The sequence below is a fragment of the Mauremys reevesii genome, linkage group 4 (assembly GCF_016161935.1).
Source record: "Mauremys reevesii isolate NIE-2019 linkage group 4, ASM1616193v1, whole genome shotgun sequence".
Lineage (NCBI taxonomy): Eukaryota > Metazoa > Chordata > Testudines > Geoemydidae > Mauremys > Mauremys reevesii.
This window is the reverse complement of record NC_052626.1, coordinates 78,205,367-78,277,455: the sequence shown is the minus strand read 5'-3', so window position 1 is coordinate 78,277,455 and position 72,089 is coordinate 78,205,367. Positions and strand designations below refer to the sequence as shown.

Here is a 72,089-nt window from a genome sequence, read left to right as displayed (position 1 = left end):
TTTATATATTGCATCTTCTCGGCTAATTATGGACTGTTCTTACCATCCATATAAAGTGACTAATCCCTTTCTGAACTCTGCCAATCTCTTGGACTCAGTGATAGCTTGCATCAGAGAGTTCCACAGATAAGTTTTGTGCAGTTTAAAATCATTGTTTAAACTATTCTTGGGGGACAACCAACACACACTGTTCAGAGTCTACATGCTTGTAAACAACATAATATATCAGGTCCTCGACCTATGTGTGATGTTGGTAAGCCAAGGCCAGAGGTGTTAGCTAAGAATTGACACACTCATAGCTGGAAACCAAATCATTTCACCTGTATGTTAGTTTTGTTCAAAAGAGGTATTAATCTTATAAGAATATATTTAGTGTTTAAAATCTGTGAAATACTTGTAAATTGCTACATGCATTAATCTCACTTGTAATGTCTGTATTCCATGCTAAAACGAAATGTGTAAGTTTTGCTTTATAACTTTGAAAATGTTTGATCTGAATTTGTGAAGCCAGGCATGGGAATTGTCCCTCCTCTTCTCACCCCACCTAGTAAGGAGGCGTATCACGATTAAACAGGACATTAAGGAACATCACAATACAAAGGATTGCTGAATGGTCCTATCACACCTTGGAATTAGTACATGCAAGTGAACGCCTCGTGGGCTGGAAGAATAAATGTAAAAGATAAAACATGAAACATTTTCTTCTGACCCTCTCTTTGCTGTTTGAATTCTCATAGGGCTAGGGACACTAAACTAAAGCAGAGATACCCAGGGGTTACCTCTAAGTCAGCCCTGAAAGACATTTTGAATCAACAGTTTACTATATCTCTAGCATTTTTAGAAACCAAAGATGGTAACTCAATCCCTCAGACAGAGACAAACAGCTACAAGATTTCTATCAAGCATTCTTAAAACTAGAATACCCACCTGTTGAAGTGAAAAAACAGATTGGCAGAGCCAGAAGAATACCCAGAAGTCACCTCCTACAGGACAGGCCCAGGCCCAGGCCCAACAAAGGAAGTAACAGAACACCACTAGCCATCACCTTCAGCACCCAACTAAAACCTCTCCAGCGCATCATCAAGGATCTACAACCTATCCTGAAGGACAATCCCTCACTCTCACAGATCTTGGGAAACAGGCCAGTCCTCGCTTACAGACAGCCCCGCAACCTGAAGCAAATACTCACCACAACTACACACCACACAGCAAAAACACTCACCCAGGAACCTATCCTTGCAACAAAGCCCATTGCCAACTGTGTCCACATATCTATTCAAGGGACACCATCATAGGACCTAACCACATCAGCCCCCCGACAGGGGCTTGTTCACCTGCACATCTACCAATGTGATATCTGCCATCATGTGCCAGCAATGCCCCTTGCCATGTCCATGGCCAAACTGGACGGTCTCGATGCAAAAGAATAAATGGACACAAAACAGAATAATAACATTATAACAAAACAGAATGTTATAACATTATAACATTCAAAAACCAGTTGGAGATCACTTCAATCTCCCTGGTCACTCGATTACAGACCTAAAAGTAGCAATTCTTCAACAAAAAAAAACTTCAGACTCCAACGAGAAACTACAGAACTGGAATTAATTTGCAAACTGGACACCATTAAATTAGGTTTGAAAAAAGACTGGGAGTGGATGGGTCATTACACAAACTAAAAACTATTTCCCCTTGCTAATTTTCCCCCTAATGTTACTCACACCTTCTTGTCAACGGTTTGAAATGGGCCATCCTGATTATCGCTACAAAAGTTTTTTTTTCTCCTGCTGATAATAGCCCACCTTAATAGATTAGTCTTGTTAGAGTTAGTATGACAGCACCCATTTTTTCATGTTCTCTGTGTATATATATCTTCCTACTGTATTTTCCACTGCATGCATCTGATGAAGTGGATTTTAGCCCATGAAAGCTTATGTCCAAACAAATTTGTTAGTCTCTAAGGTTCCACAAGTACTCCTCATTCATTTGTGTGTATGCACTTTTTTGCCTTAACTTGTAAATAACTCTCATATTTCTTTATCCTAGTTAATAAGCCTTTACTTAATTGGATGGCTATATGCATTGTCTCTGGTGTGAGATCTAATGTACAAATTGATCGGGGGTAAAGAGACAGAGAAACTGGGAGCAACCTGAATATTTTGCGCTGTTTGTGTAAATGACCATTTATCACTAAATCCAGCTTAGACTGGTAGGGGCTGCCAGTGATTCCATGATAAGAGTTCATGTGAAGGTTCTATAGTAACCTTCACATTTGTTACTGAGTTGGTGAAATCTAATTACAGAACATATCACTAGTTTGGAGTGTCTGCCTTGTTTTTGACAGTCTGCCCTGAGGTAGGTACTCATGGTCATGAGCCACACAGATAGCATGGCACCATGCTTTTGCTCTCACACTGGGGTCAAAGGACTCAAATTCTAACACTTTCCTATATGCAAGTCTAAGCCTAAAGGGTATTTGTAGCAACCATCTAGCATGTTTATACAGTGGCTATCTTGTTCAACACGCCTGTCTGCTAGGCAGTCTCTTACAATAAGAAACACTGTTAAGAGAGAGACTCAGACTACAATTTATTTCACTACTTCCATTAAACAATGATTAAAGAGCAAATTAAGAGCATTTTAATTATTTTAAATCATGTTATACAAAATGTCACAGGATAGATCTGCAGCCTGTATGAGGCAGCCTACCTCCTTTGGCTTAAATGGAGCTACACTGATTTATGACAGCTGAGGATTTAGTGCAAAGTTTTTTTTATTATTTTCTTCTTTGCAGCGGAATTATGCCTGTCGTCACTCATGCTGTTAGGCACATTGTTATGCAAGTGATCCATTGCTTTCATTGGGACTATTGAATGCAGAGATTAAAGATATTGGTAAGAGTAAGAAACTGGATTTACTTTGTTTCCTGATAACCTAGCACTGCCTTTTCCAGAAGAACTTCTAGTGGCCTGTCTAAGCATAGGTAGGCACAACAAACACTACCAGTACAACTCATAGTAATGTAATATTAACAGCAGTAAGGGATCTTTGTCTGATTCATACCAGGCATCTAGTTATGGTCACATTCTACCTTTCAGCAAATAACCTTAATGTATGGGAAAACAAGTTTCAAAATTGTAGAAGACCTAAAAGTCAAAGGGCCCAGTTTTGTCAACCTTACTCCCTTTTTACTTATTACTCCATCAGGTAAAATCCCACTGAGTCAAGTGGCAGTTTGCACTCATCTCACTTACAAATCAAGCCCCACAGATCTAAGAGCAGCTCAGAACCAAACCACTACTCTCTTGGCTTCATAGATTTTATGATCTGGCTGAAACACTCACCAATGATACTTGGATATGGTGCTGCATCTCCCTCTGGCCTCTTCAGGGTTTGAACCATTGGAAATTCACCCCGTTCAGAAAACCATCATAAAGGCCTGTGCATCATTCATTCACTTAAGGTCTATTGTGAGGATTAACTTCAGTGGCACATAAGCCTTGTACTTGTCTCTCCTCAAAGAAGTGATTTTTAGTGTGAGAAATCCCTTCCTACTCTGTTTTTATGATCATATTTATCTTTCTGTCCTTCATTCTCCTCAACTCCCTTTTCTTTCTACTTCCAACTCTCCACCTTTTCTTCCTCTTCATACTGAACCTCTCCCATTTCTATATTTCAAACCCTTACTCCTATCCTCAGTCCTCCAACTCCACCACATGTCATCATTGTTGTTGTTTATCTTTATTTTAAACAAATCAACCATTTAAACAAGTTGCCCCCCCCCCATTGTATGGCTACTTAAATATGTAGTGAAACACCTTAAGCTTTTCACTTTGTATTCTACCAACCTGGATTCCTTTCCGGAAGTACTTTTAAAACAAAGCTTCAGGTTCATCATGTCAATAGGTTTTTGGCATATGAGATATTGATTTTATTTTTAACAACATGCAATGCCATTTAGCTTCAATGAAGTGGGGATGGCAAATTGACTAAGAATAGTTCTGATAAGAAATTCTTTACAGACGCTTTATTGTGCAAGATTACCTGCTCTTGGGGTCACCACCTGTAAAATAAAATTCTGCAAGTGCTTTTTATTATTAGTTTTCCTGAAAATTGGGTTTTTACATATCAGTTCCTCAGGCAGTATGATCACTAAAATAAATACAGGGGTTTAGATATTTCCATCATAAACCTAGGCTTGGTTTCTTTCAGAGAAAGACAACTCCAACTAATCACTTCATTGTAAACTAATTTATCACAGTGGTGTGTGGGAAGAAAGATTTCTTCTTAGAATCAGATTTATTTATTTTTTAAATGGGGAAGTTTAGTACTTAAATCATAGAACTGGGAGTTAGGACACATGACTTTTATTGCTGACTGATCTAAGGGAAAGGATAAATGGACACAAATCAGATATTAGGAATGGCAATATACAAAAACCTGTAGGAGAACACTTCAACCTCCCTGGCCACACAATAGCAGATCTTAAGGTGGCCATTCTGCAGCAAAAAAACTTCAGGACCAGACTTCAAAGAGAAACTGCTGAGCTTCAGTTCATCTGCAAATTTGACACCATCAGCTCAGGATTAAACAAAGACTGTGAATGGCTTGCCAACTACAGAACCAGTTTCTCCTCCCTTGGTTTTCACACCTCAACTGCTAGAACAGGGCCTCATCCTCCCTGATTGAACTAACCTCGTTATCTCTAGCTTGCTTCTTGCTTGCATATATATACCTGCCCCTGGAAATTTCCATTACTTGCATCCGACGAAGTGGGTATTCACCCACGAAAGCTCATGCTGCAAAACGTCTGCTAGTCTATAAGGTGCCACAGGATTCTTTGCTGCTGATGCAGAGTAGTGAAACTTTGGTATGAGTTAGTTTCCCGTGTATAAGATGGAGGGTTGCACAGCTTGCTTAACTATTTATGAAGTATTTTGAGAGCCTTGGTTGGAAGGCCTTATAGAGATGGAAAAGTTCTCTAATCTTGACCCCATTTACTGAGTATCTATGATCTGTAGCAAAATGACTGATGCCCCTTTTCATTCTTAGTAAAACTACAAAAGCTATTCACACTGATGTAGGTTCCTAATGCTTTATGGGGGCTGTTGGTTTTTCTGGCGTAAACTAATTGCTAACACAGCCACTTTTTGGCTGGTATACTGAGAATAAAATGTGTGTCCATATTTGGCCCCATATGGACAATAATACTGGTTCACACCTATTTTGTAAAGTGATTGTTAGGTTCCACAATTGTCTGTAATCTCTAATAACCAATAGCAAGTATTAGTGTCATATTGGTTGACCAGAAATAAGAATTTGTGTTTAAGGAGGGAAGAAGGTTCAGTCCCTTCGGTGACATCTGACAAGAAACTAGAGATGAAGACATGCATCTGACGAAGTGGGTATTCACCCACGAAAGCTCATGCTCCAAAACGTCTGTTAGTCTATAAGGTGCCACAAGACTCTTTGCTGCTTTTACAGATCCAGACTAACACGGCTACCCCTCTGATACTTGAGGTGAAGACAGGTGCTGGCAGAGCAAGTTCTGAGAAGAGAATGAAAGTGTCAAGAAAAATGGGACAATTTGAAGAACATATCTTTACAGTCCAAACATAAGCTCCCAAAAAGACAAAGGACCTGATTTTTTTTCTAGCAAACTCACTCCAGATTTACAACAGAATACCTGAGAGCAGGATCTAACCTGCTATCTCTACAGATAATAAACAGTTAACAGAATTAGACTAGAACTGATCTCAGTTACTTTGCTGTAAATCTGAAGAAACTCATGTGTACGTATGAAATCAGTGGTGTTATTCCAGATTTATGACAGATCAGAGTTTAACCCTGTGTGTGGGACTGCCTTCAGTTCTCAGCTTTTTCCATGAGTCATCATCTCAAGAACTAGATGTGCACTGTATTTAGAGAAATATAAGCACTCTACTACAAGCAAGCAATAAACTCCACTATACGATGTAGTATTGGGAGATTAGCAAAGTCATTTGAAACTAAGGAAGTATAGGAGTACAATAATCAGGGTGCCCTTTACTTTAGTCCCAAATTTCTCTGTCCCAAAAAGAAACATGCTTGATTTCTCTAATTATTGTAAATGAGTTCTATCAGAAGTTCTGGACTCTGAAATGTTATGTGAGTTAGAGAACTAGATCCCTGCATCATCCAAAGATTCCATTCATGTATCATTCATTTGGGGGTTTTGTCTTACATTTTGCCACTCTTTGGTTGAGGGATATCATCCTACTTGGCAAGCTGATTCTGGTCTCATTTGTACTGGGTGGCATCTTTCTAATTTCTAGTCCAAGTTCTAATGGACTTACTTCTGCTTTATATTTGTATGTGATAAGAATCAGTCCGATCATGTGCATTTTAATGAGGCCAAGAGACTCTTACTAGCTGTGAAGTGCAATAACAGGAGTTTTAAAATATATTGACATTTGCTTGTGAAAAGTACCTAGTGGGTCACATGCTTAGCCAAAGCTTCTTTGAACAGCTGGTTATAGGAGATTGATGTTTAGATCCCACAAGCATAAACTCCTTTGAGATTTCTGGCACTTCCTTTCCTAGCTGGAACAGAACTATCACAATGGCAGCCTTTCTAATTTTGAATCAGTATTTCTGCATCCACAAATAGGATGTACAGAAGTTAAGGGGAGGGGCGGAGGGGGGGGAAGGTTTGGGAAGCAGTCACCCAAGCATTTTTCCAATCTCTTTCCAATCTCCAAAAATGATTGGTTTGGATTTGCTTTTCATTTCAGGCAAAGTTTCAAGCTGGATCTTATTTTATCCAAACCAGTTTGCCCATATGTCCTTTGTAGAACAATTCAACAGGAATTAACCAGTATTGTTTATTAAGGAAAATGTAGAAGCCATTATCATTCTATTGAACTAAATAGGATTCTATTAAAAATACTAAGTATTGTGACTATAGAGAATGAGAACATTTCTATTACACCAGGCCATGGAATATTATTCCTCAATTCCAGAATTAAATTGACATTTTTTAAAAACTAAAACTATATGTAGGATACAATCCTCTTTTATGTTTTATGAAATTTTCCCGACATATTATATCTACTCCCTTGATATCTGCAGTAGCTCCAATGGGATGATTAATTGAATATTTATTAAAATATACAGGTATTTGGTAATATTCAGAAGTACTCTGGGTATAATATTACTGGCTCTGGCCATTGCCATATGCCAAATCAGAAAGCTACATTTGGCTTTTTTTTTTTTTTGATTTCCATTACTTCATTTAAAACAGTTAATTTTCATGAACAACAAGTTAGAACAGCCATTTCATTTTGCAGATGTAATATAATAAGTTTTCCAAAACAAGACAGACATCTTGTAGGAAGTTTTCAGTTATCCTTGTATAATTCACAGTTTGTTTTGTAGTGGGGAAGAACGAGATTTGAAATGAGCCAATATGTACGTGGCTCATGGATACTTTCAGTGCAGTTTGATTTAGGTCGACTTAGGGTTAAAGTATCAGAGGGGTAGCCGTGTTAGTCTGGTTCTGTAGAAGCAGCAAAGAATCCTGTGGCACCTTATAGACTAACAGATGTTTTGCAGCATGAGCTTTCGTGGGTGAATACCCACTTCTTCGGATGCAAGCAGTGGGTTAAAGTACATGTTGAACACACAGCTTCAGCAAAATCAGTGAAATGGAGGTTTCCAAAAATAGCAATAGAATGATTCACTCATGCAATTCCTACAAGAAAAAAGTCTGTCTCTCATAGACCACGTAACTTTCTTGCAGTGTTATGGCCTTGTGCACTGGTGGCATCATCTCATAAGTAAGCAGCATCAGGCTTGGGTTCAGCATCTGAGTTGAGAAGGAGAATCTGGCCCTAAAGTATAAGGCACAAGTGCTGCAGGCACTTCTGCATATTAGTAACTTCACACATGTGAATAGTCCCAAAGTTACTGATGTGCAGGAATGTTTGCAGGATTAAAACCCAAGTGTATGTAATCTATGATAAAGTCAGTTTGTAACATTTATGGTAACTAACAAATATGGCTGCAAATTACATAAATATCACATCAATTATATGTGGAAAGTGATCACTTTGCAGCTAAATTACACACAGGAAAATTCCATTTTTCACACAGTAGAAATACAGCACTTTGTACTGCATAAGTTACTGGCAGCAGCAGCATTGTCGCAATATACCAATACTTCAAAGAAACTTTTAATAAAACTGGAGTGTCCTGTTAGATAAGCAGAAATCGTTACCTGAGTTTTAGGTTTCCTTGCAGCTTTAAAAGTCCATCTATCTGGCAACATCTACAGAAGCTCTTCAAATCAATGTCAAGGATGTCAGTGAGCAGTGAAATAAGGGAAAGAATGATATATGTCCTCTAAAATGATCTTTTCATCAGAAGAAATACAACACTTGAGCATTAAATAAATAAAATGCATTTTACTGACAGCAAATTAAGATACAGCTATCAAACTGATAACAGAACTGAAAGTTTGCTAAGTTCATCAGTCATAGCTGGACTTAGATGGAAGTTCTCTCTCCCGCCAAACCAGCTTATCAGTAAAGAGTGCAGGGAGTTCGCCTGGTAGAATTTCAAAGTATTATTTTCTTCTGAATGGAGAACCAGAAGACATTTGGAGTTTGGGTTCTGTTCAGATGAACGCTTGGATGTTTATCGACATCACTATTTAAACTTCCGTTAATTACAAATTTAGTTCAAGATTCTTGGTTGTGATATAGTCACTTTGAGCTGGTGTAGTGGAACAATGGGACAGCCTTAAACGGGAAGTCCCTAGGCCTGGCTGGTGAAAAGTCAGTGTAGCTCTCTCTATGCTATCCGTCTTCATCAGAAGGGGCAGAATGGGAATGGCTGAATAGCGAGAGTTGGCAAGAGCACTGCTTGATTCCATCAATCCCTAGAAAACAGAACAGCCCATGCCTAGGGAATATTACCAGCAGTGTGAAACAGACAGCTGCCTTTACTTCTCTGCACACATCCTCACCTGTGCTGGTCCTGTGCTGACCAGAGCCAGGCCCAAGAATTTAGGATGTGGTAAAGGGTAAATTTTCAAGAGTGCCAAAGTCCTATTTTCAAACATGATTTAGGCATTTAAGAAATGGAGTCCCACTGACTTTCAGTGAGACACTTTCCTAAGGCCCAGATCCTCAGAAGCATTGGGAGTTAGGCACCTAATACAGTGCTTTGTACGAGCTAGGTGATATTATTATAAATGCTTTTGAGGATTTGGACCTACTTCTCTTTTGAAAATGGGACTGAGTAAAATTTTCAAAAATAAAACCCAATAACTCTCTTTCAAATGCAGGCTCTCACTTGAAATTTCATTAAGATCCCCTTTCTGAATGGACCAGAACATCCTTTTGCTTGGCAGTTCTGATAAGAAATAGAAAGTAAAGAGGTAAACAAATTAATAAAATGTTAATCATGTGACTTCTCATGACATTTTTACTTGGTTTGCAGAACTTTAATCACCAAAAAGTTGTCGTCATTTTCCAACTTTCTACTCATAGAAAATCTCTGAAATTTTAAGGTTCCCCATGTCTAAATTTCCACCAGTACATCAGTTTATGTACGTTAACAAAAAGCCCTATACTAACCTTATCAGCAGGACACCTGGGACAGTTTATTATAACTTTAAAGGAAGATCACCTTTGTGACCCACAAATCTTCACAGTGTTCCTTGATAACAATGTCACTCATGCTCAAGAAGTCTTATCTTTCGTTTTCTTTCCTGAATGCCAAAGATCAGTTAGTTCAGTATAGCCTTTAAAAAAAAAAAAAAAAAAAAGGCAAGCAACCATTTAGCACATATGTCTTCACAATTTCCCAGGTACAAGTATCAATCAGATTAATTTTAAAGAGATTCCACAACCAGATCTGCAAGTTATTATTATGTACGTTTTATCTGGGTTCTGCCCACACAACTTTCATGCAAATTTGTATCTTGTTAGTGGCATGGTCAAACATAACCATGATTTGTCTTTACACCTAAATATAGTTAATACTCAGCTGATAACCATGACATTTAGCGGTGTATAGGCTATTTGGAGGGCCAAACACATGGTTGCCTTCCTGTTTACCAATTCTGCATGCTGCTTTTATGCTGTGTGGTTAGAACTCCATAACATTACCTGTGTGATTGATTTTGCTAATTCTTCCCTGAGCCCACTGCTTCAGGAGTTCCTGGTGCCATTCCAGGCATAGCATCTAGGTCCTCTATCCCCTGAAGCACCATGGGATAGCTGCCCAGGTTTTTCTTGATACCCTAGTGCTTGTGTTTGAAAGTGGGGAAAAACAAGCACAGTTGTGGTGATGGTAGACTTCCTGCTGTGTGGACACAAGTTGAACCATATTACTTGTACCTGGTGTGTGCGGGAAAATCTGCAGCTTAAGCCATACTGTATTAATTTGAATAATGTGTGTGACTGATTTTCAGTGTAACAGGAGATTTTAACAGATTGTGAACAATCACAGATTGACCTCAGTAGTTGATGCTACTGGTTCCTTCACTACTAGGGGAAAATATGATCTATTGCACTTACGAAGGTGGCACACATCTGTTATAACATGACACAATTAAAGGTCTGTCAGCAAAATGGGAAACTCTTTTCTGTCTATCAAGAAGTAGCTGAGTCCCTGATGCTTTCAAAGATGGAGATAATGGACATGAGGGATTTATTTTATTCAGTGCAAGTGGCACCTCTGCACATAAGATGGAGAAAATCCCCGAAGCCTGATTACCACTTGACAAGCAGTTACATTTGAAGAATACTAATTGTATAGTTAAAGCCAACAGACACTGCATATAAACAATAGCAGTCTGGAACTGCTCAGATTTTCATTCTGGGGAATACAAATGCTAATGCATGCTGGAAACAATAGTACAAGTTTCTGAACAAGATAGTCCTGTAAGAATAAAGAAATAGCTTTATGGTTCTTTAACAAAGAGGTGGGCTTTCTCAAGCCAATTCAGGAAGTGGCTGAGAAGGTGATATGTGTCTATTACAATTTCCACTGTGTGGTTTGCCTGCCTTGTATTGACCTGGATAATTTTCCTGTTTCATTTTTATGAATATGCAAATGCTAGCTATGGGTAAAAGTCTTAAATCAGCATTTACAATTCCATTCAGTCATCTGCTGATTTCTTTCTTTGCAAAGCTAGCTGCAGTGATAGGATTTCAGGTCTTCTCCAAAGTGATTAAAATTAGCCATAGTGACTTTGTTGTTTCTAAACAAGGGTTACTTTCAGGTTGAAGGCCCTATGCTGGCTGACCCATTATGTGCACCTGAGTCCCAAACAGTGACAAAACCTCAAGGAATGGTTTAAAACAAGAAGAACTTGTTACTTCCTGGAATGTCCATGGAAATTAAAGGGAACAATCTGATGTGTTACTTCTGCAAAAAGAAACAAGCCATTTTAATTTCACAGGTGAGAGAGTGGACCTGATCAATTTTTTTAAATCTTTGTAACTATAGTAGAATACACGTGAAATCCTCTCTTCATCTGTGGTGAAACTCACTCCTGTGAGGAGGGCTAAGACAAGGACTATGCATCACTGAAATCTCATTGAAGTTTTATTTTATGTTTTACGTTCATGACCCTCCGCACAGGAATGAATTTCACCCACTGTCTATGAAACCAGAGAATATGGAACAAGCCAGGCCTAGCGTGTCCTTTTCCATCACTAACTTTATGATTCTTCTGACTCATCTCAGGATCAGGAGAGTTTGAAATATGGCTTAGAATAAACCTTTGCTTCTCCCACCAAGGCTGCATGAGCATGACAACTGAGGATTGAGCCCTTTAGCTGATTGTTCCCCCTAGGAAAATCCTTGGTATGTTTTTTTTCTCCATTGCCTTACAGATCCTATATTTTATGAGGTGATGAAAGCTGAATAGGGTAACCAAGGTGAGGGTGTATCTATAATTTAGATAATCACATTTTAAACAGTGTTCTTTACACCAATGCACCCTTTAGTAGGGAGAATTCACCCCTAGAGCATCCCCTTAAACCAAGACATGTGTTGTATTGCAAAAGTTCTTCCACTTGAACACCCCACCCCCCTATCTGGTTTTGCTGCCATCTGAATCTTTTGTAGCCCACCTCTCCAGTCAGATCACCCTTCACTTTTGGGCCCTTTCAAGGGAAATAGAAAAGGTCAAACCGAAAAAACCACCCAAACCTAATAGCACTATTGCTAGGTTTTCAGCATCCCTCCCACCCCCTTTGAAACTTGTCTCTCTCTTTGCCTCTTTTAATCCCAAGGTTTATATTTCCTCTCTTGCTGAGGGAGGAGAGAACCTAACCCCTCCTCTCCTCTGGGTTTCCAGCTCAGTGGCCCTGTATTCTGCAGGTAAGGCCCACCCCCTTACAATTCCTTGCCACTTCCTTGGACTGTTCCTACCTTTCCCCTACTTATCATTGTCTCTCACATAGCTACAGACTTTGTACAGCTGCTCTGGAGTTCTGTCTCCTTATACAGCTTCCTATCAGCCTTCTACTAAGTAATTTCCTCTAGCAGACCCCAGGATCCTTCTCTAGTTTGCTTCAATTCTGTTTGTATTGGTCCCCCTCCTCCATCTCAGGCAGGCCTGATACTAAATTGGTCCTGCCCTCAGGTGTAAACTGGTAGGCTAATTTGACCCTCTGACTCTTGTTAATCCTTTATTTAACAACATGAGGTATATAGTCCATCTCTCACCCTAACATCTTACTTAGCTTTTTAGTTGCTAGTGACCTTAAACTGAAGTCCTTTCTGAGCTATCCACAATGATGCCTGGATCTTAATTCAGAATCAGCATTATATTTAAGAACATTATGTGTTATTAAAAAAAAATACTGATCTGCATCATTGGACTTTACCATGGAATTTCCTATTTAGTTTAAAGAGAACTAAGAAAGTTTAGTTTGAATTGTTCTATCTGACTGATGTTATGCCACATCTGTCCACAATTTATTTTATTTGCTAGCTAGCAAAAATGTTGCACGGTTTTATTAGATCATTCTGAAGTTCTTCTCAGTTCTCTTTAAACTAAAAAATCCTAAATAATGGTGTGTCATAAAAGCATAAACTGTGTCAGTCCTTGAAATATATAAATATATCAGTAGTCTTGGATATATATTGGATATGTATATGTGGTCAAACCCAGTGTTTGCATTATTCAAGATACACAGTAAAAGAGGCGAATATAATGGAAGACTGAGGATAGTGATATAACTGTTGTTACAGGTTGGGTTAAAGCTCATGGAAAGTAGTGGGCATAAACTAAACATCATGCTTCGTTTAAAATAGTAGAGAAAGTTAAGCTAGTTTTATGAAATAATAGCAGTCTCTGCCCAAAATAAAGCACATCAAAGACCACCCAGGAAGCTGACCTATATAAGGAAGGGGTTTTGCCAGGTATTGATTGAATAGGTGTGGGAGGGGGAGAAAAAAAGCAGAGAAGGAGGCTTTAGACAAGCACAGTGTGTATAGCCCCTCTCAGACCCCTATAGATAGGACTTTGGGGTCTGGTGCTAACTCAGAGGCTTGGGTCTGTGAGCCAAAGCACCATCTCCTGTTTGGTTCTTCCTATGTTCAGGAAATTGGACTTTCTATATTCTTTTGAAACAAAGAAGACTGCATCAAAGGTACAGCTGTGTAGCCTGTTGTATTAATTTAGATGGAATGAAGAGTTCAAAGAGTTAAAGGTGTTAACATGACCCTGTCACTACCCAACATGAAACTGTGTTAATCAGTGTTTGGGGGTTGGAATACAGAGACCTCAGCCTGCTTATTACCATGGTACATAGAGAAGGAAGGAGTCAAAGCATTTGAAATGTAAAGTACTAAGTATGACTTCCATTTTAACATCTCTTGTTCCTTTTCCCATTTGCTGTAGAAAGTTTTTAGAAGGGAGGAAAAAAAAACCCCTCTGCTTGACAATCTGTCAGGATAACTATGTTTCTTCTGCTCTAGGCTTTTCTTTGGCACTCAAGAATTAGTGTATTGACCATATAATAGTCCTAAAATCTTAACATGATTTTTTTCATCACAGATGTCAGGACTGACAGTGAAAAGTCACTAATGATTATAAAACAATGGTACTAGCTATAGAAAAGTTGCTGAACATTGCAGAAAATGTTGGGAAGTCTTGTATGAATTGACCAGGGAATCTTACTTTCATAGACAAGAAAAAGTGCATGCATCTGCTTCCTATCTCTGTTCCTAATTAATGTCAATGGGAAGTTTATCAATGACTTCAGTAGAAACAGAGTTAGACTAATGCTGATACTTTATTGATCTTCACTGTCACAATCTATACAATATCTTGGTTATATGATTTATTGTTACACATTATGCATAGTATTGCTATAGTAAATGTGTGTGGGCCCTTCATAGACTGGCCCTGTGTAAATCAGTTACTTAGCAACAGTGCTCATTACATGCCAAACACAGGGTTGAGGTCTCTTTAAATATGACAAGCTGAGGTGGTTGGGTCAATTGTATGGGGAAACTCTAATGGAAACCCAGCTGCTTTAGGAAACAGTGCTAATACTTCTGTAGATGGCACTAGTGAGGCAGCTGTCCAGCCTGGTACTTGAGAACGCATTTAATTGCATAGAATACTTTTCACTTGCTTTCCTAAGATGCTTGGTGGTATTTGTGCATGCTGTTAAACATGCTCCATATCAAAGGTTGCTCTATTTCAGTGTTATTAAATGGTCCTGTTTATAAAAGGCTTTTGGATCCTTCAACTTGAAAGCCATAATTATAAAATTGTGATATTATTATTTCATGTCTACTGTGGGTCCCTAGTCATAAACTAAAGCTGTACTGCCATTTGCAGCAGAACTCGCAAGGGAGGAAAACAGTACCACTCTCTACCTGGCAGCACGGGCTGCAAGATGCTGGGGAGAAATGAAATCTACACCTCTCTGAGCCAACTCTCAGTGAATCTTGACCTATATATTTCTGATGCTCCTGCTGTCAATTTCCCATTCTAAGTCATCTCAATATAGCAACAATCCTGTAATGACTTAGGCTATGTCAGCACTACAAATGTATGTTGGCCTAAGTTATGTTAGGTTCAGTGCAGGGTCTTTTGGGATGATTTTGCAATGGGGCTGAAACAAGTTGTGTAACCCCCACACCTTCTTGGTGTGGTGCTCTGTCTCATCTAGTGGCACTGAGACCTCTTAGAGACCAAGGTTAATGAGTCTGCTCTACAGTTTTAGTTAACAGGAATATGGTTTGAGGCTCATGCAGTAGAGGCTCATGCATTTAGCTCTAGAGGTCCCAGGTTCGATCCTGCCTGCCAACGACTGGGAGCTGTCAGTGTTACAGTTGCACAGGGGTGACTGGGAGCATGAGGACAATGTCTCATAATTCCATTTGCATCTCATAATTTTTGTCCCTTCTTGTCAAAATCCCATAAATCTGCATGTCACTCCTTAATACTCATCATCTCTGACAGAAGCACAGCTCTGTACTATTGTCATGAACATTGCAGTATTTTCAGAGCTGCAAATATGATTCCCTGGAGTTTAGATTGCTGTCATAGAAAGAAACAATTCAAGGTTTTTGGTGGAAATCACAGAGTAGCTGGAGGTGGTGAAATACCAGTTCTGGGCCTGAGAAACAAGCACAGACTGGTGGGACCATGTTGTCAAGCAGGTTTGGGATGACAGGCAATGGCTGCAGAACTTTCTGAGGCATAAAGCCACATTCCTGGGTCTGTGTGCCGAAGTCATCCCAGCTCTCCAGCGCAGGGACACCAAAATGAGAACTTCACTGACCATTGAGAAGAGTGGCAATTGCTCTCTGGAAACTTGCAGCACTTGATTGTTATCGCCAGTCAGGAATCAATTTGAAGTCAAGAAATCTACCCTAGAGGCTGTTTGTCATGCAAGTGTGAAAGACCATTAATCACCTGCTATGCAGGACTGTGATTCTCAGGACAATTTCCAGAACATACTGGATAGTTTTGCAGCACTAGGGTTACCAAATTGCAGTGGGGTGGTAGATGGCTTGCATATCCCTATTTTGGCACCAGACCACCTTGCCAGAGTACATGAGCAGAAAGGGCTACCTTTCTATGGGTATGCAAATGCTGATGGATCACTGGGACGCTTTACTGACATCAGTGTGGACTGGTCAGGGAAGGCACATATGACACACGCATATTTAAAAACACAGGACTGTTCACAAAATTCCAGCAGGGGTTTTCTTTCCAGACCTGTGGATTACCATTAGGAATACTGAAATGCCAATAGGGGTAATCTGGGGAGCCCAGGATCACTTTCTCTCATGGCTTATGAAGCTTTACATCGGTCACCTCAACAGCACCAAAGAGCACTTCAACTACAGGCTCAGCAGGTGCAGAATGACAGTTGAATGAGCCTTTGGTTGTTTGAAAAGTTGCTGGCATTGCTTACTTACAAGATTGGACCTCAGTGAGAAAAATATCCCAATGGTTATACCTGCCTGCTGTATCCTGTATAATATCTGTTAAGCAAAGGGGGGGAGTTTCCTCTGGGTGGAGGGTGGACATGGAGTAGCTGTCTGCTGAATTTGAGCAGCTAGATCGTGGACTATTACAAGGGCTCAACATGGAGCACTACAGCTCAGGGTAGCTTTGAGAGACCATTTTAATAGTGAGCCAGAGTAGTGTGTGTGGCTGTAGTGTGCTCCACTTGGCCTTGCTTTTTTGCAGCTTGGTATGAATCTTGTAGTGATGGCTATGCATGTAGGAATGTAACATTGTCAATGCTCCTATTAGTGTTTGTGAATGATATTATGGATTGTGTGACACAGTGCAGTAACAGGAAATTGGTCACTCTCTGATCTATTCAGCACCAGCCAGTATATGCTATGAACTAATATAGATGGATTGTTTTAGAGAATAAAATTATATTTTGGAACAAAATTCAGACAATTAAATAGATTAAGAGACCAGAACTTATGAAGGGGAAGGAACAGTCATTTGCATTTCAGGTACACATACCTGTCGGTTTCACAGCTCAGTTTATGTGAAGCTGTGAGATTGTCTTTAATGTCCCCCCCAAGGTGAAGTGGTATCAAGTGGTATGGGTAGTGCACTTACAACTGATGCCACGTGAAATATTGAGGGGTGGTATAGCGCGGTCCTGATGTTGAGTTCTCTATGGGCTTCAGAGAAAAGCAAGCCTGGGAATATTGAACTTGCTGGTCCACCAGAGTCTGCAGCATTTGTTTGCTGTCTGAGATGTGCAAGCGTCTTCTGCCACACCTCCCTCTCTCTTTCCTGTGCCTTTCTCCTCTCCACTCTATCCTCATCTATGCTGTCTACAAACATATTCCAGGCCCTCTGCTCATTCTCTGATGCAGTACTGGCTTGCAGGATCTCCTGGAACATGTCATCCCAAGTCCTCTTCTCCCTCCTCTTTATCTGGCTTAGGTGTTTCCCAGGTGTGGAAAGGAAGTCTTCAAAGGCTTTAGTGGAAGCAACTGTAGATAAAACACAGAGACGCCATTGCCAGTGTATTCACAATGGAAATAGAAACTTAAGATGCTGAAATCACTCCCCTTGCTCCCACAAGTTGTAAGCACTACCTTCTCAGTTCTGCTTGGGACTGATTGAGCATGGTGCCAGTCATAGCACCAGCCATGATGAGTATGGCCCTCTGGGATTGGGAAAATGAGGAGGGAATAGCTTGGTTGCATGATTCTAGTTGCACAGGGCAATGGAACTGAATACTAGCACTATTTTCCACATGAAGTAGTGATTTTAGCTGATATCTCACTCCTGAGGGTAACAGAGAGAGCACTGCTGCTGCTGCTGCTGGTATCCTAATGTAACCTGGGCCTGTATGCTGATAGCCTGTGTATGCAATGGTACCTGCTGAAGTAATCACTGAGTGACATGAGAAAGTGTCCTACTAAGGTGGAATAGATAAAGCAGCCCTTCCCAGAAACCTTTGGCAGAGGATTACAGAGTACCTCCAGGAAAGTTTCATAGAGATCTCTACGGAGGATTCCCAGGACATCCCAGTGTGCATAAACTACTCTGTGTGAACCTCACTGCCTAACTTTAGAGGGGAACGAAAAACAGGTAGCATTACTACCTCTCTTGGTTGTTCTACTATCTCTTCTAGCACAAGTAAAAATAAGTAATCAAAAGATGTGTCCCATTACTGTTGGGTTGCCATCCCTGTAACTTCAAAGCAAACTGCATATTTATCAGAGATTGCTTGCTTGTGCTTGACTGGCAGGACTATGATGAAGTCAAAAACATGTCCTGGCTCACTTTGCAGCTGCATTCCTCCAATTACCTGCCCCCCATACTCCTTCTCCTTTTCACCCACTTCCTCTTCTTCACTGTTCATGGCAGGGGTCTGTGACTAGGGCTCCTTGGGAGGATGGCATGCTGCTCTTTTTAAAAGTGACAGGTCTGTGGCTCAGCTTTGGATCAATTGTTGGCCTTCCAGTATGTCTGCTGCAGCTTGCTGGCTTTCACACAACACTGATGTTGGTCGCTGTCATAGCCCTTCTCCTGTATCTCCTGAGCAATCTGCTCATAGATGTCCATGTTGGTACAGCTGGATCGGATCTGTGCCTGCACAGCCTCTTTTCCCCATAAGTGCAGGAGATCCAACTTCTCCTGTGTACTCCAGACAGGAGCACGTCTGCAGCATGTAACCAGCATGGTCAGCTGGGCAGTTACACTCAACAATGAATAACTGTTCGGGGTGCTCACCAAGCTGGACAACCAGGAAAAGGAATTTGCCCTCCCTTTTAAACCTCCAAAAATATTTGAAACTTCTTGTCTACCTGACCCCTAGGCAGCAGAATTCACAATGGTGACCAGAGTGGTCAGTGTGGTGCATTGTGGGACAGCTTCTGGAGGCCAGGAACAGTCAACTTAAGTAACAGGTAACACTGTGAGTGTGTAGACACTAACTGAACTGACCATTACTCTACATTGCTTGGGTAGACGGTATTATTAAATTGGCTTACCAAGGTACTTAAGTCAGTGGGAGCCAAATAACCATGTAGTGTAGACCAAGTCTTACACACAGGTTTAACTTCAGGCACATGAGTAGTCTCATTAACTTCAGTAGGACTATTCACACGTTTCAAGTGTGTGTGTAAGTCTTTGCGAGGTTCTAGCCTATTAGAAGAATAAAGGTGGCTAATTAGGCAGAAAAAATTCAGAAGGGGGCCTAGTGATGCCCTCTGTGCAATTTCACACAGTGGAAAGGAGATAGAAGCTACCTTTGGCCGTAAGTAAAGTCACACATGGCAGTGAGAGATGTGAGATTTTTCTCTCCTCTGCAAAACTATCAAAACTGCAGCTTTCACTTTGCTTGTGACAATCTTCACACATCTGAAGAGCTCTGACCCTAATTAGTGTGTTGCTATTTCTGTATGATAGCTTATTCCAGTGCAACAAATCACCTGGATTGTTATGGATATCAGGAAATACAAAGTGCTAGTTTACATTAGAAAAATAATAAGGGGTTTTGTGAGGACTCCTCTCTTTTTCTGACTACTTGTCTACTTTTTAAAGTCACAGGGTCAGTGACATCAAACTTGAACACCTTGGGTTTAGGATGCAAAGCTGTGAAAGCAGCATCTGTTCTCTGGCAAGCTCTATAGGCTAGTGAGCTCAAAAGTCGCCTCTAGATCTCTCACATTGTTAAACTATTGACCCTTCCAGATACTCTTCCCCTTACTTATCTTTGTTTCAAAGGAGTTTGTACTCCTTCCGCCTGTTGGAGATTAAGCTCCTGTGCAAAATTGTTAATGTAAATCCCTTTTTCATTTAAAAACAAACAAACCTGTTCCCTAATAGCCACATTCATGTTTGTATGAATAAATGTTGCACATACTGAAATCTAAATTCACTTTATGTAAGCTATATTTCTATAGTGCCTCTCATCCAAGAATCTTGAATTGTTTTACAAAAACAAATGCCAACAGTTTGAGACAGGTAATTTATCATACCCAATATAAAGGGGAGTGATAGTTTCATCCAAATATAATCTTCCTCCTCATTCCAGGGCATTCAGATCTTGGATGTAGGTTTTCCAGTTTGGGCCAATCTCTAATTTATAGATGGGTAAACCACAGGACAGAGAATTAAGTTATTTGCCCAAGATCATTCACTGTTTCAGCAGCAGAAACAGGAATAAAATCCAGGAATCCTGGTTATTACTAGTGTGTTCGCTTCACTAGACCATAATGCTGCATCATTCCTAGAGCAAGTTATTCCACAGATGGTTTGTGGATCTTTCTTTGTGAATTGGGCAGTTTTAACTTGAGCCAGAGACCAATCTGGCCCCATGAATTGGGGAAAGCAAAGGTGGCATTAAACCACTTTGTACCTCGCCATCATCCTTGGATCCTGTGCCAAGCACAGATCAGGTGGAACCAAGGAGTAGGTCTTTCTCTTTTAAAGGCCTCACTTTTCTCCTGAACTTCTATCTAGAACATTTTGCCCTATTGAACCAAATTTTGCCCTCAAATCTATGAATACAGCTCCTATACCCAACATTTACCTCCAGTGGCAACACTTAGTCCACTGTATACTAAGGCTGTTATCCTGTATCCATGCCATCAGGGGCTCGTTCACCTGCACATTTACCAACATGATATATGCCATGCCATCATGTGCCAGCAATGCCCCTCTGCCATGTACATTGGCCAAACCGGACAGTCTCTACGCAAAAGAATAAATGGACACAAATCTGACATCAGGAATCATAACATTCAAAAACCAGTGGGAGAACACTTCAACCTCTCTAACCACTCCAGTGACAGACTTGAAGGTGACAAGTTTGCAACAAAAAAATTCAAAAACAGACTCCAAAGAGAGACTGTTGAACTCGAATTAATATGCAAATTAGATACAATTAACTTAGGTTTAAACAGAGACTGGGAATGGTTGGGTCATTACACTAATTGATTCTATTTCCCTATGTTAAGTTCTCCTCACACCTTCTATGAGTCATCTCAATTATCACTTCAAAAGTTTTTTTTCTCCTTCTGACGATAGCTCATCTCAATTGATTGGACTTTTCCAGTTGGTATGCGTACTTCCACCTTTTCATGTTCTCTGTATGTATAAATATCTCCTGTCTGTGTGTTCCATTCTATGCATCTGAAGAAGTGAGCTGTAGCCCATGAAAGCTCATGCTTAAATAAATTTGTTAGTCTTTAAGGTGCCGCAAGTACTCCTGTTTTTTTTTGCGGATACAGACTAACACGGCTGCTACTCTGAAACAAGTACTCCTGTTCTTTCTCCTGTATCATGTATCATCATGTTTGTTAGAGAGAGAGAGTGGTGTTGCACAGGACTCAGAGCTTTAGTTCTAATCACAGCTGCTTCTGTAAGAGGTAGAAATCACAGGAAAATGCCAGGAGACCTATAATGCCCACAAGCAGTCAGGGCCTCTCACTTTAAAACTCTTCTATAGGATACATCCAGCAGCACAGTGACCCCTACCATGGTGTATTGGACTCAAAGTGAGGACTGCCACCTACTGAATCACCACTACTATTTCCTGCAGCACCTACATAGTTCATGACCTGTACAACCTAATTTCACTGAGTTCCAAAGAGTTTGCTTCATCCTTACTCTGGGGCATTATTGATCTTGGGATTTATTAAGCAATGCTAGACATGCACTTCGGAAGAGACAATGGAAATGCATGAATATTTGGTCCTTCCATCCATACCTTTATTCTATGGTTGCTATTGTTTTCAAATAATCCTAGGGAATAATATTATATATATATATATATATATATCTTAAAATATATCGGCAAGATTGAAAAAAGGAGGAAGCTGTTCAAATGCATAAGAATGCCAACCAGATTACAGAAAAGGCTGCATGGAAAAATACCTTTAAAAACTTCTAAGGTACATCATACTTGCTATGTTGCTGAATGTACAAGGCATAATCTAATGCTGGGGTTGGCAACCTTTCAGAAGTGGTGTGCCAAGTCTTCATTTATTCACTCTAATTTAAGGTTTCGCGTGCCTGTAAAACATTTTTATGTTTTTAGAAGGTCTCTTTTTATGTCTATAATATATAACTAAATTATTGTTGTATGTAAAGTAAATAAGATATTTAGTATGTTTAAGAAGTTTCATTTAAAATTAAATTAAAATGCAGAACCCCCCGGACCAGTGGCTAGGACCCAGGCAGTGTGAGTCCCACTGAAAATCAGCTCATGTGCCGCCTTTGGCACATGTGCCATAGGTTGCCTACCTCTGATCTAATGTTTTTCAATTATTATTTACTCTGGAATAAGTGCCTGAAGTCCTCTATTTATATTTAGACCAGATAGAGCACAGTCACTCGCAGTGCACTGTTCCCCACGGAAGTGTCTCTCGCTTGAACTTGAAAGGACCATCACTAGAGAAGCAACAGTGATTCAACCTTTATAATCCATTTAGTCCTTCAGTCTTTGCTCCCTCTCCATTGCAATGATCTATGAAAAGGCAAATTAGTGCCATCATGTTGGTAGCGGTGGTTTATGGTACAAACATGTATCCAAGCTGAGTTCATCATTTGTTTCACCTAGGCATTGAGTAGGTATCAGATTGTAATAATATTAAGCCTATACTGAACTGATGCTATACTGAAATCATCAACAAAAAGGGTTGTGGATTACAGAGACCAGAAATAGTCCAAAAGCCACAGTGAGAGTATTATCCCTAGTATAGTAAGAAGTTGGGGAGGGCATATACTGGTCCCCCTCACCAATCTTCCCCAATTGCTATACCACATGAATTAGAAAAATGTGAGGTGGAAGGCTCCATATCCATTATCAATCCCCTGAGCTATACAGTTCCTTACCCCTTAATTTCAATTAAATTTAATTTCAATTATCCTCATGTTGACTGGGTACATGTCCCCTCAGGATGAAATGCAGAGACAAAATTTCTCAATACTTTAAATGACTGGTTATTGGAGCAGCTGGTATAGGAACTCACAAAGGGAGAGGCAATTCTCAATTTAGTCCTGAGTGGAGCACAGGATCTGGTCCAAGAGGTAACTATCACAGGACCGCTTGGAAATAGTGACCATAATATAATAACATTTAACATTCCTGTGGTGGGAAGAACACTTCAACAGCTGAACACAGTGGCATTTAATTTCAGAAAGGGGAACTATGCAAAAATGAGGAGGTTAGTTAAACAGAAATTAAAAGGCAGTGCACTAGAGTGAAATCCCTGCAAGCTGCATGGACACTTTTCAAAGACACCATAATAGAGGCCCAACTTAAATGTATACCCCCAAATTAAAAAACACAGTAAAATAACTAAAAAAAGAGCCACTATGGCTTAACAACCATGTAAAAGAAGCAGTGAGATATAAAAAGGCATCTTTTAAAAAGTGGAAGTCAAATCCTAGTGAGGTAAATAGATGGACGCATAAACACTGCCAAATTTAAAATGTAAAAATATAATAAGAAAAGCCAAAAAGGAGTTTGAAGAACAGCTGGCCAAAAACTCAAAAGGTAATAAACATTTTGTTAAGTACATCAGAAGCAGTAAGCCTGCTAAACAACCAGTGGGGCCCCTGGATGATCAAGATACAAAAGGAGCACTTAAAGTTCTGAAAGAACTCAAATGTGAAATTGCGGAACTATTAACTATGGTTTGTAACCTGTCCTTTAAATAAGCTTCTGTGCACAATGACTGGAAGATAGCTATGTAACACCAATTTTTAAAAAGGGCTCTAGAGGTGATCCCGGCAATTACAGACAAGTAAGTCTGTCAGTACCGGGCAAATTAGTTGAAACAATAGTAAAGAATAAAATTGTCAGAGACACAGAAGAACTTAAATTGTTGGGCAAAAGTCAACATGGTTTCTATAAAGGGAAATCATGTCTTACTAATCTATTAGAGTTCTTTGAAGTGGTCAACAAACGTGGACAAGAGGGATTCAGTGGACATAGTGTACTTAGATTTCCAGAAAGCCTTTGACAAGATCCCTCACCAAAGGCTCTTATGTAAATTAAGTTGTCATGGGATAAGAGGGAAGATCCTTTCATGAACTGAGAACTGGTTAAAAGACAGGGAACAAAGGGTAGGAATAAATGGTAAATTTTCACAATGGAGAGGGGTAACTAGTGGTGTTTCTCAAGGGTCAGTCCTAGGACCAATCTTATTCAATTTATTCATAAATGATCTGGAGAAAGGGGTAAACAGTGAGGGGGCAAAGTTTGCAGACAATACTAAACTGCTCAAGATAGTTGAGACCAAAGCAGATTGTGAAGAACTTCAAAAAGATCTCTCAAAACTAAGTGATTGGGCAACAAAATGGCAAATGAAATTTCATGTGGATAAATGTAAAGTAATTCACATAGGAAAAAATAACCCCAACTATACATACAATATGACGGGGGCTAATTTAGCTACAACTAATCAGGAAAGAGATCTTGGAGTCATTGTGGATAGTTCTCTGAAGATGTCCACGCAGTGTGCAGTGGCAGTCAAAAAAGCAAACAGGATGTCAGGAATCATTAAAAAAGGGATAGAGAATAGGACGGAGAATATCATATTGCCTCTATATAAATCCATGGTATGCCCACATCTTGAATACTGTGTACAGATGTGGTCTCATCATCTCAGAAAAGATATACTGGCATTGGAAAAGGTTCAGAGAAGGGCAACTAAAATAACTAAGGGTTTGGAACAGGTCCCATATGAGGAGAGATTAAAGAGGCTAGGACTTTTCAACTTGGAAAAGAGGAGATTAAGGGGGGATATGATAAAAGTATATAAAATCATGAGTGGTATGGAGAAAGTGAATAAGGAAAAGTTATTTACTTGTTCCCATAATATAAGAACTAGGGGCCACCAAATAAAATTAATGGACAGCAGGTCTAAAACAAATAAAAGGAAACTCTTCTGCACACAGTGCACGGTCAACCTGTGGAACTCCTTGCCTGAGGAGGTTGTGAAGGCTAGGACTATAACAGGGTTTAAAAGAGAATTAGATAAATTCATGGAGGTTAAGTTCATTAATGGCTATTAGCCATGATGGGTAAGGAATGGTGTCCCTAGCCTCTGTTTGTCAGAGGATGGAGATGGATGGCAGGATAGAGATCACTTCATCAATATCTGTTAGGTTCACTCCCTCTGGGACTCCTGGCATTGGTCACTGTTGATAGACAGGATACTGGGCTGGATGGACCTTTGATCTGACCCAGTATGGCCATTTTTATGTTCTTATGTTCAACGGAACATTAGTAGTTGAGGGTAGCATAACAGGCACAGTGGACAGGTGCCAGCAAATCTAATGGCAGTAATATAGAATTCCCTAATGAATGTATAGCTTACAAAGATAATGGCAAATCTGTTCCATACCCTTTTTACTGAAAGAAGAATACAGAAGAAAAATACATAAATTACAGTCCTTATTCCCCAAGTCCCTCATCTCCTTTTAAGTGTATTTTGAGCTTTCTGTGACAGCTAAGAAGGGATATTTTCTATGCATGATGGTTGCAGGCCCCTGGCAAGGGATGAAGGTGTTGACAAGCTCCTCCTCTACAATAGAGAAGGAGATTAACATCAAATACATCACACACTCTTCCTCCTTGCCAACAAATGAGGGGGAAAGTGTTTTTGGTTTCTTTTTGTGGTTTCTTATGTCATATTTAGAATAGCAGGATTTAATTTTAAGTTAAATATTATCAATTCAGTTATTGTGCAGGCACTGTTAGCTCTTCTGTACTCAGAAATAGCCTGTGTCTCTTGCACTAGACTGTGTGCCAGATCTAAAAAAATATGGCAAGACCCTATGCAGCAGAAAACGCACCATCACCTCTAGCCTGCTTTGAATGGCACAAAAAACAAGTGGTGATACAGCAACTTTTCAAAGGGAGAATGATAACATTTGCACAGCTGGGTAATCAAATAGTACATATGGACTTAGTGGTGGTTATCTGAGTTACCAATTCAATCAAACCCCAGGAAGTTAGAACAGTTTAGAGTGGATGTGAGTCTCTTTTCACACACAACAGCCTAAAACTAGTGTAAGTTGACTGACTTCCATAGTTATTCCTCATTTATACTGCTGTAATCGAGCAGAAGCAGGTGCTGTGTGTGTCTATTTAGTTCAGAGAAATATGACAATTCTACTGGTTTACATGTGCATGGATTACATGTTAGACTTGACCATACACTGCCACTGACCTTAATGGGAAATCGTACATACAACACACTGTGCTGGGAAACCTCATGTTGGAACTTTCTATGTTCCTACTGTTTCTCCCCCTCCACTCCCTATGATCTTTGTGATGTTTCTCCATCCAGCTACCATTTATTACTATGGTTAATCATCTTAACAACTATGTCTTGTGCTTGTGAACAGTGGAGTTCATGGACTGTTCCTGGAATACACATAATAAATAAGATTCTTTTATTGCACCTAGAGATGTTTTGGACATAAGGTCCTTGTCTCAAAAAAGCATGTAATCTAACTTTTTAGCCATGACCCAGCACATGGGGTGCAGAACTAGAGAGGGAGGTGAGAAGGAAAGATGTGGGTTAAGGCACTATGTGATGGTATGTGCACCTTATAGTGGTTCAGGTAAAAGTTTCTCTATATGTATAAATAATCAATGTTGACTTATTGTGAGTCCAGAATATTCAGTAGCTTATATTTTATCTGCCTTAGTTTCCCTCATTCAAAAATAAATTTTCATCTCAGAAATCATCTACCTACTCAGCTGCCCCACTTGCCCAGCTTGTGGAAGAACTCAGGGTAAGGAAGAACCATTTGACTAGGCTGATGCACAGAAATAAAAACTGAAGAAAACTGAGTAAGATGGTGATGGATGATTTGGCAGCAGCAGACTTCTTGGCAGTGGGATGATGCAGAGACATATGTTGCAGTGGGAAGAGATGATATTTCTGCCATCTTTGCTATCTCCAAAAATCATCCTAAATAAGCTTCCTGGCCAGACCAGTATAAAAGGAAAAATATCTATTATACTAGGAGCCTCCTTATATGTGGGGGCTGGGAAGACGGGGGAGGGGGGAGGGCTGAATAATTTAAATGTTAAAGTCTCTGTAATATTAACAAAGATGGGAAAAGATTTTTCTTAAGGAAGGGAAAAAACTACAGTTCCTGGGGGGGGGGGTGGAATTGGCTGCTAATATACATCTGAGACCAGAGAAAGAGCCAAACTGAAACTTTTCAAAAGTCTGGGATTTCATTAAATTCTGGCAAAGTTTATAACCATTAACATGTTCATTAAGTTGGTGACTAGATGGTTCATGAAATTAGTAATGAGAAAACAATAACACATTACACTTTTTTTTTCATCCAAGGATCTCAAAGCACTTTACAAGTTTTAATTAGCTAAACCTTAGAATAATCCTGGCAGATTGGGAAGCATTATTACAGCTGTGGGAAATTTGGACTTGCTTCACAGGATTATACATTCTTTGCTTTCTGTTTGCACAGATTTAATAATTGGCCCTCAACCCTTTAATTTCACTTGTTCTGTTGGGTACAAATGTACCCAACATCTCAAAATCTGACTAAAATACCACTTCAAGTTCCACCTTGTTTCCTCTGTATACAACGCAGACTCCCCATTTTCAGTGAAAGCCAATACATGATATTGGGCCCAAACCCCCTCTAGTTATGAACCTTATGTCCAGTTTGGTCTGATTTAGGACTTGGCAACAAACCCACAATCCAGGCAGGTTTTGTATAGTTTGGGATTTGTTTTTGAAGTGTTTTCACACAGCATTACAAATGGGTAAATGGAGACACATAAAAGCTGCATCAATTTCCCAAGGCCAGTCAGTGGTAGAACTGGGGGTGGGGCCGTCATGTGCTCAAATCACTAGTTCTCACTTCCAATTTTACAAATCTTACTTCTAGGTCATGAACTGTAATCGCTCCCAAGTCAGGAGTTACTGTAAGTTCTATTTATCTATCTAGGTCCCTATGTGGACCACAATCATCTGATAACTGTTTATACTGTCCACCAGGAAAAGTTATTCATTTAAGAGGAGAGTACAAAGGATAAGAGGCCTAACACAGTGAATGAGCCACCCATTCCTTGAGATAGCTCAGAAACATACAGGTGTGTGTGTATGGATGAATTCGCTTCTGAGACTGTCGCACTCTAATTCAACAACAGACATATCCTTTAAACAGAGAAGTTTGATAAAGTAAAGCAGTGTCCTTCAGAGTCAAGAGGCTTCGTACAGTGGCTCTCGAGTATTGTGCCATCTTTAAGATATATCCTCCTGCCTTCTCTCTCTTGGCACATTCCCCTCCTAGATTAGTTTTGATATACTGTATTATTAATATTGGTGGCCCCAAGTCTCTGTATGTACAAGACACACTGATGGGGCTTTCAGAGAAGCCTTTGGAGACTGGAGCACTTAAGAGTTTTGACAGAGACAGAATGCCCTAGGGCCCATATATTTATGCCACGAAAAAAAAAGCCTGCTATTGAAATCAGTATGGTGGCACACATTTATATGTTCATTAAAGGGAAAAAAAGATACACACGCGCACACACACACCTCTCCCGTCTGAGTGTAAGAAAATATCAAAATCTGTGATAGCAATTTAGCTTTATTTTGCCATCTGGGAATTTGAAAGCCATAAACAGAGGTGTTTTTTCTTTTCTCTTCTGTAAAGTGGTTTTATAAATGAAACATTATTTATAGGATTTTTGAAAGGGGAAAAAAAAACATTTTCAGAGAGTCCCTCTGTGGACATATACTGTGACTTGGATGTTAGTCAGTGTGCAGTGTTTATTGCAGAAGACTTCAGATGACATTAAGGTTCAGAAATAGCAACTGGAGGGAGAAAGAGAGAGAAGCAGGCTTTTAGAACTTCTGAATCTATGAAGGGCACTCTCTGGGCATGGCTGATTCCCCTCCTTGGAGAGAGAGAAAACAGGCTCAGCAATGTTTGAAATGGAGGATCTTAAAACTTGCAGCAATGTCAAAGCCAGCTGTGGCGAGGAGGAAGGAGCTGAGCAACTTTGTGCCTAGCATCAGCAGTATGACTCAGTGTAAAGTAAGCTGGAAAAAGGAAGGACCTATGCTGGAGGAGACAGAGACCAGCAGGAAGATGTAAATTAAGAACTACCCAGCAGGAATAGTGATCGCCTATGCATTGAAAGAGATGAATCCTGTACATCTCTTTCTCTCTCTCTCTCTCTCTCTCTCACACACACACAGGGCTAGATTATCAGCTGGTGCAAATAACACAACTTGGAGTTTTGTTTGAAGCCAGGGAAGCTATGACCATTTACACCAGTTGAGGATCTGCTACAGAGAGAGAGAGAGATTCTGGGCTTTGAAAACCTGAATTACACAGATAGCATTCTATTCACCTTTTCTAAATACCACAACAGCAAAGGTGCTTCCAGATTAAAACTGACAAACTGTGCTTTAAATTTAATCCTACATAACACTAGCAATGCTACAGCCAAAGGTGTCACAAGATACCTCTTTCCATTTCAAAAAGAAAAAAAAACTTCCTGAGAAGCTTAGAAAGCAAAGTTTTTAAAAGCCATTAGATCACAGAATCCTAGAAATGTAGGGCTGGAAGGGACCTGGAGGAGTCATTTTGTCCACTCCCTGTGCTGAGGCAGGACCAAGTATACTTAGGCCATCCCTGACAGGTGTTTGTCCAACCTGTTCTTAAAAAACCTCCAGTAACAGGGATTCCACAATTTGCCTTGGAAGCCTATTCTAAAGCTTAACTATCTTTGAAAATGTTGCATTTTGAAGTGTTCCATCTAGCTCTCTAAAGGGTCAATAATGGAAAGAAATGAAAATGACTATTTTTGCAAAATGGAACTTTGAAATTTTAAGGAAAAATGTCATCTAAGGTGTGAACTTCAAAACAAATCTTTGGCCAGCTTTAAGAGTGTCAGGGGAAGCAATGTGTTCTAATATGGCCCTCTGACATGACTGGGCTTGATAGTATACTTGATAACTCTATATGCCTATCTGACTCTACTTTTATGTGAGGTAGGAACAGAGCAGGTTGAGTACTGTAAGATGGAGATCTTCTTCTTTGCACAGCTGAGTGGTTGTTGGATTCAACCAAGTTCATATCTGTACTGTAACCAGCAGGAGATTCCATAGCCTAGTGGATAGAACACCAGACTAGGCTTTATAAGGTGTGGGTTCTATGCCCAGCTCTGCTACTGGTTTGCTGAATCATTTTCCCAAGCCCGTGCCTCAGTTTACTCATCTGTAAAACAGGGATAATGATGCTGACTGCCTTTCTGAAGTGTTCTGAGATTTCTGGATGAAATCTGCTATATAAGAGCAAAGTACTCTTATTAAACTATTTGTCGGTGTCATGCTATCTAGAGTGGCTCCTGAGCATTAGTGCCAGCATCAGGACAGACTGATCAGGAACAGGGCACAGAGCCCAAACTGGTTGTATGTTCTAGAATTAGATTTCACCAACCAAGTAACAAGTGTGAAGTTCTAAAGGAGTATAGCAGCCTTAATATGGAGTCAGTCAGTCCCCTTGGATACTCCAGTCTATTTTGCTACTCAAGAAAGCTTGCCTTTGTGATAGATGTTCCCTTAGACTAAAAATCACAACAATATTCAGGTTACTCCCAGTCCCAAAGGACCAGTCACTTACTCCATGTTAATTGTACCCCAGATCTCTCAAAGGCAATGCTTGTAGACAATCTTGTAATAAATCAGCTAAGAAAGGAAATAAGAGTTATTTTACTTTTAAAATAAGAAAATTCCATATGTCCTAACCCAGAAAAAACAGCAAGGGAGCTTTTGCTTATGCTTAGTGATTCCTGTGCCTTTAGTATCCAAGCAGCAAAAAGAAACAAGCTTCTCCTTGTCAGGTATTTTTATCCCTTTATTCCCAGAGCCCAAGCTGATAGGATCAGTTCAGGCACAATTCTCCTTTTCCTGGTGGGAGTGAGGAGTGCAATTAACAATTTTTTGTCTCTGTTTCACAGTAGCTCATTTGGTTTCAAAGGCCTTCTCCTTGGGCTGGACCCCAGCAGACCTTTTAACTCAGATATTTCATATTTCTACTTGAGGTTCAAAATAACTTATTTTTCCCATTTTTATCTCTAGCCTAATTATAACTGAATAATCACTGTAAAGGTGTAATATGCTAATAACTAGTGGATGAAGCAACGGCTAGAACTTCTGCTGAGGTCTCATACTGGAGATGCATTAAATGAAGTGAAAAGGGAAACGAATGAATGTCTCCAATTGTTCTCCACTTCAGGCAGTAATGTACAGAAGTTAACTAATCAAGTGAGTTTCACATATAGTTTGAAAGACAGTTATGACTTTTAAAACTCCCCAAACTATCCTACTATGTTCTTCAGAAATTATCTGAACCCTTAATAAAGATATTGTATATAGACTTCTATTAACAATATTGTACTCTGACATCTGATGAGCCTTTGACACATGAGGTACATAAACACTTTTATAGTTTTAAGACAAGTAAAATTAAATTGTTACTAGTTTTATTAGGCCAATTCTAAATGCTTGTGTATTTAAATAAAAGTTTCATGCAGTGCAACTCAAGTTAAATATTCTGCTACCATCTTCTGGCTGATCACTCTATGTTGTTTTGGTCATTTCATGATAGCAACATAGTTCCCAAACTTTATCACTTAAATTCATAGCTAATCCAGTGCATTACAGCAATAGATTCCTGATAATTTGCCTAATCCCATAAAATTATAGTATGTGTTGTATGTGACTCTGTTGTATTGATTGCATGTAGGGTGCCCAGATAGCAAGTGTGAAAAATCAGGACAGGATTCGGGGGTAATAGGTGCCTATATAGGACAAAGCCCCAAATATAGGGATGGTCACTATAAAAAATGGGGCATCTGGTCATTCTAATTGGATGACCAAACAGGACATAAGAGCTTGAAGAACTTTTAAGTAAACAAGTTGTCAGCAAATAATGGTGGCATGCAATCCACAACTTGAGAAAAAGTGAATGTTCAAATATAAACAATCATATTTATGACCAATGAAACATGCTATAAATTAAATACATTCCATATATGAAATAGCCATTATCTGTACAGTCTCTTCTGAAGAGTCTATTTCCTCCATAATGCACCACACAACAGAGCATAAATTTGTTCTGTTTCCATTATGTTCCACAAGTTGCACAGTGTTCTTAGAGTGGTAAAAAATTGGAATTACTTCCCCATTCCCGATGATAGTCTATCTTTTGGCTGGGAACAATAAAGCCTAATGTTTATAAATGTATTTAAAAAATAATGAAGTTTCTCCTTCTCTACATTGATTGATTGATTTGTGGCCCTCCAATTTTTTTTATTGTGTTGTGAGGTAATGGTATCAAATTGAAGCCACTAGAACTTTGTCTCGTGACAGACGAGAATTGAATAGTTTGCTGTTTCCAAAAAGTCTGCGTATTCTGACCCTAAAGTCTAATAAATATTAATTAGCATACTTTGTCCTAGAATTCCAACAGAGGAAGTTCCTGCCCTGTATTTGAGAAAGCAGTTCTAGTCTGAGGCCACCAGAATTTAAAGATCAAATTCTAAATAATCACCAAGTAAAAGGAAGTCACGGGGGAGAAATGAAAGTGCATATAAAAGGGTCTTCACCAGCTCAGATGTCTGCCAAGGGTAGAATCAGACAAACTATGTACGGAAGCACCCAAGATTAAAGAAGAGAGATCAGTGGGGTTCTATCACCAGTTTTCTATCATATACTTTGTTGTCCAGCACTTCAAACTCTTCACCTCATTGTGCCCTAATCTCCAGTGGGACACTCAGCTGCAATGAATGATCCTCAGTAGGGGGTGAGGGGTTAAAGTTTAAAAGTGGTTATGACAGTAGGCCTCATGGACCTGTGTCACCCCACCCTAGAACAGAGTAGTCCTCTAGGCATTCTAGAGTGGCTGCAGAGAAACAACCAATCAGAAGGGCTGATGGCGTTACCAATCAGGGGCCAGAAGGGCCATATAAAAGGCAAGCAGCAGAGCAGGCAACTCAGTTCTGGTCTGGAGCGCTAAGGCCTCTGGGAAGAAGCCTTAGAGCTACATCCACATACCAGGGCTGGGAAAAGAACCCAAGGCTGTTTACCTTAGAATGTGGGGACAGTGAATGAGGCTCAGCTGGAGGGCTGAGTTGCTGAAGACCCACTCAAAAGAACTGTGATTGCAGGCACTATCAGTCAGGGGAGGGGGCACTCACAAGAGGCAGGTGCCGACCCCATCAAGGTGGAAAAATGAGCCCACCTGATGATCAAAGCTGATGTGAGAAGCATATTTCTTGTCTGGCTTTAGCTTCTTTTATACCACATCCATCTCTGTGGAATCTGAGCATGTGGCACCTATACACTCAAATTCATATCTGTCCTGAGGTCCTGGAAAGTCCCAAGAAAATGTTTTGCCTTACATCTGAAGTGGCAAAAATATCATGACATGACCCATCTCTGTATTCCTAGCCATGTCAAAAAGTAAGATACCTCTGCAGGTGAAGCAAGGTTCCTTGGGGAGATATATTGCCACAGAATAGGTGGGGCCTGATGAGCAATGTTGAGTCCTAATCATTTGAGCAAATACCTCTGTTCTCTATCGACCTCTTTAGATGTAGAGATTACACTGCACTTCTCAAACTATTCACTGATTGGACTGCATTTCTTCCCCTTCTAATTATGACCCAAAGGAGGGCTGTTTTTATGTCCCTTCTACATGCTTTCTGCAAATAAGGGTTGACATGGTTCTACAGTAGAGGTTGGTCTCACAACACATTATTTTTCTTTTGCCAGGTTTTTATTTTATTTTGTTTGCCCCACTCCTAATTGGGAATTTTCATGACCTTTGACTGAATTTCTTAGATTTTAACTTTTGGTATAAAAATGTGACTAAGAAAAACTGAATAATTTGATCCAGCACTGCTTAGTTCACTATTACAGTCTAATAGGTACAGCATATAGGTATCCCAGTATGAGCACATTCTCTCGGATATTCAATTTTCAGAATTGTAATATGATTGACAGAGATTTGAAAAAAGTGCTGTAAAGTTAATGAAAGATTTTTCTTCTGTAGACTCTGAATATAGCTTGTGAGGGGGAGGGGAAGAAGATTGGGTAAATTATAGTGGAATGATTTGGTTTATGAATACTTACAAAAAAAGGTACCTGGGAATGACAGATGTGTTTCTGACTGCATTTGGGAAATAAAATGTTTCTATTTCTGCTTCTACAGTAGAAAAATATTTCATACAAGGAGCAATGCAAACTAAGCATATCCGAGCAAGGGATTTTTTTTTTTTTAAATCACTGAGGTATGGTTTGCTCTAATGGTCAGAGAAGGTGGACTGGGAGCAAAATCATGGCCCTTTGAAATCAATTGTAGTGTGGCCACAATTTTACCTTGGGAATCAGAATTGCTAGGTACTGCTATTTTCTGTCCCTGACTCAGTGTGTGACCTTGGGCAAGTAACTTAATCTCTTGTGGTTAGGCTTAAAAAATTAAATGTTTGTAAAATGCTTTTAGATCATCCCAAGACACAAAGTGTAAATGCAGTGTCTGTGGAAATATACTGCCTCCAAAACCTAGCTCAGAATCCCAGTGTTAGCATTAGGGAAAAAAAATGCTAAAACTGGAAAATGCAACACCGAATAGCAGAGGCAGAAAATTAAAATAAAATGGGATAATTGCATAATTTAGTTCCTTTACAAGATATAAACATTTTCTATAATTTTAATGATAGCACATTTCTGAGGTTGGGAATATATAGAAATGAAGGAAATTACAGCAGGTTTATGTAAAACGAAGGTAAATTTGGGACTCTGTTGTCTAGCACACTGGAGTTATAATGATGGGTAGCTGGGAGATATTCACATAATTCCAGCACTAATAAATTCCCTTGTCATGCTTCCTATGCCATCTCTGAAAGAGCAAACAGAACAGCTGTTGTCCAACAGTGATGGAAATCAGTATCTTTCTGCACCATATGAGGCCACTTTCCAAGGTTAAGATGTTCTTTAGCATATGTTAAGACACCTATTTGGCGTTTATCTGCACATGAAGCCCGTCATACAAACTAAACAGACAAAAATCCACACAATCCAGCTCTGTCCTAAACAACATACTACTGGAATTTTCACTACTCTTTAAACGTGTGGGGTAACTGGCAAAAATGCCAATTCCACGATAAAGGATAACATGCATGGCTCTAAGAAAATAATGCTACCAGCATATTGAAGTTTAAATGTGGGGAAAGAACAATTTGCACATATTTTCCTTGTGTAAACACAGTCTGTCATGGGAGCCTAGGCCCAGCCAATCCTCTTGCAAGGCATGGCCCCTTTCAGAACAGATGATCTGGATTAGCAGATGGATTTTAATTTAGATTTTGCCAAAGGTGAGTTTACCTATCCTGGGTAGGAAGGTTACCCTGTGCACCCCTTGGGGTTCCTGGTTGGAGGCCAATCTCTAGCCTGGTCTATAGATTATGAATAAAAATTCCCAGTTATCACTTTGAGGGTTGACATGTTCTTGTCCCAAGATCATGCCCAGTATTATTAATTATTATATAGTTGGGAATCCCGATGTGAACAGGTCCAACATGCACACTATAGGAACTCTTTTATATTTACAAATGAATTATTTATTAATACAGTTAGCAAAGTCATGCACAGTCTAACTCAGTAAGGTAGATAACAATAATACAGAAAGTACATCTGAACATCCATACTCACACCATCCCTTGCAGAATAACCTGAAATGTTAACCATTATCTTCCTCATCATGGTCACCTTCTTCATCCTGACCAGTGGCAATCCTTCTGGCCCCTCCAAAGGGCTACATCTCTCTCTTTTCTACTGCCCAAGCTTGGGATGCCACTTTTATAATAAGGTACGCTGACGTTACTGTGTCTAATTCATATTCACTAGGGGTTTCTGCCCTCTCCCTTATTTGTATTTCCTCCCCTTACCAGTGTTAAGGTGTCTTTCTATAGGTTAGTGTATATATGATTTCACCCCATTATCATATATATCAATTCATTGCCATGGCACTCTTGCAATCTGATGTTCCATCTAAAACCTTCCAGAAGCTGGTGTCAGTTCATGTTCTGTGGTTGGTTGATGTCATTATGGACAAAATACCCCTCTACACTGTACTTGCAGTTCCTCAAAACTTATGAGTTACCTAAGTTTTTAATCTATGCCAAAATTCATAGGCCTCAAGCCTCATGCTAACTGCTGAAGCCAATGTCTTACAAGATACAAGCCTGTAGGTTCCTTTCATTACTGCTGAATATAAAAAGCAAAATATAATGCAAACCAGTGAATATAATAGAGATATGCTGGCCCAGTGGGCTACACAGAACTAATCTGAGATTGGGAGTCAGGTACCAGTAAGTTACCTTCTGAGCCTGATAAAGCCCTGCCCTGAGCTCAGTGAAGGAGGACCCTAGAATTAGGAGATATTTTGTCATGGCTGCTATGAGCAAGCTAGGCCAAAAGGTTTGAGATCAAGGTTAAGGCTGGGTGGTCAGTGGATATTCTTGATGCACATGGTTGAGCAGCAGCCATGCCTCTCTCAAAGATCAAGGAGAGGTAGCTGTGTGAAAGGTAAACCTGGTTTCAGAGCCCAGGGGGCAAGCAAGCTCAGCAGCTGGGATATCCATCCATGGGAAGATAGCAAGCAATGAACAGAGAAAGCACAAGGCCAGACTGGTCAGTGTAGGTAGCAGGCAGATCTAGGGACGGGCCCAGAAGGACAAGGTATGGCAGGTAAGATCTTGGGGTTTAATCTTTTTTATAAGTTTGATCTTGGGGGGCCTGGACAGCAGCACACTTAGAGACTAATTGCTCAGACAAGGGGTGGGGCAGGAACAGGAAGCTTTACACTAAGTGGTGTCCAATCAATAGTCTGCTGCTAGTCACTTGATCCGCCTGAGTTATGGATGTAGCCTCTGATTGTGGGGCATTAGCTGAAGTTCCCCTGTCTACCCTTGCAGCATGGTAGCTTAAAGGGTAAGGATCTCACTTGACAACCATAGGAACCTCACTTCAAGATCTGCAGAGCCTGATGGGCTGAGGAAGCTACCAGAAGTGAATCCTATTTCCAGGAAGGAGGAATGTAGGTACCCTGCTCCAAGGGAAACAGGAGTTTGGGTCCAGGATTAAGGGCAAGGATTCTCAGAGTGACCCAGGGTCTACAGTGGGTGGAAGTTGGAGGTGGAAAAAGCCTGCTAGATTCAAAATATAGCCCCAGGAAGGAGACCTGTGGTTATCTGGCCCAAGGGAGAAATTTAAGATTGGTGGGGGCTAGGAAATAACTTTCCAGAAAGGCCAAGCTGGTACATTGGAAGAAGCCCCGACAAGGAAGAGTTTGAGTTATGGGACAGATAGCCCAGTTGTTTAGAAATGTCCAGCACTGTGAACCAATGGCAGAGGGTGTATGTGGGTTCTCGGTGCTACCGCTCAGGGAGGCGGTGCAGTTACCCCCTGTAAACAAGAAGAAGAAGATGGTATCAGTTAGAGCCTTGAAGGGCTGAAAATAAGATGAAAGACGACATACCCTGGGGGATGATAGACTGTGCCAAATGAGATGTGGTGAGTGGAGATTTTTTTTTTTTTTGTGCTCATGGTTAGACATTGATTATGCCAGAAGGAACGGACTTATCTGACTTGGTCAGAAGGCTATGCTAACGCAGCAAGTGAACCATGCTGGCTGTTCTCACCCAGAAACTAAACCAGGCTGAAAGCCAAGAGAACTATCATAGATTAGGAGAAACTGAGACAGATTAACTGCATTGCCATATTATACTATAAAGTGGAACTGGACTGTGCAACATTTTCTATTAATAATAGTTATTTATTATTAGAGATGAGCAAACTATTCTAAAGGGGAGAAAAACTCCCTTTCTGTTTGTGAATTATCTCTGTAGAAGTTTAATCTTTTATAAATTTGTGTATTTGATATTACAGACCCTGGGTCACTTGTAAATTATGCACCACAGCTAGTACTCTGAACATTTGTTATTTGTGATTTGCTCTTTATATTCTGTGACAAGTTCCCCCAAGTCATAGGGTACTGTTTTCACTTCTCGACTCAACTCCCAAGCCCACAGCAATCTTTCAAGGTGGCCAGGTAGGCAGTTCCAGCATGAATAATAATGAAAACATATTTTTGCACAAGTATTCATATGTAAATACATATTCCCTGGTGTTAGCATGATATTTTCCCTTTCTGCCAACATTCCTGCCATGGAAAGTGTGCAGAAAGAAAATTCATGTTTTTATAGGAATTTCTTTTTGAATGCCTTTTATGGAATCCATCCAGCTCTAATCATAATAGTGTTAATATATTTTGCACTGCAATAGTGCCTTTCACAAAAAAATTCTCAACACACTTTATCTATAATGAATTAAGCTTCCCTGTGCGTCTATAAATTAGGCATTATTATTTTACTTTCACAGATGGGTAAAATGAGATAGAGAAGAGTTTGCTTAGTCACGTAAGGTGACACTGCGAGACAGCCGTGGAGCTGGGCATAGAACATGGGTTTCGTGATTCCCAGAACAATGCACCTAGCTGTAGACCAAAGCAAAAAAATGAATGTTGAGCTAGTACATGATTCAGTGGACATCTCTCATTAACATGAAGCAATATCCCTCTGACTTCCCACATTCAGGGGTGTGTGTATGAACAGCATAGTAACATGAGGTAAGCAAATCGCAGAATTACTCAGTCTGAACTCACGTTCCACCTACCAAGTTATCTCAACCAGATTCCAAACCTGAACTGCACTACAGTGTGCCTATACTTATAATGGATAAATAGCACTGTCTTGCTATACTATCACTTAAAGATTGAACTGTATGAAAAATCAGTAAGCCTTGCAGCCGCCTTGTGCTCCAGTTTTGGGTTCCTGGAACATCGGCTCTTCTCAGTTGATGCTGAGAAGGTAACATGATGGTGCTATGCCATATCTGTCATACCCAGACCTGCAATGTTCAAGGTCAGTTTAGTACAACTGAAAAGGGTTTTCTTCGACTGGCTCAGATTTTGTAGCTACTCTTCCTGATATCACACTAAGAAGCAAAACATTTGAACTTCACTTTGAATGTCACTTATTAACAATAACTTGCATAATAATATTGTTATTATATATTTATTCAGCAGCATTTGTGTATGTGATTCTTTGCAAACATTAAGAGCCAAGTTTTTAAATATTGTTTAAAACTGCAGGACCAATTAATCAGTAAGCTATCTAAATTCTATTATTTGCACCTACTAGTTGTTGAGGTAGCAAATAATTGTGAGTGCAAGTTTTAGACATTTGTTTCTGATCATTTGACCAATGCACAAAAGAATACCTATGCCCATAGGGCATTTACATGGCATGGGCATAACTCTACAGCAGAAATACTCTCATGTGCAGTCTATGGGATGATTCATACATACAAAGTTTTGTACAGGCTTAGATCTTTTCAGGATCAGAGCCTCAGACCCTGAACTTACAAAGTGATGCACCTAAATAGAGCATTATATGACAACCATCATCTTTGTCAACTCATAAAACATAGAATCAGGGACCTTCAGAGCCAAAAGCAAGAGCTGCTATACCTTGAACTAAAGAGCAAAGGAATACTGGGTTTGTATATAACAGACCTTCATCCTCTGTGAATTAATCACAGAGAGGGATCAGTAACATATGCTAACCAGTAAGTTACACTTACACCAACGAGAAGAACCACTGAAGGGCCTCTCGGTGCCTAATGGTAGATTCCTTTTCTGAGGTGTGGACTAACAATGGTCAAATTCTACACCATGCTTGAAGTCAATGGACGTTGCATGTGGGACAGCAAAAGACCATGTGTTACAAAAGTAGCAAAAGGAATAATCAACAGGGACTGATATAGAGGAGTATAGGAAAGTTGAAGAATGATGGTAAACAATGGGAGGGGAATACAGAATTGCTCCTGAGAGAGAAATGTTTTGGATCATATATATGATTATGTAATGTATAAACAATTATAATGTAACTATTAAGGACTAACTTTTAAAATAATCTCTTATTTAAATAGTCAAGTGACAGAGCAGAAGTAGATAACACTAGTGTGGAGCTCAGTAGTGAAAGAACATTTTTATGAGCGATTTCAATGAGGTCACTTATTGCTGTTCCAGGCTCATGAGGTGTAGGGGCACTTGAAAAGAAATTATTTTTGCAAGGGCAAGATGTTATATATTTTATCTACAAAGTTCTAAGCCATAATGATTTGTAACCTGATATGAGGGGGGGAAGTCTATTTCTCCAGTTATACAACAGGTGGGTAACATTTCATTTTTCACCTACAATAAAAAAAGACAAATATCCTGTTACACATATTGCCACAAAACACATTTTAAAAATGTTATTAATAAGTTTTTGTATAATGTCTCTGCTTGGCCCCATTGCAATGCTGAGAGCTTATTTGGTGTTTCTTGCATTAAAAAAACGATATATGAATATTGAAAGGAAGACTGACCAATTGTTAGCACACCTGGTATGGGACTTGGGAGATGAGTTCAGTACCCACGGGTGGTAGAGCAGGGAAAGTCACCTAGACTTTTTGTGCCTCAATTTCTCACTTGTCAAAGGGGGATATAATAATTCCCTACTTCCAGGTGTGTCATGAGAATACATTAAAGATTGTGAATCACTCGGATACTATGTTAGTGGGGGCCATACAAATATTTTTATATAGAATAATGCTGTGAACTTATTTCTGTAAACTCTCTCTCAACTAAGACCCTCAGAAAAATTTAAAGACGTACAAAGTCTCATAACTTATAAAGTAGATACTTTTTTTTTATTATTATTCCCTTCTGGAAAAGACCGGAAGCATTTCATAATAACCTTTCTGGGCTTTTTCACAAACTCTACATAATTGCAGAGAATTATAACTCTACTACAAAATTCCATAGGTCCAAAAAAAAATAGGAAATCAATCTTTATTAAATTATTTACAATGTAGGTTTCCATACAACCCTGTTTAATTTGTATAGAATCCTAAGGGTTTTGTCCCTCTTAGACCCAATAGAATTTTTCTAAAAGGACAGTTTTACTGATGTAATGGAGTATTTGAACCAAAGGTATGTTTTAGTTTATCCTAGGTCATACAGTGAATCAGTGGCAGATGGGAATAGAAAACAGGAATCCTGAATCCCAGTGACCTGCTCTAGACAATAGCATTCATTCCCTCCTTCAAAAAGTGTAACTTCCTTTGGACCATGTGTTCATGTCGTCTAGGAAACACTGGTGCTTCCCCTCTCAGGAGAACATATGGAGTTGGAGGATAAGGCTGCCCAGCTCCAATAGAGCTCCATGTACAATCACCCACCTTTGTGGATTTTTTTTCCCACTGCAACCCTGTTTTTTCCATCTGACTCGTATTCTAAGAGTGGTTCTTTCCCAGACTTGCCCACTGTCTTTCTCCTAATGAACAGCAGACAGTTACACATAGTCTCTAACTATTTTTTTGGTTAACACGGATACAGACTAACATGGCTACCTCCTCACACTTGACACATAACCCTAGATATTTTCAGTGTAAATACAACCTGGTAAACTGACAGCTGCCTTGGCAACTGCCTGATGCCACAAAAGAAGAAATGAGACCTTTTAGTTAAATACTTTGAATTGAAATTCATTCTGGGGCATTGTATTGGTGGGGTTTCCTTGGTGCTCAGAATTTTGTTACTTTCCCGTGGCCACTGACTTGTGTTGGTTATTATCGGAATTGGATATCTCACCACATCTTTTTCCACTTTTTTTCCACAACACACTTCTCTACCTTTCACTGTGCATGGGTAAGAGTGAATTTTGGTTAAATAGATAAATTTGGAAACACTATTCTGATCAATGTCTATTATTATTTGTATTACAATAGGACCTAGAGGCTGCAAATGAGATATAGGGCCTACTGTGCTAGGCACAGTAAACCTAGTGATAGTCCCTGCCTTGAAGAACTTGCAGTCTAAATAGACAAGGCAGAGAGAGAGAGGAAATTGAGGCACAAAAGCTAAATAATTTGCCCATGGTCATGCAGCACTTCAGTTCTAAAGCTTGGAATAGAGCCCATGTTCCCTGACTCCGCATCCAACTGCCTAACCACTGTACCACACTGCTTACCACAAAATTTAGGTATGAAAAAGCCCTATTATGATATCAGGCCCGTCCTTCTGATAAAACATTCTTCAGTATTTTTTCTATGGAAAACCAGGATTGCAAATGCAGCTTTCACATGCTGAGGGTGAAGAGGAGATTGAAGATTCTCCCTCCTTGCACCTGCACTGGGCTGCTCACAATCTAGCCCTAACACTGTGCAGGACAGTTTTGGGTAATTCCAAATCTGAGGAATTGTCCCAGATTGAAATGTCATTAGAGGAGGTTTGGGAACAAATTGATACACTAAACAGTAATAAGTCACCAGGTCCAGATGATATTCATCCAAATGTTCTAAAGGAACTCAACTGTGAAATTGCAGAACTACTAACAGCTTCTGTACCAAATGACTGGAGGACAGCCAATGTGATGCCAATTTTTAAAAAGGCCTCCTGAGGTGATCCTAGCAATTACAGGCTGGTAGCCTGACTTCAGTATCAGGCAAACTGACTGAAACTCTCTAGTAAAGAACAAAATTTGTCAGACACATAAATGAACATAGTTTGTTGGGGAAGAGTCAACATGGCTTTTGTAAATGGAAATGATGGAAATGATGCCTCTACTAGATCTACCAATCTACTAGAACTCTTTGAGGGGGTCAACAAGCATGTAGACAAGGGGGATCCCATGGATATAGTGTACTTAGATTTTAAGAAAGCCTTTAACAAGGTTCCTCAGCAAAGCCTCTTAAGCAAAGTAAGCTGTCGTGGGATAAGCAGGAAGGTCCTCTCATGGATTGGTAACTGGTTAAAAGATAGGAAACAAAGGGTAGGAATAAATGGTCAGTTTTCAGAATGGAGAGAGGGAAATAGTACTGACCCAGGGGGGACACCACTAAGACCAGTACTATTCAACATATTCATAAACGACCTGGAAAAAGGGGTAGACAGTGAGGTGGCAAAATTTGCAAATGATACAAAACTACTCAAGATAGTTAAATCCTAGGCAGCCTGCAAAGAGCTACAAAAGGATCTCACAAAACTGCATGACTGGGCAATAAAATGGCAGATGAAATTCAATGTTGATAAATGCAAAGTAATGCACATTGGAAAACATAATCCCCACTATACATATAAAATGATGGGGTCTAAATTAGCTATTACCACTTGAGAAAGAGATCGTGGAGTCATTGTGGATAGTCAAAAAAGTGAACAGAATGTTGGGAATCATTAAGAAAGGGATAGATAATAGGACAGAAAATATCATATTGCCTCTATATAAATCCATAGTATGCCCACATCTTGAATACTGTGTACAGATGTGGTCGCCCCATCTGAAAAAAGATATATTGGAATTGGAAAAGGTTCAGAAAAAGGCAAAAAAAATGATTAGGGGTATGGAACAACTGCCATATGAGGAGAAATTAGTAAAACTGGGACTTTTCAGCTTGGAGAAGAGACAACTAAGGAGGAATATGATTGAGGTCTGTAAAATCATGGCTGGTGTGGAGAAAGTAAGTAAGGAAATGTTTACCCCTTCTCATAACACAAGAACTAGGGGTCACCAAATGAAATTAATAGGCAGCAGGTTTAAAACAAACAAAAAGAAGTATTTCTTCACACAGTGTACAATCAACCTGTAGAACTCTTTGCCAGAGGATGTTGTGAAGCCCAAGACTATAACAGGGTTCAAAAAAGAACTAGATAATTTCATGGAGGATAGGTCCATCAATGTCTATTAGCCAGGATGGGCAGGGATGGTGTGCATAGCCTCTGTTTGCCAGAGGCTGGGAATGGGTGACAGTGAATGTATCATTTGATGATTACCTGTTCTGTTCATGCCCTCTCGGGCACCTGGCATTGGCCACTGTCAGAAGACAGGATATTGGGCTAGATGAACCTCTGGTCTGACCCAGTATGGCCATTCTTATTTCTTAAATGAAGAATAGATACTTCTCTTTGAAATCGCCACCAGTGTCATTTCCCAACACTAAACACAACAAATTGCTTTAGCTAATGGCATGTGACAGGATTGTCATGTTACTAATGTTTTCAAAAGTGGCCACTAATTTCCGGTGCCTCAGTTTCTGGATGCCCAACCTGAAATACCCTAGAGCCTTGTTTTTAGATGCACAAAGTACCTGCAGCTCAGTGTGAGCTGTAGGTACAAGGTAGGCTTTCATGCAGGTCACTCATTTAGATGCCTAATCCTTGCCCAAAATAGTTTTGCTCAATTTGGTTCAGAAGGACTTTAAACAGCTAAACTTCCCCTTTTACATTTAGTTTGAATAAACACAAACTTTAAAAAGTCCAAGGGGGCAAAAAACCTGCCAATCACTGGATAAACATTTAAAGCTCCTTTTATTGTTTTGCAGCTGGTGCCCTTTGCTGAAGGATAGTTCCTGTGCTGCAGACTCTGAATAAAAACATTTCATTTTAAGAATGCAATTAGAAACACATCTGTTGTTCCAGGATCTTTATATGAAAAGTGAGTCCACACAAACCAGCCATTGAGATTTAAAAATCAATTTTCAGCTTCCAGATAAAAGCTATGTATACGGGACTATTTTATGCAAAAATATCCTCTTTCCTACAGAAGATGACTGCCATGAGAAAGAGGCTTGTGCCAAAGCCTATTGAATCCAATGGAAAAACTATCATTAATATCAGTGGGCTTTAGATCAGATCCATTTCAAGCACATATTCTGCAGAGGATTCATTCCTTTGGACTTTGAAGAAACATAATCATGTGAGAACACAGTGGTGGTGGTTCTAGATTCTCATATTTTCCTATTCTCTTTGAGTTGTCAGATACCTTAATGAGAAATCTCAATTTAGTGTCCATATGCTGTAGTGCATAATACTTTGATCCATACTCACTATAAGTATAGTGAGTGCAGACACATGTTCCATTCATGACATACCACTTAGCAATTGGACTGCAGCATTCTGTTGTGTCTTCAGCTTCTGAGTGGTATAGAGGTACAGCTCCGTGTAGAGCACAATATAGTGCATTAGTCTTGAGTTGATAAAAGCATATAGCAGTTGCAAAGTCCTCATCCAAAAGAAATATTTGTACTCTTCTTACCCAGTGCAGAAAGACAGAAAACACCTATTGGCTCCAGCTGCTCCCTCAATGACCAAGACCGATTCATGATCTGAGAACTCCCCTAAACTGCAAACCTGCATGTCATATGACAGGTACACTCTTGTCATCAGGATACTGATATCACCCTGTACCATTCTTCAGGCTGCTTTGCCCATCCTGCCAACGGAGCCTGAGTATTCCATAGAATGATCCTCTGCTACCAAGTCTTACGAAGACAATGGCTCATGCCTTCCACTGCACCAGTCACATCAGGTGTGCTCTATATTTGTGTAAGGAGTACATGTGTAGGCAGTGTTTGCGTAAAACCATATGTGGAAGTAATCCAAACCATAGAAGACTAATTCATTCCAATATCCCATTATCTACAAAGAACAGAATGATTAACAGTAACAAAAGCAAAATGATGGTGCAGAACACATGTAGTCCTCCTATCCCCTGGAGTTGAGTAAGATAATTTTCATTTCACAATGGAAGGAAGAGTGGAGGAAAGGATAGTCTGGATCTGGTTCCAGAAGAACTGTCATTCTTTGTCATTCTTTCCATTTCAGGGACTATATTGCATATGAGTCTGTTTCTGCTCTCCTTGTTCCTGGTGCAAGCCAGGAGTAGCTTCACTGGAACCAGTAGAGTTCCACAAGAGTAAAACTGATGTGAGTAAGAGTCAGCTCCATTGTGTTAATTCTCTAAAGTCCTAGTTCGTGGCTGTTCTAGTGTTTATCCATGTGATCACATTGAAACATAGATTATATATTTAAAATGCCATTGATCAACAGGAAAGTGTGATATTTTCACAATATAATTCCCTATATAGAGAAAGCTTGATTCCAGTTGCAAAATCCAAGCTGTGGGCCCCTGCTGCCAGAAGTCATCTTGGAAAGGATGGTTTGTCAGCATAACCTGACCACAGTCCCTGCTTTGGAGGGCTGACTGGAGGGCGGGTAGGGACAAAGCACTTGAGAGATGTACTGAATCTCCCAACTTTATCTTTGATATAAACCCCCAATCCATCCAAGACAAAGCTGAGGCAATTTGATGGAGAGTTCCCTGTACTGCTGATGCTTGGCCTCTTCCACATACCATGGAGAAAAGTTCTCTGTAGGACTAAGGAAGGATGGCCTTATGTTTAAGACAACAGATTGATTAGGAGCAAGGACTTCAACTTGGGTTTCCCAAACCCTAAGTGGGTACCCTAACCACTGGATTATTGTCTATGTATTCTGAGGAGAGGTGGTGATTACAGGTTGGAGAGGAAGGAGTGTGTGTGTCTGAAAAAAATTATAAATCTCTCTGTTTCATGCCAATGCTGAATGAAAACAAATTCTGAAAGCTTCCCTACCCCAACTTGAAATAGAATTATTGTGTTCCAGCCAGCCCTAGTTCAGATACTGTTGTGATGGGTGTGCAAAAAGAACTTTTTTAAAAAACAGAGGATAATTGATGTGAGTGGTGGAGGATTCCGTTTCTGTCCTCATAGTAATATTGAATGCTGGTGAAACAATCTGAAGGCATTGGCTAATTAAATTAGGCACTAAAATAGCAATGTGTTCTTTTATGGAGCACCAAGCAGGATCAGTTACTTGATTACCCATTGGCACTTGGGCAAATTAAGCAGTACAGCCCCAGTCCATGCCCACCATCCAATCTGATGAAACAGGTGGATTATAAAACGCCTTATCACTTCTAATTACACTTCAGTGAAGTTCTGTTGGTATGAAACACGCTGAGATGAAAAGAGCTTTCATTCCTTTCCTTGAAGCAGGTCACTTCTCTTTATGGCATCATAAACTTTTCTCTCCTAGGCTTGTTGCTGCAGAATTCAGAGGAAAGAGTTTTTTATTGCAACAAAGTAAGCCCCATAGTGCAAGGTACAGAGGCTGTATTTTATTATTTCCAAAGCTGATATTTTACCAGAAAGTTAAAATCCAATTTAGTCAGATATATTTTAGAGGTGCAAACAGAATAGCATGAGCCAGTTAATAACACCTAGCCTTATGATATTTCCATATGAAGAGCTTGATTTTCCTCCGCAGATGTGTAAGTAATGTTTACTCTCCTATGTGTCCATAAAGTCAGATATATCCATGAGACGATTCATGCTATGGGAGAGAAGGTGTCCCTGTCACTGTTACCCTTAACCAGGGGGGTCTGCCAGGGAGGAGAGCTTTAAGCCAGAGATCTAAAGGATCTCGTTCTGCAGAGGCTGTGCTGGAGATATGCTTGTTCTGTATATCTACAAGGTGCTAGACCCCACCTCCCCAGCTTGTCCAACCCACTTAGGGTATGTCTATACAGAAATTAAATGTCTGCACCTGGCCTGTCCCAGCTGTCTCCGGCTGCAAGATGTTTGGGCTCAGGCTAGATCCCAAACTCTGGAACCCCCATCTGAACACAGCAATGTTTAGCCCCGAAGACCACAAGTCTAAGTCCGCTGACATGAGCCAGTTACGGCCATGCCATGGGTCTCTTATTCCAATGCAGATGTACCATTAGTGACAACTCTGCTACCGGAGGAGTGCAGCCCATGTTCTCTTGGGAGAATTGGGTCTGACTCTAGCTCAAAATGGCAGCGCTTTCTGCTAGATTTATTTGAGCAGGAGACCAAATTTCAAATGCACCAATCCAAATTTCCTTAAGCTTCCTTCAATATTCCCTGGCTGACTGAAAAAAAAAAACATCATAAAAAATTGTGATGTAGTTAGGTAATATTAACTCCATTTTACTGATAGGGAAACTGAGGCATGGAGCTATGAAGTGACATATGCAGAGTACTCACTCCTCTTCAAAATTATTGCTATTATTACAATAACTTGCCTCTGGGGATCTCAAAGTACTTTTCAAATGTTAATAAATCCTTGTCAGGTAGATACATATTATTCAGCAGTTTTACAGATAAGGAAACAGACACAGAGATGCTCTTATTTCTCTGTATCATCATTAGATGATATTGTAAGACAACAAAGGCAGCGCTGCCAGAAATACGACGACACATAACTCTGTCAACTTTTTATACACCAGAGACAATGTTGTTTCACAGATATCTCTGCTTACAAGGAGTTTGCAATTTACATGAACAGGGTGACTGGCTCAAATTTAAACCTACTCAGATGCTATAGTCAAAGGCACCTTTCAATACATAGAAAGAAAAAAAGTGATTCAACAAAGGTCACCCAAGAAACATGTGGCGTACCAGAAAATAGGAGCTAGATCTCCTGCCTTAAAGTCATCTTTACACACAACACTTGATCAAATGTTCCTTTCAACCCAGGAGCAATTTAGGGCTTAATTCTGCTCCCACGTGATGTAAATCAGAAGTAACACTATTAAGGTCCATGGAGTTATAGTAGTGTAAATCCATTGATAAACAAGAATCAGGTCCTCATTGATTATACACACTGCAAACAGGAATGTAAAATTATTAAATCCACAGCTTTGCCCCCTGTAAATTATTGTTTTCTATTTTATATATTTATCAATCTGTGGGATAAAATACATACTCTGAAAAGTGAACGTAATTCCAATTGGAACTTCACTGAATCACAATCCTGTTGAAGCTCATTGAATTACTGGCTAATTAGTTTTTTTGCAGTTTCAGGTTATGACTTTTTGTTGTTGTTTTAGCTAATCAGAGATTTTAAGCACTAGACAATCCCATAGTAACCTATTCTAACAAGTACAACCAATGACAAGCGACTGTCAGATACAATGATGAGCACCACAGAAATGTCTAACTGAACCCAATGCTACAAGAAGATCCATACAGATTGACCCTCACCCCAGCATGGATCCCATAGCAAGATTGGGGCATACCTATCGATACTGTTATAATTAGTGGAGTCACACACACATGCTTGTCTGTCAAGCCTTGCAATGAATGAATGTTTCCTGACAGTCTATTTTTTTGACTCACCAAGTTAAATTTACTGCCTGCACACGAATACCCAGAACCCAAATCGTGTGTGTGTGTGGGGGGGGGATGTATACCATGCCAGGTAACCTTTAAAAAAAGAAGTTGAAACCAGCAGACTCTAGATGCACATGTATTCAGGATACTCATTGGTGAAGGATTAGTGTTTATATAAACTCTGATTGAAATTAGTGCAATGAGAGCCCCCTAGTGGCTAGTTTTTAAAGAAACAAACCACTTCATGTTGATTGCTCTAGTTTCCAGAAAACACAACCATACTGTATTATATTTAAATTACACCCTATTTACCACCCCCTCAAAAAATCCTTTCCACAAACTCCCCACAGAAGAAAATATTACAGTCTAAATCAGAGCCTTATTAAAGACTTGCATAAGTGAACTGGACTCTGTTTCTCAGGTGTGGGAAACTAAGAAAAAATAATATATGTATATGTTGCTGCAATTTTGCTTGTTTTTTCTGTAGGTAAAGGCTGAGAATAATGAGTTGTGGGTCACACACACACACACACACACACACACACACACACACACACACACACACACACACACACACACACACACATTCTAAAATAATAAAAGAGAGGTTGTGTTTTGTATTAATTCAGACCTGACAACACAATCTTGTCGGTACAATCAACCTCCTTTTTTATAGGACCAAGACCTGAAATATTTTATGCAGGCAAAACTACCACTAACTTCAGCATGCATTGTCTGACTAGGCTTTTCAGCAGGATTGACCTCTCCCCCCCCCCCCCCCACACCAGATCAATTTTATTCTAAGCAGAGTTTCATTTTTCCTCAGCGAGATGCATTGGAACAACTAGGGGCTTTAATTATACTTCAATATAAAGAGAGTTTAAGTAGATCTGTTTTCATCATAAGCAGGTTCCACAGTGGCCATTGCTTTTAATTAAACAGAGAAGGCTATATTCTCTCCATGCTAATGCAAGTTGAGGGGAAGTACAGCAGGAGATAAAACCCTATAGTAGCTAAGCTGCCAGGAAATGTGGGACCAAATAGGCTGTCAGAAGGGCCAGAAAGTACCACACAGGCTCCAGCATCCATGGGCTGGGAACAGAGTTCCCCATGGGTCCTGGGGTTCCTCAAGTTTGTAGGCTAGCATCCCAAAACTCCTCTGCTCTGAGAGATGCACTGGAAAGTCATTGTATGGGACAAATTTTGTTGCTTGGGTCCTCCCAGGCTTCTCCATGCCCTACTCTTCCCCCCCCCCCGAAAGGTACAATATAGGCTTAATTAGATGGTTTGATTGAATTGTTTTATGTTGACCAAGACAACAAGATTGTGCTGGAGCGGCAGTATTAGAAGTGTGGAAATGGAACTCTTCTAGCTGAGTTGAGTTTGCTTGTCAAATTTTCCATCAGCCTGAGTGCTCATTGTGAGGCCCTTGCTGAGTCCATTAGGTTCAGAAAGAGGAAGGAGTATTTACAGTCCAAGTAGTGTGAATTCAAGCTTCTACATGCTGAGTATTTTAGCATAGGGGTGGGTCTATGTGGTCTCCAAACCTAAATCCAATTTACTCAGAAGAAATATTCTTATAACTGAGGTTTTGATTCAGCCCATGTAGCAGTGGAGAAGCCCAGGAGTTCAGATGTGGATCAGAAGTTCTCCAAGATTACGGGCAGTTCAGACCTGAGGTTTTGGGTCTGCCCAATCTCTATAAAGCATGTATTACTGTATGTGCTATCCATGCAGTAAGTCTATTTCCATAATCTACATCAGGAAAGGAAAATGCTTCACATTGCAAAGAGGCTTGATCGTACATTAGTCAACCTCAAAGTATATGATGATAACTTTTTTCTAATTCTTCTGTCTGCTTTCTTTTACAGTGCACTTTTAGCAATAAGGCTGTTAATTTTTGAGGTATTTAATGAAAGAAGTAGATTCCAGGACAGGATGTGAGTGAATCGGAAATATACAATAGATTAAATTATATACATGGAAAATGATTAAAATTTATAGTGGATCATTCTCCAGCGAGTGCAGGGAGAAACAGCCAAAGTAGGGACCATTGGACCTTTGGAGAACTTGCTACAGTTTTGACTGGACTTTCTTTGGCCTGTGCTGATTTGCTTTTCCTCCAGCCCCTCTCCCATCATAGTTTCTTTACTTTAGCTGAGGTGTTCATGAGGGTGCGGGAGCTCCGGGGAGAAACTTTGTTGCTGAGAGGTCCCTGCTAGGCCTGGCAGCATGTGCTTCCTACTCCTGTGGCTGTAGACCCCCGGGAACCTGTGGTATTGGCTGCCCTGATCCAGGAAGGTGGGGCTGGAAGGTTACTGCACTCAGAAGTGAAGTGTGGGGCAGTCGCGTGCCCCCCCCAACCTTTATTGATAGTGTGGGGGGAGCACAACTTAGTTATGTGTTGCTTCTGCTGACCCGTATTTTAAAAGAACAAAAATAAACAAACAAGCAAAATAGGTCTCAAACATTCAACCTGGGTTCTGATTCTGAATTTGAAACAATTGTCAGAAGGAGGAAAATCCAACTGTGGGGTTTGAAGGACTGACACCTACTAGGGTCTGATGTTGGAGTTGAGGGGTGACTTTTTAGCATGTATATAGGTTCCTTTATTATTTTGAATATGTTTTCTCTATATTGCCGTTACCTTAAGAATAAATATGCTTGCTTAGAAAGAGCTGTGTGGTAACTTATGACTGTGGGCAATTGCAACTGTGTATAGCCTCTGAAGAAAAATCACAAACACAGATACATGCCTGTTTTGGCAGTCTGACTTTCTGGGGATATCCTAATATAATTCAGACAGCTATGTAGCCTTAAAAAAACCAGTAAGAAGGAAGTGAGACATGAGTTTTTGCCCAAAAGAAGTGATGGCTGGGAGTCGGGAGCCTAAAGTAGGTGCCCTTGATGGACCATGGAGGGAGCATAGAAGTGCTGCTGTCCTGAACTGTGACAACAGCTGCTGCTGCTGCTACTACTACTAATATTCATCACTATAACAACAATAGTGTCTCAGTTATGCCAGAAGCATGCTGCCAAGTGTTCTAAAGCTGCGATTGCATTAACAGATAAAGTAATAACAACCACCAGTGACTATCAGAACTGGACAGAAAGTGTGGGGAACAGTATGCAGCTAAAACTGCAGAGGAACTTTCGTTTGGCAGAACATATTTATGAAGGATAGGTGATTTGGGCTTTTGTCTAAAATTCAGTGTCACTCTAAATGATGAGACTAGAATGCTATTCACTTCTTGGATTGCTCAGGATAGTCTTTGTGGGAGGAAAGCAAAGGGAGTGAGAAGGAATATTCCCAAAGAAACATAAGGGGAAATATAGAGCAGAGAACAGACAGAGTGAAAAACAGGAAACCCAGGCTCTGATTCTGATAGGATGAGGGCAGAATTGTTCACCTACGCAGAGCCCCACCAATGTCGATGGGACTCCTTGGGATTACAATAGACTGCCCATGTGTTACAGCATTGAAGTGTGAAAAGAGGTAGAAAGGGGGAACATTCTTAACAAAATATCTTTTATGCACTCTAGAGAGAGAGAGAGAGAAACAACCTATGTTGATGAGCACTGATTACCTCTAAAGGCTAGAGTGTGTCTATCCCTCATGTGGGTTCAAGGGAAGATGTTTCTCCCCACGTGCCCAGAAAAAATGGAGTCATTACAATTGAAAGGGCAGACAGCCTCTTCCTGAGTGAGAAATCGGCACACAGAGGGCTGGGGAGGTCACAAGACCACAGCCACACTTACCCGGTGTACTGTACTGAAGAGTGGGCAAAAGGGCTATCTGAAAGGATGATGCAGTTTGTATGCCCTCCCTGAGCACCAGAGAGCTTAGAGAGAGACTGCGTGAGCATGATACGTAGTTACTCCTGGAGTACTCCCTAGGTGCTCTGTTCCTGTATTTTAAATGTGGGATTAAATTACAGTTTGTGAAGGGTTTGCAAATTTGAATTAATTTTGCAAATCCTGTTAGTCTAAAACATAGATTGTGAGGTTTGCAGCACATTGCTCAGCCCTAGGAATTCTCCACATTTCACCAAGATTTTTGCAAACATATTTGGGCCTGCAACAAGTATTTTCTTCAACTTAAATTTCTTTACCAATCACAGTAAATAGTAAATAATCAAGTCAGACAATATCAGTTAAGATATTATTTCCGACAAGCTACGATATTTCTAAAGAGTGTATTAAAGCAAGAACATTCAACAGTGTGATTAGCATTTTTTGCTTTGCAGTAAAAAGCACATTTTGGACCATGCTTTCAGCTGATATAAACTCACTTGTAGTTAATGGAGCTGGTTTACACCAGATGAGGATCTGGCTTTTGTTTCTTTGCAGCAGTCAGAACAAATATACTCATAACTGCAACCTTCATTTTCCAGTTATTTTCTTTTCAGTGGTAATAACTTCCATAATCATTAACCTGCATTTCAATGATTTCCTTTAGAATTATTTCTGAACATTTTATAAAAGTCAGTTTGTATAAATATTTAATATTTCATTCTGTACATAGATTAATATTCAATTCCTTTAATGACCTGGGTCAGATTTTACTCCAGCATCTTTTTAATTTTCATATTTGCTAATATTTATTTCTCCTTCTCTCCCCTTATGAGTTTCAACTTTCTCATAATTATTGTGCTTTTATTTCTTTTCCTGTACCTTTAGTGGCCATTCTGACCTTGTACACCAGACCATTTCCTTTTCTTTTCCTCTGAGCCAGTCTGTTCCCACAATTATCCTCTAATTCCCTATAAATATTTTTAAAAGTAATTATTTATTTAAAATTATCAAAGTAATTAACATGCCACATGCTGTATCCCCCTTTCTAGGACCCTGCACAAAGCTGCACAGCTACTCTGCTGACTATTTCTACTGCCACACAAGGTGAATTCTATTGTTGAAATACTGGGACATAAAATGATTTTGTCTCTCTCTTTCTTAGGCAAAGGGAACAAATGGCAAGACAGAGGTCAGAAATGGAAAATCCCTAGGGACAACAAAGCCGAGAAGGCTTAGGCTATTTGTTTTGTTGTTAATTTAATAGCTGGCTTCTGATACTCCTTGTTCATGCTGAGCAGGGCCGGCTCCAGGGTTTTTGCCGCCCCAAGAGGCGGGGGGAAAAAAAAAAAAGAAAAAATGTTGCGATCGGCAGAAGCTCCACCGCGCTGCTTTCTTCTTCAGTGGCACTTCAGCGGCAGGTTCTTCCCTCTGAGAGGGACAAAGGGACCTGCCGCCGAATTGCCACTGAAGAGCCCGACGTGCCTCCCCTTCCCCTTGGCCGCCCCAAGCACCTGCTTGCTGAGCTGTTGCCTGGAGCCGGCCCTGATGCTGAGTAGCACCTTACTACATGTAATTCTATTGCAATCAGTGGCAAGACTTGTGGACTCATGTGCTACTCACTCTGAGTAAAGGTAACCGAAAAGGCAAATCCTAGGAAGGAGTTATGTTTGGACAAGGCCAAATGTGACCTACCTTGCTAGGGGTAGGACAAGAATGCCACCTGCTTGATGCCCAAAGCTACCCCATAACCTTTTCTGAGTGTTATTTCCAGCTCACTTCTGTCCCCATACTTGTTGCTCTTTGCTTCCATTGCTCTCATTTTTTGTCTCTGTTGCCCATATACTAGACAAAGAAATATTTTATAGTTTTTCTGTTGTCAAAAACCTTGAAAATCACCAAACTGTTGTTTTTTGGCCATTTTCAGTGAAAACCCCAAACATTCTTTTAAAAACCTTCATTTTTATCAAACACTCATTTTCTTGGATTTTTTTTCCACAGAAAATAACATACCAGTTCTATTATTCATTGTAGTACCCATCAAAGTAGCACCTATCAGGCTTATCCTCTAACCTCTAGAAAACACTCATCATTCATCAGTCCAATAGCACTTCTATAACATTTTCACTGAAGTACATTTACTGCATCAGTTCATGAATATGAAGAATTAATAGAAATTCATAAGAAGACCTCAAATTACATCAAATATCTGTTAGCCTTATGGCATTTATGTGTATTCATATTGGTTAGTGTTTTCATTATTATGCTCTTGGTACAAAACAAGAGTCTTCTGTTTAAATTCAATTTCAGAACACAATACTTTTTTTTCTCTTTTTTTCTTTTTTTTTGCCTCTAATGTCAGGAATATGGTTGAAGCAACCAAGCCAGAAAAGGCTGCAAGGGACAGAAATACATAAAATAGATCCAGGACACAGTGCAATGGGACTTGTTCTTTGTTTTTAATTTTTGTAGTTAAGTACACAAGATATCACAAATAATCAACAGTAATAATGCTGGCAGTTTATTAACTGCACACACACACAATAGAAAGAATGCAGGAGAGATTCACTAACAGCAAGATAAAACGACAAGAGTCTGGTAAAGGGCAGTTAGATGTCAACCTTCTGATCTTTTGTTATTAATAAGCATCACTTCGGTATATATCTTTAATTAAATTTCTCACTTGGTAATGGAGGTTGCAGATGATGCTAAATACACACACACACACACACACACACACACACACACAGCTTCTGTTTATGTGGAATGACAATCATTCTCATCTTGATAGACAACTTCATTTCTTATGGTGCTATTTATTAATCTCAGACTGTTAGAGATAAAAGTGAAACAGGTTAAAAAAACCCATAAAGACAGATCTGGGATACCTGAGCCTGGAGATAGGTGTATTGGAATTTAATTTGGTTCACTGAAACTGAAGGTGAGCCTTTCTCCACCATGAGGGCTAGACTACCAGCCACTGCTACTCCCTGCCACATATACTGGGCCAGATTAACCCTAGCAGATGCAGCAGAGTGAAATTTGCTTTTTTGGGGGGGGGAGGGAGGGGTGTGTGTCAGCAAATGAAAGGATGAATTCATCCCAGCTCCCGCAAAGAGTTCCACAAGGGGAAGGCAGCTTTTAAATCCAGGAATTGCTTAATAGGATTTTTGCTAGTGCAGGCGTATCTGAGGTAGGTGTTGAATCAGCATTTCTAGACTGGACACACCCACTTCTTGGTGAGCCACATGTATTTCAGGGGCAGTACTGGTTGGCTCCAGGCTGCCTATTGTTGTGGAGTAGTAGTTGCAGCTTGTACAGATCCCCCTTCCCCACTCCTTCCACCTCTAAACATACTTACGCCCATCATCAGGGGTCCAGCAGTCTAGATTATATCAATTTACAGTGGCATAACACAGGTAGCTAATCTGTCTCATGAGGTTTCTGGGAGAGCTAACTTTCTTAAGCACAGATCCTTTGGTCTTATGCCTAAACCACATCCTTATGATACACTTCACATTGTCCCACTTGTGGCAGGTAAATGATGTCTATAACACTGCTGTGTCTGCTACTACCCTGACTGCCCTAGATAAGGGTTAAGACTTGCATTGGCTGGTGCACCAAAGGTGATATTTACCCACAGTTAGTACATGGATTTGAAGAAACTGACAGAGTAAGTGCCTGGGACTATTTTCCTTGCTGTTGCCAAACACAACATTATTAAGTTTAAAAAAAAAAAAAAAGAAGGTGGCCGCCAGCATAAGAAGCCACCTATACAGTTCTTCAGGGCTACTGGCCCTTTAAAAAAAGGCACTTCAAAATAAAAATCAATATTAAACTATGTTTGATGTGTTTCTTTATTAAAAGCCACAACTTCCTACATTTTCTGCGGGAATGATTTATACCTATTAGATCAAACAAAATGTTCTTTTCAGCCCAGAAATGTGATAATTTGGTTTAATACAGTGACTGTGATGCCAAAAATAAAATTTCTGTCTGCCACAGTTATTATTAAAGATAATATAGTTATTGTTAAAGAGTTGTACAAAGGTAGTGGGTGTCTTCTGTGCCTCACTGATGTGCAATAATTCTCATGCTATAGGGATGGTATTGTCTGTGGGGAAAAAAAATCAGGGAGAATACTAGAGTTTCATACAGTGAAAAGAAAGAGAGATCCATTTGCTGCATTAAAGAGCCTTTTATTATGTGTTTTAGTCTCTCAGTGTCCCTTGATGATTGTTTTATTGCACTGAAGAAAAGAACAGGTTATTAGTTACACATTTTAGGGGGTATTTACAATAGGCATTTTGCCTCAGATTTCCAACTGCTACTACCACCTCTTCAACTTTACCAGTGATAGCAATGGTGGGAATCCTAGTGTAGACAAGACATCAGTGGATACTGTTGTTTTATGTGTTAACTCATGAAGACATGCTCTGATGACAGTTAGCTAACTGCTCTCAAAATATCAGTAGCCATCTAGAACCCTGTTGGTCTAGCACAGGGTAGGCAACCTATGGCACATGTGCCAAAGGCGGCACGCATGCTGATTTTCAGTGGCACTCACACTGTCCAGGTCCTGGCCACCGGTCCGGGGGGCTCTGCAGTTTAATTTTAGATGAAGCTTCTTACACATTTTAAAAACTGTATTTACTTTACATAAAACAATAGTTTAGTTATATATTATGGACTTATAGAAAGAGACCTTCTAAAATTGTTTAAATGTATTACTGTACGCAAACATTTAAATTAGAGTGAATAAATGAAGACTCAGCACACCACTTCTGAAAGGTTGCCAACACCTGGTCTAGCCCCTGTACTTGTACTACTCCTGGTATAGCTGAACCAGTGGTGGTAGTACTGGGAAATAAAGCATAGTGTAGCTACCTCCATCTTGTAATAAAGGGCAGGTAGAAATAGTTTCACAAATTGATTATTTTAAGGAAAGGGTTTTAGAAAATTATATATGAATTGAAATACTTTCAAGATTTTTTCTCTTTAGCTGAAAAGAGGCTTTTTTTTTTTAGGGGTTGTGGGTGTGTTTTGGAACTGAAACATTCCCCTGAAGAGCTATAATAATCTTCTAGTTGTACATAAGAATCAGAAAATGAAAGCTGATAAACAGAAAGAAAGAAACTGGTTCTCAGCATTATCCAAACTGAATAAACTGCAAAAAATTAAATGAACAACGTAGATAGTACAAGACCAATTAGTTTGAAATTTCTTTTCAATCTTATGATGCATGTTTGAGTTGAATAACAATTCCAAATGTCAAACAAGCTCCAAGCGAATTATTTAATCAAAGATTATCAATCAGATATTAGTATATCATTATATAGAAAGAATAGATACACTGCCATCCCGTGCCAGCTGACTTGAGCTCTCAGGGCTGGGGATAATAAGCAGTTTAATTGTGATGTAGATGTTTGGGCTCAGGCTGAAGCCCAAGCCCTAAGACCCTCCCATCTTGCAGAGTGCCAGAGCCCGGGCTCCAGCCAGAGCCTAAACATTTACACTGTGCAATTGAACAGCCCCTTAGTGCAAGCCCCACCAGCCCAAGTCCACTGGCACAGGCCAGCCACAGTGTCTAATTTCAGTGCTCACATACCCTGTGTCTCTTTCCCCTCTAACTGGTGGGATGCCAGCACTTTGCTCTCCCACCTAGTTTCCCAAACCCCTGTCTTTTTTATAAGGTATGAGACTTTCCCTATTTGGAGGGAAAAGTACTTTCTCATGATTAATTTCACTATGTATCCTCTTTTGACTTTTCATTTTGCCTCATTACTGACAGAATTTCTTTTAGGGTATTTTAGGTTACATGGCCAATAAACTAAGGAGAATTCTAACCTGGTCATTAATACTATTTCATCCCTTACAGTAATCATATGTACTAACAGTTAGCTCTTATCAACCAACCAGTCCAGTATAGAAAACATCTGCCGTAACCAGTATCCCTTGTCTATCTCCCAGTTTTGTTTATCTTTCTATAGACACTTTTAGCAGTTTGAGGGGGTCTTTTCCCTGGATACCTGGAAAGATTCTGAGGATAATTAAATACAGCCCAACACTAAATCATATGAAATTCCTAGATAAAGGTCACTCACAGGTTAAAAACCAGTGCTCTGGGCCTTAAAATTCAAACACATGCTTTGCTAATACCATAAAGATTGTGCGAAAATAGTTAATACGTGAACAAAATTAATATATAAAAAGAAAAGAGGCCTAAAGGATTAATATTTACTAACAGGTACTATCCTAATATTTTAAAGTGTCAAGTACAGATTATATGGAGATATATGATTTATCTTGACAATGAATCTTAAAATAATAAGGTAAGCAAGTTTCAGTAATAAAGATCATATTATATATAGATCATCTTTTATCCAGAAGAATCCTTCATAGTCTCTCTTCATATGAGGAAACAGACAAATATATAATCTGCAGGTATATATCCTGAAAGGATATACAATACACCACTACCTCGATATAACGCCACCCGATATAACACAAATTTGAATATAGTGCGGTAAAGCAGCGCTCCGGGGGGGTCAGAGCTGTGCACTCTGGTAAATCAAAGCAAGTTCAATATAACACGGTTTCACTTATAGCACGGTAAGATTTTTTGGCTCCCAAGGACAGCGTTATATCAAGGTAGAGGTGAGGTAGTAATGAAGCTATATATTGTAAAGTGTTTCCTTTCAAGGTTCATAGCTATTAATTTTACTATCCATGAGCACATTTCTTTCATTAAAAGAAAAACCTAAAGGTCAAAAGAAGAAAGTTATCTGAAACTAGTTCATGCAGTCTCATGTGTTAAAGACACCTATATTTGTGTAATCCTTCCTCAGAGCTGAGGATGGATTAGATCAGTGGTTCTCAAAGTGGCGGCCAGCATATCTCTCGGCCTGCGCCGCTTCCCACGCCCCCATTGGCCTGGAGTGGCGAACCGCAGCCAGTGGGAACCGCAATCGGCTGAACCTGCGGACATGGCAGGTAAACAAACCAGCCCGGCCCGCCAGGGGCTTTCCCTGAATAAGCAGCGGACTGGCTTTGAGAACCACTGGATTAGATAACCCCTTGAAAACCCTATAGCCCTTAATTTCTGTGATTCCAAAGCATTCTTTATTTCAGCAGTGTGTTAAGAGTGATACTTTGTTTAATTGCATCAGTAGGCTTTTAGTATTGCATTTGCACTTATTGGGACTGTCTACTCTTAGGGCCTGATCCAGCGTCCATTGAACTCAGTGGAAAGACTCCCTTGATTTCAATAGGACATGAGTTAAATCAAGTCCTTACTCAACCTCAGATGAATCAATTTATGGAGTTACCATGGATTTGTAACTGATTGCAGAATTTGGCCCATTCCATTTTCTTTTCCTAAACTTGAAAACAAACAGGTTTGAGGCTTGGGTTAGCTAACCCGCCCACCCCATCCCACCTCCAAGCTAATAGAAGTCTGTGCAATCAACATCCTAGAATGGATACAATTCAAAGAATTTTCAGGAAAAGGAAAGAAAAGCCCCTCCCAGGGGTCCAGTTTAGTTTGCACACCCTGCTAAGTCATAGTTACAACTTTGCCGTGTGAAATCACCATCTGTTGATTCTCATTTTGCCTCATACAACTGTTCTCAAATGAGATCCTAACAGAATTACACAAGACAAAATCCTTATAATTATCCAGCATATTATCTGAACTTTTCTCTAGCTACCTGGAATTGCATAGGGCAGGGGTTCTCAATCTTTTTCTTTGAGTTCCCCCCATGCTATAAAAACTCCACAGCCCACTTGTGCCACAATAACTGGTTTTCTGTGTATAAAAGCCAGGGCTGGCATTAAGGGGTAGCAAGCAGGGCAATTGCCTGAGGCCCCATGTCACAGAAGCCCCCGCAAAGCTACATTGCTCAGGCTTAGGCTTCAGTCCTGGGTGGTGGGGCTCAGGGCCCCGGGCTTCAGCCCCATGCAGTGGGGCTTTGGCTTTCTGCCCGGGACCCTAGCAAGTCTAACACTAGCCCTGCTTGGCAGACCCCCTGAAATCTGCTTGCGGCTCCCTGCAGGGGGCCCTGAACCTCTGGTTGAGAATCACTAGCCAAGACCTCCTCTCCATTCCCTGGTTGGTTACAAGAGTCCTGTACGCATTTCACTATCTTATGCACTGGTGACTTATGGACACGTCTCCTGTTCTCCAAAGTACAGTAGCTCCTCACTTAACGTTGTAGTTATGTTCCTGAAAAATGCGGCTTTAAGTGAAACGATGTTAAGCGAATCCAATTTCCCCATAAGAATTAATGTAAATAGTGGGGATTAGGTTCTAGGGAAATTTTTTTGGCCAGACAAAAGGCATTATATATTTTTTAAACAATTTTAAACAAGCAGTTTAATACTACTTTGGGGCGGGGGGAGTAGTGTGCATGTGCTGTGTGTTTACAAACATACTCTGCATACAGTACAGTACTATAGTTGGGAGGTGCCCCTGCCTTACCCTACACAGGCACAGCCCACTGGCACTGGAGATGAGGCAGGCAAGGAGGCTGAAGGTGCTGTAGGGTAGAAGAAGCACGTTGTGCAGCAGTGGCAGCTTCCCCTACCCTGAAAGTGGGGGAGAGGGGGCTCAACACTCAGCCTGCCCACTCTCTCCCTTCGCCGAAGCACCCCCCCAACCTGCCTCTTCTCCCCCCCCCCCCCCACATCTTCCCCCTTTACTTCCCACGCTGCATCCCCGCTCCTCCCCCCTCCCTCACCTCCCTTCTAAACTCTGCAAGTTAGCTGATTGCCTCTGGCAGGAGGCAGGGGAGGGAGGGGGAGCCTGCACACCCAGTCCTTGCTACTCCCCCTTCCCTCCTGCCCTGGAAATGCCGCAAGCCAGCTGATTGCTGCGGGCAGGAGAGGGAAGCTGTTGATCCTTGGGGTCACCCGGCGGGTGGAAGACGCTGGTGGGGGGCATAGGGAGGCTGCCGCCTGTGAAGAAAGCAGGCAGCCCAAAAACGTAAGAGTGGAGCATTGCACAATTTTAAATGAGCATGTTCCCTAATTGATTAGCAATGTAACAACATAACAACGTTAACCAGGATGATTTAAAGTGAGGAGTTACTGTAAGATTTGAAGGGCTTATATATTAGATGTCTAAAAGTTTGTGGATACTTCTATTAACTATCCAACACTCTCAGAACTATAAAATTGATCTGCAAATTTCTAATTTCATAGTCTTTGCTCCCTCTGCTTTCCCATCAGAACCAGAAAGGCAGAGGAGGAAGAACGGGGCGGGAACCACCCTGTAAAATGTAAATGATTTTTTTTAAATATAAAAATGGTTGATATCGGATTTGATTTAGTTTATATGTCAGGTAAGATTTATTCTGAATTTCTCAGATGCAGTTTATCCATCCTACTGGAAACACAAATAGATATTTGGGGGATGGGGAAGCACAGTGCCTTTTGTGGGGAGGTTATGGTATGTGGCTATTCTGTTCTCTCAGGGAGAGCTAATGAGCTATAACTTTTTTATATTAATGTATACAGTGCAGTCAGAACTTGTGAGCAGTCCTATTCCAATTACCTCATTGTGTTTGAGTGGAAGAATATGGGTATAAGGAAAGAGAGAGGACAGACTGCTGCAGCTCTGATCAAGTACAGCTGACACATTTAGATTAAAGATCAAAGCTATTTTGACTACATATTCATAAAGGTTAATAAGTACACACTGCAAATGTTGGATTTATTCCTGGGATCCTTGAGATGTGTGTGTGAATGAGAGAAAGGTTGCACTCTAGTATCTGAGCCCACAGAGAATGCAATTGATCTAATTCTACTATCAGCTATGGGAACTTTCTTTTATAGAAAGTAGCACAGGACAATGTCTTTGGAGCCGAAGTGTCTGGGTTCTAGTCCCAATTCCCCAGATGCATGTGCAATTTATATGGTAATTGAGTCTGTTGTCTAAAGTGCATGGACTTGTTGCAGCATATTAAGACTGCCACTGTACTTGCTGTTATCTCATGTCTTAAGACATTAACTCTAGGAACTTAAAAACTCAGACTTGTTTTGGTTTACCTGCTGTGTATTGCCAATTCTGAGATAATGTCAAAATGTCATGAGCAGTTCATTAATCTGAGCCAAAAAGCTTTCGATATTGGTATGATAATGAGTTGAGTGTCTTAGAAGGTCCATATGGGCAGGTATCAGTATGCAGTAGCTTACACAACAAATCACAATGCAAATATTTAACTTTCATAAATATAAACTAACCTCCATTTCATAATGTACAGCAACCAATGCAGTGAGTCAGAGGTTTAGTATAAGGATGTAAAGTCTGGGAATTCAGTGTCAGTTCCTATTGGGTCTTTAGTGTCATACATAATTTTATTTCTTGTTTTCAGTGAAATGAAGTTGAGATTTGAATTAGCTTTGGATAACAACAGGTAGTGTTTTCTCACTGTTGACACTCAGTCTGCACGGCTAAGCAGACTGAAAGCCAAGATCAATATTATTATTCCAATGTGCAGCTCTACCCATGAAACCTTCACTGTATTTCTAAATGGAATTCACATGGGGCTAATTTTCATAAGAGGTGAGGGCTAGGTTTTCAAGTGCTCAGAACCCACAATTGGGACCAGATTTTCAATAGCTTAGCTCCCATGTAGACACCCAAATGAAGGACAGATTTTCATAAGAACTGATTGGTATTCAACACGCTGAGGTATTCTGAAAATCTGAACATTTATTTTGATACTCAGTGTGGAGCTCATCTCAACTGAAATTCTGACTCTCAGAACATAATATTCTACCCTCTAAAATAAATGGAGATAGAGATGTAATTAACCTGATGCCCTTCTTGTGGATCTCCTTGGTGGGGTGGACTGATTAGAACCTGACTTGTAAGGTCAGTATAATGGGAAATGAGAGAGATAGGGAAGGATGAAGAAGAGAAGAGAGATTTGGTAAAATATATGGCTGTATATAAGAATCAGTTTTCTATATTAACTAAAAGAAACAGTCACAAGTGGGTCTACAAGGTAATTTGTCTGTATTGCTAACTGTGCTGGGAACTTAGAAACAGGTCAAACTTGTCAAATTATTCTTTTGTGTTTTTCAGATATAAGACTTGATTGTGTTTTTCTATCTCATGTTTAGCATTTTGAATGAAATACAACAAAACTTTTGATCAGTGTTTCTTGTGAAAATGCAACTGGTCTGGATTTCAAGATAGAAAGTCACAGAGTTCCTTACAAATGATACTGATTGTTCTGGGCTCTTGATATAAACAATAAGGTATTACTAAAACTATTAAGTGTCCTAGAGGGTCAGAGCTATCACTGGTACATTTACAACCTAAGGGGCATTAAAAAAGTTCTTAAACATTTGCCTCTAACTCAGAAACTGTATTTGAGATTTGTACACGTGCTGAAAATATTAATTATCCTATTACTCTGCTTATCACACACTTCCTCTCTACTATGACCTTTTTATAATATGCAGAGGTGTTGGGAACAAACAAGCTCTGCTAATGCCTATCTGTTATGTATAATCAATCACTCAGTTCCACCTGCTTTTTAGGCTTCAGGCTTGCAGACACTAGCACTTTTCCTGTGAGTCTTCTGGAAGTTTTCCTTTTAATAAAAACATTTTTCCATTTCATTGATTTATTCCCACTTTCTCCCTTGCATCTCTCTTATCATTTGCTTCCCCAGATGGCTCAGGACAGGTAAACACCAGGGGGGGAATCCCGGCCTATGCTGAAGTCAGTGGGACTTTTGATCAGGATTTCACAACTGCTCATCCATGAAAGTATGTTTTAAACTAAGATTGTGCTTAGGTGTTCCCCTTTCCAGCTCTGAAGTTAAGGCCCAATCCAACTCCCACTGAAGTCAGAGAAAATATTACCCTCACTTTTATGGGAGTTGAAGCAGAGTCTGAGGGTACTCTAGAGTTCAATGAAATTTCACATTTGTAATGTGATATACACATATGGCGGAATCCTACTCCCTGAGATACTCAAGAAATTTCCATTTATATTTGAATTCTCTGCCTTCCACATAGAAGTGGGATCACACCCTTGACACCATTCCCCCATCCCATAATGCAGGAATGTATGTATGAGTAATGGAAGATGAAGCCTTATCTATAGATTATATATTGTTTATATTGATTACTTAAGAATTTTCCGTTATCACTTTGGGGATTGACAGGTCCTTGTCCTAATATCAGGCCTATTATTATTAAAATTACTATATAGTCGGGAACTCTGATGTGCACAGTTGCAACACTCACATTATAGGAACTCTTCTATATTTACAAATAGTTTATTAATCTGTTTAGCAAAGTCACAACCACTAATTCAGTAAGGTAGCTAGAGAGACTACAGAATGAATATTTGAACATCCATCCCTTGCAGAACATTTTGAAATGTTAGCCATTGTCTTCCTCCTCCTCATCATCATCATCAGGGGCCATCATTCTAGCGCCTCCCAAGGGATACATCTGTCTCTCTTACTGCCCACAGCTTGGTAAGCAACTTGTATAACATTACGCTGTTAATGCATATTCAGTAGGTTTTTTCCCCTTTTCTTTATTTGTATTTCCTCATCCTACTAATGAAAGCAGCTAAATATAATGAAGTCAAGGCAGTAAATATAGTAAAGGCAAGCCTATGGGCTACAGAGAGTCGCAAGGACAGGTGCTCTATGTGCAAACAGAATCTGAAGACAAGTTAATGTAATGTGAGTAATACTTTAATTTTTGCTTGCCCTTGCCTTTCCCACATGATTCATCCTTTAAAATAAGTTCACTAGGCAACTGCTGGCAGAAGAGTCATGGTCAGCACAGTTCTCATGCAACTACATTGCTAGAGGTCTGGAGGGATCTGGGAAGTCCTTGGACCTGGTCAGGGCCAGTGCAAGGATATTTTGCACCCTAGGCGAAACTTCCACCTTGCCCTCCCTCCCCCCCGGCACTGCATCACTTATTAAAAACTTTCAAAAATGAATACTGCATAATGTGGCATTGTTCATTAGAACTAATACACGTTCGGCTTGAAAATTTATTAATTTTTTAGTCTACATATTTAATGAAAATAAATGAATAACCTGATAGTGCTGACATTGTTATACACAATACACTGTCACAGAGTAACATGTTATAATTTAGAATTTATTTTTCCACGGGGAAGGGAAGCAGACCGGGTTGAGTCAGTGGGGTATCGGGTTAGGTGGGGAAGGGAAGCAGACTGGGTTCGGTTAGTGGGAGCATCGGGTTTGGCTGAGGCGTGCAAGGGGAGCAGACCGGGTTTGGGTGTGGAGGGGGGCGGTGGATGGGTTTGATTCAAAGAGCCGCAAGGTGAAATAGGCACTATCCTCTCCAGTCCCTGGCATGCAGCAGCAATGGGCCAAATGCACTTGTAACAGGGCAATGGGAGCGTGAGGCCTGCTTTGCCTTCACAAGGCCATCCTGCTCTCGCTCCAGCAGGGGAGTGTGGGGGGCAAGCAGGACTGTGAAGGCAGAGAGTGCACGGCCCTCATGCCAAAGCAGGGTCAGGAGGGTAGAAAGCTGGGGTGCAGGGAGGTGGGTTAAAGCGGCTTAGCCACTCCTCCACGCAAGAGATCCCGCAGAGCTGCCAGCCATGGCCTCCCGCTCTTCTCGCCCCAGGGAGCAGAGCCTCCGCCCTGGAAATCCTGCAGCCTGCTCTCCAAGGAGCATGCCATGTGCAAGCCAGCCCCGCTTGCACCACACTGACAGCACAGCTCAGCCCCAGTGGGAGGTCTTACACTTCCCACCGCAAGCTGCTCCACTCTCCTTCTGGCTGCTGCTGTACAATCTACAAGACAGAGGAGCTAGTACTGTAATAATGTATCTACCAACACAGAAATCTGTACAATTATCGATTCACAATCAAAGGACTTCGCTGGCTTTCTAAACGGCAGGAGTCAGAAAGCAATTCACTGGGAGCGTGGTTCTTATCTACATCCTCCCTACAGTCTACAATTTGCAGCCTGCGTCTTGATTGCTATCTGGTCCTATTTTTAGGCACTGCTTTTCGGTGCCCCCCAAATCTTGGCACCCTAGGTGGCTGCCTAGTTTGCCTAGTGCTTGCACCGGCCCTGGACCTGGTGTAGAGGCATAACACTTCAGTGAGAATAGCCCTGATCTGTGGTGGTTACTCTGAGACCTACACGCAATCTTGCCCCTGACTCTCTCTTTCCTGTGTTTGAATTTTTCATGGAAGGATGAAATCTCCTTCATTGACTTTGTGATAATTTTCTAAATACTGTATAATAAAGCACTTATGCTTACCATAAAGCAAGCTCTAAACCCATCCTTGGGGGGTGGGGGAATGACCGCAGTGTGGTTTGCTGGTGGTGGTGATCCACCCAATAAGGGTGGATTCATATATTTGAAGAAAAGTGCCATACTGGAAAATAGGATTGCTGCATTTAACATGGCTAAGGATTTTTGCAATCCATTAAGCAAATGTTTGTCTCTCACCTCTCCCACAATTCAAGTAGAAATAGATTTTTTAATAAGAACCCAGTTAAGTTCAATGGCATTAAGCAGTATTACAACAACTTGGGATGTGGCCCTAGGTTTCCTGGGTTGCTCCTAACTCCCCCTGACTTATGTGGGTACAAACACCTTCCACATCATTTACATTCCCTCAGAATACGCCTTACTCAGGTGGGTATTATTAACACCTAGTACACCTGACCAAGATTAGGGCATCCACATTGTGCTAATTGCTGTACATATGAGTCGCTGCTTCCAAGATCTTATATAATCCAGTTTCTAGCCACCTGAATAAAGACTAGTCACTTGAGTAAAGGTTTTTTCAAGACTTCAAGACAGAGTCCTAGAATTTCTAAGGAGAACTATCTATTGGCAGGTGGCTTATAGTAGGTGAAAAGGAGTTGTATTCATTAAGATTTCCAAGAGAAATTTTAGGAAACACCTGGAGGTTTATAAATAGAAGAGAACATTTCAAATTTCAGATAAAGTAAGTTAAACATAGGAGGCTTTCCTTTAGTTCATTATATTTCTATAGCAAAATGGAATAACTATGTACTGTACTCATGTTAGAAAACGTATTGCTTAAATTTAGGTTCATCATAATTTTTTCTGCCTACAATTGGAACCAAAAAAAGATTGTTTTGCTTAAATAAAAAAAAGCAACACAATACTATTAAAGTTCAGACTGTTCAAAGAGCTTAAGTCAGGAAGTCGTTTTGCCTGCAGGCTTGGGTCCAAATGGGAAAGTTCCCATAGAGTGGTGCCTCTCTATCCTAAAAGGACTAAAAGAATAATGATTCAGAACAGTCACCTTAAATTCAAACTGAATCTTTTTTGGAAAGGGACAAAAATGTGGCTAGTTTCCTTTAAAAATTATAATATGAACCTTTTGAAATCCAGATGCTCAGCTGGTGTAAATCAGCATAACTTCATTGAGTTGAAATCTAGTTAACACCAGCTCAGAATCTGAACCTCACTCATTACTACAACTCTCCCTGTTTTACCTAAATATTGCAGAGACTGCAAAACAATTATGTTCGTACCTACAACACCAATGCTACAATAAGTTGCTATATTTCAGTACTGGGAGAAAATTGCATTTTTATTTAAGATTTATGTTGCCATAACATACTTATTTAGCTATTCATATCTTTTGATAGTGTCCTACAAATAAATAAATCAATATTCTACTGAATGTAGGTTACACTAATTCTCAAGGGTGTCAGTGTTTTAAAGGAATCTGTCAGATCAGATTTGATCCATGATTTAAGTTTTGTAAAAGCCTGGTTTTACAAAACTAGCCGAAATGTGTCCATATATATTACATTCAGTGTTAACATTTTCTAAAGCAAATAAATATCCCCATATTTCCCAACACTGTAGCATTCTACCAACTATTGAGAACCTGAAAGTAAGATGTATAAGTGGAGAAATTGACGATAGATAAAAGTGAAAGTTACTCTTTGATTTTTATCATTTAAATATAGACAATAAAACTGCATTGTTTCAACTTTTTAATAGTCTAGTGGGTTATTAGTAATCAGTGCAAGACATTTGTTTGTCAGGTTAAAAACATATTAAAAACAAACAAAAACCATTGTCCCTTTAATATCCCTAATTCCTGGAATTATATAGAACATAAGGTTACTTTTATAGCCATAAAGTTTTGGCTATATTCCATGTACTCACCAGGGTCAGATTCATCCTGTTGGTGGAAGATCACAAGCATTTTTACAGCATGAGTATAGTGTTTGCAAACATTGTGCAATGGATCTGAGAAACCAATGTCTATGCCTGAGCATCTATAACTCAGCTGAGACATAGCAAAGATGTAATTAAGGTATACACCTCTGTTCTCTCTTGGTGAAAACAGTAAATATACCTTTGCTTAAGAGAGCATATGAGGTGTAGGTGAAGTGCAGTTAAAATGTAACTGAAAGATGCGTATTTCAATACCTTAACTATACAAGATTTTATATTGTGTTTTAGTTACAGACTGCTGTATATTGTCAAATGAAGAAGAACCACACTTTTTCTTTATGGCTTGGATTTTAAGTCCATTTCTGAAGGTCAGATTCTAAACACCCTGATAATTTGCCTTTTGCTGGTTATGGGAGAATTTTGATGTAACCATTTTGCTTATATTTTCACACAAAAAAACACTAGTCGCCTTGAATTGAAAAAAAAAAACCCTACATAAAGCTCCATATTAAATGCAGTGTTTACCTGATTGAAATGTACAGCTAAAATTATTAAGTGCCGCAATGAGTGAGTGAAATATCATATTGTTGGCATTCACACTTCCATTTTAGTTGCTCGGGGTTTATAAAACACTTGCAAACAAGGTACTATATGCAAAACATAATGTAGCTGGTTTGAGTGCTTTCTGCAACTCAGACTTTTATAGATTTTTATGTCTTCATTATTGATGTTTTCACATTATGATTGGTGTAGAAGGCCCTATAACACCCTGGCATAGGCTAATCTGTGGTTCTATGCCCATTATAGGAGCACTGCAATAGCTAGGAAGCTCTTTCTTCAATTAGAAGAAACAGGGCTGATGTTAAAAGAGCTCTGAGTGTTTCATATTTAAGCAAAATATTCAAACACTAAAGTTCTCTTCTGATTTGTTAGTGAATTCAATTAGGATGCAAATAGGCTCACACACTTGCTGATGTTAGGCCTTTCAATTCCTGTATCACAATTACTGTCATTTAAGGATGCAGCATGGTCTAACAGAAACAGCACAGCGCTGGAAGTTGAGAAGCCTGAATTTTAATCATGGCATTGCAGCTACCTTGTCTGTGGTCACTTTTGGTTTTGTAAAGAGATTTTTTTTTTCCCTGTAAAATAATGGAGAGAGTATGAGAGGGAAGATAAATCTCTGTTTAAGATTTGGGTCAGTTCTTAATCTGTCTGAACACATTTGTTTTGCCCTTGTTATTCTGGCTATATTTGTTTAGTCAGAGGAGGGCTCCCTTTAGACTCTTGAGAGAAACACATACCATTTAGGGAAGAGAAGTGTACAGAATAGAGTAAAATCATGAACATGAAAATTCCATCAGAGGACCATGAAAATAGACAGCAGATAGTAAAATAACACTATCCATCCCTCCACATAATTCATAGAGCCTTCCAAGGTATCTTTGCACAAACTCAGCTTCAATTTATATAGCTAGGAGGAGGAACTACCCACTGTGTGGTACATATTCCCCTCTGATGGCCACATCACATAATATAATTTACTCTGAGCAATAGCTCATCTTCCAGAGCTTTGAGACAACACAGGAGATGCATTCCCATCTGGTTGCAGGGGCCAGCCAATGGGAGCATGGCTGCACCAAGAGCCCTGTTAGTGCTGCACAGGGTCCTGGGGGAGTGTGAATGGAAAACAGACTGAGTTATCTATCCGTAGATTTATATAGCATTCATCACTGAAGTATCTGAGCTTGTTCCTACAGACCTGGGCTAGCAGAAAGAAGCAGTCACAGCCAATTCTACCCTGTCATCAATGTTGCTTTCTGCAAGGAAGAGTGCAGAGCAGAATGAACAGAGCCAAGGTTGCTGATGTGTAAAAGAAATACCTCTCCCTTCAATGCAGTTTTATGAGAAGTTGGGGAATATAGGTCCATAAGAACCATTGTTTGAGTTTCTGTATCTGCTTATGTGAGAGATGCACTTATTTGTTATGAATCCAGGTATCAGGTGAGCAAATTCCACTAAACAAACTCTGCTCTTATTTCTAGCCATCAGCTGCTGGCAGATGCAAAAACCAAGATACCTTTGAAACCAATGCTCTTCCAGAAAGGAAAGGTTGTTGGGGGGGGGGAATACATTTGAAACAGACAAAAGAGACCTGTAGTCACATCAGATATCACCTTCTGTGTTTCTTACTGCTAATGTTTTGTGCCAATTTGATATTCTGCTTTCAGGGCTGGTGCAACCATTTAGGTGACCTAGGTGGTTGCCTAGGGTGCTGGGGTTTGGGGGGCGCCATTTCCTTCGGCAGTGACCAGGGCAGCCGGATCTTTGGCTGCCCCGGTCGCCACCAGCATTTAGACGGAGGGAGCTGGGGCAGGGGAGCGCAGGGAGGGCCGCCTGCAGCAAGTGGGGAGGGGGGGCGGCATGCTGGGGAAGTCTCCAGCTCACCCTTGTCCCGCCTCCTCCCCGAGCATGCCATGGCTGCTTCACTTCTCCCGCCTCCCAGGCTTGCAGCGCCAATCAGCTTAGGCACCACAAGCCTGGGAGGTGAGAGAAGTGAAGCAGCCACGGCGTGCTCAGGGTGCTCATGCTCGTGTGTGGAGCAGGGGTAAGCTAGGGCGGGGTGCCTCAGGGTGGAGGGTGGGAGGTGGGGAGATGTCGCAAGTGGTGCACCTCACGGTGGAAGGGGGGAGCTGCCGTGGGGGAGGGAGGAAACGCCTCAGGCCGGGGCAGGGGTGCAAGGTAGAAGTTCCACCTAGGGCACGAAACATCCTTGCACCGGCCCTGTCCGCTTTCAATAACAAAAACTGATGAATTTTTCAAGGCTTAACTATGATATATCCAGAGCAAGATTGTAGCTGTGAGTATGTTTCTATATGGCCATCCAACATCTTGATAGATGAAAGAAGATGTGACAAAGTTGGTCTGTTGGTGATGCTTATCAATGG

General features: G+C 40.2%; 1 long non-coding RNA gene across 4 annotated transcripts; it reads left to right on the top strand.

The window, feature by feature from the left end:
* Positions 1 to 13,526: 13,526 nt before the first annotated feature.
* Positions 13,527 to 45,865, top strand: LOC120405282. 4 transcript variants are annotated; one of them, XR_005598467.1, is made up of 4 exons: positions 13,527 to 13,658; positions 44,521 to 44,633; positions 44,742 to 44,894; positions 45,238 to 45,865. It is a non-coding gene; the product is annotated as an uncharacterized LOC120405282 (long non-coding RNA). The 4 variants fall into 4 exon arrangements; XR_005598465.1 differs by having other exon boundaries at positions 44,521 to 44,894; XR_005598468.1 differs by lacking the exon at positions 13,527 to 13,658 and adding an exon at positions 13,757 to 13,812 and having other exon boundaries at positions 44,521 to 44,894.
* The last annotated feature ends 26,224 nt before the right edge of the window (positions 45,866 to 72,089 follow it).